The sequence below is a fragment of the Dermacentor andersoni genome, chromosome 2, assembly GCF_023375885.2.
Source record: "Dermacentor andersoni chromosome 2, qqDerAnde1_hic_scaffold, whole genome shotgun sequence".
In the NCBI taxonomy this organism is placed as follows: domain Eukaryota; kingdom Metazoa; phylum Arthropoda; class Arachnida; order Ixodida; family Ixodidae; genus Dermacentor; species Dermacentor andersoni.
This window is the reverse complement of record NC_092815.1, coordinates 91,719,752-91,780,699: the sequence shown is the minus strand read 5'-3', so window position 1 is coordinate 91,780,699 and position 60,948 is coordinate 91,719,752. Positions and strand designations below refer to the sequence as shown.

The 60,948-nt window shown below is 44.4% G+C and overlaps 2 protein-coding genes across 2 annotated transcripts in view; both read left to right on the top strand.

Moving 5' to 3' along the window:
* Positions 1-757: 757 nt before the first annotated feature.
* Snx1 (sorting nexin 1) lies at positions 758-43,166 on the top strand. Its single transcript, XM_050189010.3, has 9 exons — positions 758-883; positions 1,544-1,565; positions 2,882-3,090; positions 9,478-9,727; positions 16,592-16,866; positions 25,854-25,947; positions 36,624-36,853; positions 40,857-41,129; positions 42,649-43,166. The coding sequence occupies exons 1-9, from the start codon at positions 794-796 to the stop codon at positions 42,697-42,699; spliced, it is 1,494 nt and encodes a 497-aa protein (XP_050044967.1). The 5' UTR covers positions 758-793; the 3' UTR covers positions 42,700-43,166.
* Positions 43,167-49,430: 6,264 nt separating this feature from the next.
* Positions 49,431-60,948, top strand: part of Fem-1 (protein fem-1 homolog B) — a 14,091-nt gene continuing 2,573 nt past the window's right edge. Inside the window, exons 1-4 of the mRNA XM_050189003.3 lie at positions 49,431-51,027; positions 53,584-53,704; positions 55,188-55,414; positions 58,726-60,948. The exon at positions 58,726-60,948 is cut by the window's right edge and continues 2,573 nt beyond it. Coding sequence (XP_050044960.1) covers positions 49,964-51,027; positions 53,584-53,704; positions 55,188-55,414; positions 58,726-59,215 — 1,902 coding nt within the window. The 5' untranslated portion in view covers positions 49,431-49,963 and the 3' untranslated portion in view covers positions 59,216-60,948. The remainder of the gene's footprint in view (positions 51,028-53,583; positions 53,705-55,187; positions 55,415-58,725) is intronic.

The following is a 60,948-nucleotide window of genomic DNA, read 5'->3' as shown; positions in this document are numbered from 1 at the left end:
TGCCAGAGGAAGTGCACAAAAACATAGACTCTCTGGAGAGCTTTGTTACTTCTTGTGCTTTAAGATTACCATTGCAAAAGTAAAGATCGTTTTTTTTTTTTTTTTTTTTTCAGAATAAGATAGGCAGCAACGTAACTGTCACACACTTTATATATACACTTTGTATATATTGATGTACATAACTCCATAAATTGCATTTTGCACTTTTGGTTCGATGTCTGCTGTGCCCTATGCTGTTCCATATTCAAGTTAACATACAGTTTAGTGAACTTTCAGTTAATTGAACTATTTTCTTGGGTCCCTTGAAGTTCACTCAAGCGAAAGTTCACTGTGTGAACTTTATATATATATATATATATATATATATATATATATATATATATATATATATATATATATATATATATATATATATATGTTGTACGTAGTCTCGAGGTCATAAGTATGGTTTTGTGTGTAGACTGCAGTTTAGCCCATCCTTTGGGCTAGCTTGTTTGCAGAATGTGTTAATTTATTTTTCACTGCGAAGTCGGAGTAGTACTTATAGACGTTTCAGCATTCTGCTCACGAATGAAACGGTTTTCGGCTGATAATGGTTATTTTAATAACGAGGTGTGGTGGAACAGCTAGCACAGGCTACTGTTCCACTAAGCGCGTTTTCAGGTGGTAGGTGGCGCCGCGGCGAGCCTATTTACGTCCGCTGCAACAGAAGTGGTTGCTCTAGTAGTTATGGTAATGACGGATCGGCGAGTGCAGCGCCAGCGCCGCCGCAATTGGAATCTTGACGTGAGACATGGCGGACCTCAAGGAGCCACCTCCATTACTCAGCGAAGGCGACTTAAATTCTAAAGAAGAGGATGACATGTTCATGTCTGCCGTTGAGGTGAGTTAGTTGCGTACTGTCATTTGACTTCACGATGTCGTGTATTCGTCCATTTCGCTTTGCCCATAGTAAGCATGCCGAGCGGGCACTAGGGTGGGGTGGTGGTGTCGATTGCGCACGTTAAATAACGGGATAGTTTCATTTTCTCTGCTGACCAAGCTTCATAGCTTCGTTATTGATAAGCCCTTGACGTATGTGAAGCACACTTGCTGTTCATCGCGTGTTGTGCATGTTGGCAGTAGGATAAAATTACGCTTATTTCGCGGTGACGTCGCCGCAACCGCCTGCGGCTTGTCCACCATGCTCAGGACATGCGCACCTCGTTAGGGGTGTTTTAATTCTCTACCAGTGAATGACACGAATGCAGACGCGACCGCAACGCTTACAGTCTCTGTTTTCTATTACTTCGAACCTACGCGCCACATGCTAATATTTTGTCACTAGATTGCGGGTTGATTTTGACCGGCAACTGGTTGAGATAGTAGTGGTGGGAGTCGCCGAGATCCGCCCCTTCGTGAGCCTGAAACCGATGCTGTGTTACACGAGAGTGTTTGCTTGCGGATCATAGCTTTTCGCTGTTAGTTTATTGTTTTACTTCAGCTGAACACCAGCGCAAACCTGTACATAATTTGAACCGTTTCTTTATTGTGTCTTTTACAGCACCACAAGAATTTGAGGGAAGGTGAGTGACCTAGGATTATTAGTTTCTATTTTGTAAGCAAGTCTCGTGCTCTCTGAAGCGCCGGTAATTTCTTAGGAACGACGTGGCAATTAATCATTTGACTAGGTACACTAGAGGCCTTGTTATTTTCTGTTTTCAAACTCTGTGTAGTAACGCTGGCAGTGAAACTCGCACTTGTTGCTTCAGGTTGTTTAGCAGCTGTTTTTTTACCTCGGGCGTTCAAGTATCGTGTGAAAGCCAGTGTTTGTGTAGCTGCCAACATTACTTCGCCCTGCATTCCTGTGTTATGCTTTTGCTTGTGTTTTCTGCTTTACTAACACTTCTACAACAGTGCTCAGAAACTTGCATAAAGTAATGCATGCATATGTCGTCAGACACAGTCTCGTTTACTTTTAAACTGGTGGCAACAGTAGCTTCAAGCCGAATTTTGCAACTAGTATTTCTGGGAACTCGCCTGTCATAACTGATGTGCATACTAGCAGAGAACTAACTCCAGTCAAATTAACCATAAAGCTGTTCAATGTTGTTAGCCATCACTTTAAGCAGTACTGATGTGGGATATGCTTTATTATATTAGGTAATTATAAATAATGCTAGTAGCTGCAGCCACTCAGTATTATCGTCATTCTTCTCGGTACTAGGTTTTTCTCATTTTGTGCCATTTCAGATTAACGCTGTTACCTATTAGCCATAGTCATTTCTTCTTTAATTGCTCATTGTAACTTGTGCACTTTTGTGCCTGCTTCAGTGTGATACGCACATATTGCAAGATTTACTGAATGCTTCACATTTTGTAATGCTTCAAACAAGTGCCTAGTTAGAAGGCCAACTTGTGCTTCACATTAGCATTTTATGTTATTACAAAGGAGTTAGTGCTTCACAATAAGTAAATAAATGTTGCATGCCTTGTAATTTATTTTACACATGTATTAAATCTGCATACTTAAGACACAATTCTGCTGCACAATAACTTTAAGGTAAAAATGTGCAAAATTTCGTACACTAGGTTTAGTTCGGCAGATTAACTATTCCTGAAACGTTGCTTCTGTGCTTGATAGCTGGTAACTGTCAATATCTATCAATGTTGATATAACTCTCAGTGATACATGATACCTTCAAATAAAGGACCTGTTTGTTTACAGTATTTTTATTGCTACCCTATATTACGGTCATTTTGGATTGCGGTTGGCTTGCCCTATCAGCCATGTGCATTCATGGCAGGCATGCTACAAACTACATATATAGAGCATGTTATAAACACGTCACTTGTGGCAAAAACATTGAAAGCTGTTCACACTATTTTGTTTGTGGTTCAGGTATAATGGAGGGGCCCGAAGAAGTGGAGGTGAATCTGGACGACGACGAGCCACCAACCCAGACTCCTCTACTAGGTTCTGCCAAGCTCGAGTTCCGAGCCGCCGAGGACGAAGTGCAGCGAGGTAACCCAGAGCCGAATCCCCCAAGGCAGGCCACCACTCTTTTCTCGCCAGATGTCAGCACACTGAAACCAGCCAAGGAGAAAGAGGTAACTTCCTTTCTAACCTAGCAAAACCTATGAGAATGCTGGTTTGTGTGTTTAAACTTTATACCTTAAAGGTACATTAAACAGAAGTAATACATCAGTGGAAAACTATAAATTCAAGATTTATCTCTGCATTTCAGCAGTAAACTGTTGCTTGTTAGCAGAAAAACTTAAGTTTTCTAAATGTGGATATTGATGGACACATAAGAGCATCCATAATGTCAGTGATGTTGCAGATTTCAGAATATTTTCATGCTTTAAGTACTAGTTATGCTTAAAAACTCTGTAGAACTTGCTGAATTGTTTTTCACTCATTTTCAAATGTGTTGAATGTATGTTATTAATTCATTGGTGGCATTTTACATGTAGCAGATAGCTAACATCAATGCTCTAATCTTGTTCTGACTGATAAGGTGAGGCAGAACTTGAATAATGTGTATGGCTTCTTTCAGCACTCTTAACCTAGCAGATTACAATGTTCTGTGCTTTAAATTGCTGTGACCAGTGTGTATGTATGTGTTATCTGCCATGCTATTTGAAGGAAAGTGCAAATGTACAACCGTACTTTCAGAGCAGGCTCTTGAACAGCTCATATTTTTTATTCACCAAACTGGTGCGAGTTTTGTGTGGGCCCAGGACAACAAACAACCCTTTTTAAGACATGAAGCCACTAAGGCCTTTGGCTCATTAAAAGTTAGACGACCAGACGTGCCGATTTAGGCATTTGTGGTGCCGCAGTTTATGTGTGGGACAGTTTTGCCCCTTGTGGACTCTCTGCACCCCGAGCTGTCCCGAATTGCCTGCCTTGTGGGGCTGAATTGGCTGTTCGCGTTCTTGAGTGTGGTGTTGCCACCTTCAAGAAGATTCGAGGAGCAGTCGACAAAACAAAATGCTTCGGAAACGAGGCAGCAGCACCTGCAATTTTATAATGGTTTAAAAAGTTAAGTCCTCTTAACTTCATGTGCTTGGTCAGAATGGTGCTTTGGTCAGGAAAGTGCCATTCTGATCAATCGCACGAGGGCAAGCGAATGGTTCACTTTTCAAACAGGTCCAAGATTGTAACCTCCTAGAATGCACGACCACTCACCGTGTTTTCTCAATCCAGTTACAATGGGTTTTTTGATGTGTTGGCTAACGAACCATTTCCAAGCCAAAGCACACTGATCACACAGTCTTCATGCCATCTTGCTTGCCACATTTGTAGAGTTGAAAGTGCCTGGAATTATGCCAAAATGCAAATGCACAGTTACTAAATAGCTTGTAAAAGAACTTCTCTTTGCATAAAGAAGACTCAAAATAAGTGCTTAGTCCGGTGTATGTTTTTTTTCCCCGCACGCGATGCTGAGGGATTTCTCCTTAGCCTTTCCTCTATGGCCAGATCAGAGCAATGCTGGTTGGAGGCGTTGCTGCGTGATTGGGCACGCTGCTGAGAGCATTGTCGGAGAGTGGTATGTTCGAATTTACCGGCGCAAATGCTTGCGCATTCAAGTTACCAGCCGTTTTCACCCATTGAAATACACATAACTTTTACAGGACCACGGCGCCAATTCGAGTAAACTGGAAGTTCGAAGTAATGAGATTCGAGTGAATTAAAGGCCTACTGCAACAAAATTTTTGGCTGGATAAGAAGCCTAGCTTCACATACTGTTGATGTAGAGCAGCCTCTGTGCGAAATTTTTTGTTTGAAATATGAATACAGTCTACACTCGTTACAGTGGACCCGTGTACAACACTTTTCCATATAATCATCATCATCAGCCTATTTTATGTCCACTGCAGGGCAAAGGCCTCTCTCTTATTTCCAATTACCGCTGTCCTGCACCAACCGATTCCAACTAGCACCCGCTTATTTCAGCCTTAGTTTGGTCTGCCTATTTTATTAATGCAACGAAGTTTGCTTTTAACGGACCCCGCTACAATGAACTATCAGCTACAGCGGATGAAATTAAGGGCAATTTTGTTAAAATTGGGCGTATAAAACGGGACTTCTGCTGTGTCAACACAGGCTGGCAACTGATTTGCGAGGGTCAGCCGACGATTGCCGCTATTAGATTCGTCGGACGATCCTACCGCTGACAACCAGATGTAGGAGTCGTCGGACGACCTTGCCGCTGCCACCATTTGAAGGAGTTGAAGGACGTAGAAGAGAGGAACCCGGTGAACAGGATTTATTTACATATTAACATTTTAAGCAAGATACATTGGCAGTCTAGCGCGACTCCCATATGGAGCCCGCAAGACTAACATACAGCAAACAGCTTACGAGCACACAGCTCACTAGTACATTTCTAGCATGACAAAGAGCACTCAGCTCCCGACGACGAGCACGACACGAGCACCCACTAGCAGCCGGCAAACGCTGCTTATAAGCCCTTGTTTCCAAGCGAACGGAAACGTTTGTCCCGTCATCATTCGACGTCACCGAAGATGACCTGCCCTTTTGGAGGATGAGGGCTGTTGAAGGAGGATGATGACTTACATACACGTGCCGCACATACACACAGGATTCAGTGCCGCACAGTTCTCGGTACCGCCCAGCTTTCAGTGCCTCAAAGCTTTCAGTGCCGCACAGCTCTCAGTGCCGACGTCAGAGGGCTTTGTAGTTCCAGGGATAAAAGATAGCATGATCACGTACAGGGAAATTGTCGATCACTACAAAGCCGAAAGAAGAATCTTTTCGCCTCCGCATCGGTCTCTCTCTCTGGAGGACGCTCGCATTTGGCGACGCCTCCAGGGAAACAATTATACATCACCACATTGGATCTACTTGACACAGACGAGGGACTATAATGACGCCCTCTGCAAAATTTGTAAGCAAAAAGGTATGCTAGACCATATAATATGGGAGTGTGCTGGCTCCCCAGGGGCCAAGGAAAACATTGACAGTAGAGAAGCCTGGGAGGCCTTGCTCCAGAGCGAGGCTGAAGATGACCAGCGTCGAGCAATCCGCCTGGCCGTTGAGGCCGTGAAGACTCACCGTCCTCAACGCGCGGGGACTGCTTCGTCCTCCCCCACTACCTACGTGTAGGTTAAGAGGCGGGCACCCCAACTCGGTGGAACAATAAAGTTTTCAATCAATCAATTCGTAGAACTCTGCTCCGTCCCGGGTGGCACTGGTGGGTAGCACATTCCTGAGCTGACCCCGCGCCACGTGGCTGCCGGTCATTCGCAGTTCTCTGAAGGGTGCCCCGTCCGGTTGGATAGGAATACGTGCAGCGGGCTGAAAGCTGGCACGTTGCCACCCCGTCCAGCCATTCCTAACACCGCTCAATATCATGTGCGTGCGAGAGGGAGGGAGGGAAGCGGGGTGGAAGTGCGGCCATCTTTCATGCGTGAGGCAAGGGTGGAGGTGATGGAGAGGAAGGTTCTGCTCCGGTGGCTGCTATTAACAGCGCGGCCAAGCGGGCACCGTATCTTGAAAGCGATCTGCAATAGGGACAAAGTATGCGCTTGCGTGGGCCTCTTCTTCAAAGCGATCTGCGAAGTGGAAAAAGTGCGCCTAGTGCCGGTAGCTTTGTATGCGCTGTGCTTTTGATGTTTGCGTTGAAGTTAGAGATGGCATGAAGGCCAATTCGCTCGCTGTTGCTGCTGCGCTTCCTCACTTCGTTTTGACAGCGACTTTCCGCAGTCATCGAGCAAGATGTGTTCGTGTTGACCTATGCCTGCATGACACAGGGCTTGTTAATTTAGTTCGTAAGCTAATGTTTACAACTATATACGGCCAATAATACTACTATCCATACTTCACATAGCTGTCTACTAATTTACGTTTGCAATCGATGCTTCTCCTTTCGAGTGAAACTGCTACTTTTTTTCTTTTTTCTTTTACTTTGGACGTTTGTCACTCACTTCTTGCAATAACATTGCACATCACGACCAAAGTTTCGGAAGTGAGGCATTTCAGATATTATGGATAAAACGGACAATTTTTGACGAATTATCAGAGTCCGTTGTAATGAGCGTCAACTGTATATGATTCACGAAAAGCTGATCAAATGCTTCGCGAAAAGCTCACAGAATACTTCACAAAAATAGATGCCACTGCAGCAATACGTAGCACTCGCATTGCGCCGCCTGCAGCTGTCCCACCTGCAGCAGGGGACAGCGGCTCGTTTGAATCACCTACTAAAAGCGTGCAGTATGCTACCAACAGCAGTATGCCCCATTCACTGCAAAACAGATAGGTGAAGATGCTTATTGCAATCGGTTTGGCGGCAATAGCTGTGAATGCGGTGTGCAACAACACAGGAGGAGGTTTGCTGGCACCGGAATAAGCTGAGTGTGTGCCAACGTTCTCGCGTCACATGGCCGGGCAAGTATTGTGGGGAAGCTGATGCAGCGGGTGACTATATACTGTTCTGGATCGCGCCCACCTCATGCATTTTCTTGTTGTTTAAATGGGATCAAGTGGACAGAAGATGTATGGTACGATCACAGTTTGGTGATGTACCAAATGTTGGTGCCGAAAAACCGTGTTTTTCGCAAACGTATTGACCAGTAAAAAATAAGCATAACTCCATTGGGTCATTGTGTTATCGATCGCTAACGTTGGTACCAGGAAATTGTATGTAACAGGATGGTAACAACGAGGTTCTACTCTATGTGCATGTGCCTTGCACCATTCCTAATACACAACCAGGCAATTTGTGTGATCACACGGGATCAGCATGTTGGCTTGCTGGCTGTGGTCCAGCCAAGCTGCTGGCCAAAATGGAGCAGCATGCACATAAAAAATGTGCCATTTCAAGTTGCTCTTAGTGAATAGTCAACAGGTGATTCTTCAGACACGGGAAGGGGCCACAAGCAGTGCCGAACTCAGTTACCATGGCCATCAGTCCCATTGTTCGATTGTCTATTGTCGATTGTTCTAAAGGTCTACTGGTGTGAACATATTGATGGCAGGCTTCCAGCAACAACTTGTTACCAGCCACTTTGTTGACTGTTAAGAAATTTTCATATCTGCAACCAAAGTTCCGGTTTGGTTGCAATCGGACATTGTAGCGATGTTTACAACAACATTGCAGCAATATAACGAAGTGCGTGTATATGCGATTTCAATATAGCGAAATTTCGCTTCTGTTGCAGAGGAATGCCGATGCAATAAATGGAAACTTCTGCTGACGCAAATGGTCAAATGATTTAATTACAAGCGGCTGCCTGCAAACGCACTTCCCTAATCATGCGCTGCGCTACACGAGTGACTGCGAAGCGGAGCTGCATCATGTTTCGTATAAAGTCCGAGTGCGATAAAGTGTGCGAGGGTGAGACAAGAAAAGTGGTGGCTTCGAGTGCTGCCTTCCCGCAAAAGGGAAAAGGGAGGAGGGGAGCGAGCTTGCGTTAACGCAGTCAAGTGCGGCAGGGAGGGGAAGGGAGAGCAAGCTCGCGTGCGTCTCGGCCACGGCTGCTCATGGCTGTAAGCGTGGCTGAGTGCACACACAGCCACACACCCTGCTTTACAGATAATCTGCCACATGTGCAAAAAGTGGGCGTGCCGAGATGGCGTGGCATCATGTAAGCTGTGTAAGCTGTCTTCCCACACATTTAGTATTGAAAGTTGTGTAAACTCGTTTTGGTGACTCGTTGGAGTGAGAGGCAGACGAAGCATTCACTCCACGCTGCTGTTGCTTTTCATGATAATCCCAGCGCGAGCAACGCTATCAGCCGCGGTGGCAGAGTGCACGCGAAAACGTGGCTGGATTCACTCAATTTGTCCTTCTGATGTGAAGATATTGTCGATGTCGCATGAAATTGTATCATTTGTCACTGACCCCCAAGTTCATCGAACTGAATTGTCTTCTCATTCGAACTTGCTTCTTTTGATTGCCCAATGTAATTTGGAAAATTCTGCGGCCCCTTTCAGTGTAAGAAAAATAGATAAGTGACTGTACTTATCTGCATAAAAGGTCGAATTTCAATGTAACGAAGCAAATTGACAATTTTACCTACTTCGTTATATAGATGTTTAACCAATGTAGCCAAAGTGAAACCTTTTATACATTATGTAGTAAATGAAAAATGACGAGTACATCTGCATGCAAATGTTTGAGGCAAGTTCTTATGCTTGTATGAGTTTCTCATGCTTGTCTGTCATCTGCCACATGCAAGCAGAGTGTCGGACATTTTCAGATGGGAAAACAGTGTGGCAAGCAAATCGGTGTACATCAATTACCCATTTTGTATTTAGTTTTTATGCATCATCTGAAGGCATATTTGCCATTCTTTGCCTCAACCATCTGTAAGCAGAGTGATGACAGCTTTGCTGGTTTGAACTTGAAACTGGTAATGGGCATCTGTTACTATAACACACACAGTTACATACCATTGCATGTGCATTATTTCTTGCACAGAAATTCTTGCAAATTGGCATTTCTTCTTCCCATGCATCCACAGCCACAGAAGGCCTCTGAGGGGGAGGAGTTTGTGGAGATCAGCGTGCGGGAGCCACAGAAAGTGGGTGAGGGCATGGCAGCCTATGTCATCTATCGAGTGGTGACACGGACCAATGCACCATACTACCGCAAGACCCAGTTTTCAGTGAACCGGCGCTTCAGTGACTTTCTCGGTTTGCATGAAAAGCTAGTGGAGAAGCACCTGCACATGGGCCGCATCGTCCCACCTGCTCCTGAAAAGAGTGTCCTGGGTGAGCTCAAACGCAGTTGTGGAAAAGTGGAGTGAGCTTGTTTTAAAAACCTGTGCGCTTAGATCCTGGCAGACATATAAGAAGGCTAGAAGATAAAAACTTAGCTTGGGCCTCCCACTTTGCCACCTCTTGAAGCCTAGGTGTGGCATTTTAAATGTAATATCCAATCATCTACAGTTGGTGTGCTTGTTATTCAGCATGGTTCAGAGAAAGTGGCATTTCTCGTATCTTTGTATTGTTCAGTGACTAGGTGCGAAAACAGATGTGGTCTCTCCTTTGATGCAGACTGCATCGTGGAAATACAGAATCTGTACGAAAGATCCTCAAGCAATGTGGCACTCGCTTCACATGGTGTTCATTTCTAGATACTCTTCAGCGGGTAATTTCTAAAGACTCAAGTTACGTATGCAATTCAAGTACAGTGTGCATGTATGACCCCTTTTACACCATCTTTAGGTCAATGCCCTGCTCTAATCTTCTTACAGCCTCTCTACTTTCTAGCTGCTTCTCAAGTCGCGGGGTCAAACCTGGGCCTCAGCTGCCACATTTTGATGGGGGCGAAATGCAAAAATGCCTGTGGTGCTGTACATTAGGTGCACATTAGATCCCTAAGTGGTCAAAATTACCTAGATTCCTTTACTGCAGTGTGTCTCATAATGAATTCATAGTTTGGGTGCATAAAACCCCAAAACCAAATTAAAAAAGAAAAAATAGCTGCTAAGCCTTTGAAATACGGTCCCACCCACCACAGCGGCTATGTTGTTGCGCTGCTAATACGCCCTTGTCCCGTGCATTGGGGGCATGTTAAAGAACGCCAGGTGGTCAAAATTAATCCAGAGTCCCCCACTACGGTGGGCCTCATTACCAGATCGAGGTTTTAGCACGTAAAACACCACACTTAAAAAAAAAAAAAAATTGGTCCATGCAAAGTGAGTGCCGACATGATATTTTTTACTTGTAATTATATTTATTATTAAATGACGGTCAATAGGCTCTGAACCTTAGAAAAAATACTGGTAAGTGCAAGAGTAGTCTAAATAATTTTCTGCGTTATGTGTCTCTACGAACAAGTTTTGGTTTCAGTACCTGGAAGGTGAAATCATCATGGCTTGATTAAATGCTAGCTTGCTTCATTCCTGCTATTGCTGCAAATGCCACACATGAATGGAGCCTAAACACACTTAGCACTCGCCTGTTTATGTTTTTGGAGCAACACCATCATACCGATGGTTACAAGCCGCATGAATGACAAGAAATGAAACCGCACAGGATGGGTGCCAAGCATCAACTGCATTTTATACACAGAAAACGCTTGCATAAATATGAAGAAAAATTATGTACGTCCAGCTATGGCACAAGAAAAATAAATCAAGTTGAGGCATACCACATCAAGAAAAGAGGGATTGCATGTGCCAGCCAGTCATTTGTGTCACTTCTAGAAAGTGAAATAATCTGGTTGGAAAAGGGCTAGGCACGTGCAAAGTTTTTGACGAGTGATTTCGAACTAGTGGTGTCATGATCTGATGTGCCAGATTTCTGCATCTGAGTTAAAATTTTATGTCTGTCATCGTAATGGTTTGTTTCCTTTTTTTCTGTTGTCTTGTGTGATAGGCTGGGCTTGCTTATATTTTGTTCGTATCTAAACAGCTGCTCTCAGGGAATACAGTGCAGTTGTAAGTTCAGTGCCCATCCTGTGTGGTTTGTTTCTTTGTTCTCATTGTGCTGCCCTCTACTATGAACCAACATCAACGCTACTAATTTTCCATTCTTTTGACCATCATACGTAGTCATATCGCTATGTAATGTCAGCATGTTTTTCTGCATCATGGTATTGATGATGCCTGGTCCAGCATTGCAAGGTGATTATTAAATCAGAATATCGTATGAGTGTGTCTTAACCTTCACACTTAATAATTGTCATTGTTCTAAATGCGCGATGCATGTGGTAAAGTTTCTGGAACTTCGAAGATGTGTGTCGGTACTCCTTGAAGCTTAGCATTGTTGTTGGCCTCATTCTGTTTGCTTGTATGAGCTGTCCTGCTTGTCATTCATCTACCACATGGAAGCACAGTGTCAGGCATTTTTAGGCGAAGAAACTGCGCAACAAGCAAATGAGCACACATCCTAGCCCTTATAAAGCCTGAAAGTATCGCTTAAGTGCATGTGTGCCTCAAGTACCACTACAGTTGACTTCCCTTAAAGGGACACTAAAGGTTACCAGAAAGTCAAGTTAAAGTGATAAAGCAATGCTTCAGAACGTTTAAGGCGTCAATACAATCTCGAACAGAGCTTTAGTAACCGAGAAATTGAGGTCAATGCATGACACGATTTGAGACCCCCCAGCGACATTCCGGTACTAGCCCGATGACGAAAGCACTCCTCATCATGTTTTATGTCACTAGTGCTCAACTACTCGTATTAAAAAGATCATTTCATTAGATTATAAAACGGAGGAAAATGCTACTTGTCACTTCTATTCGATTCTAAGAAAAAATAACATTTTGATGTTACCCTTGAGTAGTATGGGTGATCGTAAAGTTTCGTTTTCGCTCGGCTCTGCGCGCTCGACCTTGCGCCGCGCACGCTTTAGAGTTTCAGTTGTTTCTTTATCGCGTCGTGCTGCGGTGGTCCTGCTGGCTTGCGAAACTTGCATTTGGAACAAGCAGCGAGAATGCCACGTCTATGTGATGTCGTGGGATGCGCGAACGGTCCGCGGAACTTGGCCAAGGGCAGTTGCAGCGGTGAATCCAACATTACTTATCACTGTGTGCCAACGAGTGAACGTCTCCATTCGAAGTGGTTAAGTGCCGTACCTCTGCCACAGCGCGCTGGCAAAGAGCCAAAAAATCACGTAGTGTGCTCGCTGCACTTTCGTCCAGAGGATTACGAGCTCAACGCCGACTTACTTAAGTTGTGTGGAGTGCCTTTCAAAGCAGGCCGCCTTCGTAGAAGTACGCAACAACGCCGGCAGCGTGAGCATTCAGCAGCAGGTCACGTTCATCAGTGCTTAAATCGTTAAACTCTAGCCCAGCATCGTGAGCCAATGTGTCGTCAGGGTCGTCCATTGCAACGAGCGTCGAAGTTGGCGTCATAAAATGAAGAATCAACTTATCATCGCGCGCTTTCCCTTCCGCTAGCCACCATAGTCCCGCTTTCGCCCGGCTGTCGGCTCTGTCTTGGCTCTGTTTCTGGCCGAGCGTTTGCGTTTTGTGCAGAAAAGCCGTAGCGCCATCTGCGGGAACCGTTTTACTCACCGACGGCGCAACGTCACTATGAGACCATGACGTCAATACTCCTCGATCAGAGGGCGGGTGATTTGAACTGCGCTAAAGGTACGCGGACGCTTCAGGACACATTTTCTCCTAAAATAAGTCTCTTCTTCGCACGAAACAAGCGTTTCGAGGTTTCTGGGATGGTATTTCAACAGTCCACGTTGACTTAATATTAACCTTTAGTGTCCCTTTAATTCTGTCCCGACGGCACCAATGAAATTGATCAAATTATCTGGCCGGTCAAATGAAGTAAGGTGCACAAAAATGCTACTACACATCGCTAATTCATTGTAACATTTTGCCCGATTCTAATGCACCCTCGAATCAAATGCGCACCCTCTTTCTGTGTGTGCAAAGTAAAACTAAGCTATAAATGACATTAAAGCTTGTAAACAAAGTAGAAATTTAACATGCGAAAATATTTTTTAGCAAGAAAAATGGGCATGGATTGCAAGCATAACGGGGTGCCAATGGTGCAACACCTCGATGCCCCGTGGTTGGCGCACGCCTGCTATCAACCACAATCTGATACAAACTCAAAGAAACAATGGGTGACAATGACATGTACACTTGTAACTCGAAAGCATTTATTATGCTTTCACCTAACACTTCCGAGTTGGCCATCTAGCTACATATCACTGAGGGTATCCTCGAAGAGAAAGATTATGCGGATTCCACGCACTGGGGCAATCTATGTAAGCGAAGTTTTCTGCACTGTTTGCTTCGACAAGTAGCAGTGATGTTGACAGCGAATGTTTAATATCTTCAACGTTTAGTCCAACACGAGAGTGGTGAGTTGATGTGAAATGTTATGTTGCATGCACCACTGCTGTTTGCGTAGTACACTGGGGAAGTGTTTGTTTGAGGCATTATGCGCCATACTTCATAACCTCTGAGAGGGTTGAGCATATTCATTGCCTCACATGGCACGCCACAAGATGGCACAAGTAGTAAACTTTTATTGAATTATGAGGCTGTATGTGCCAAAACCACAATCTGATTATTAGGCTCATCGTAATCCAGATTAATTTTGACACCATGGTGTTCGTTTACATGTCCCTAAATCTAACTGTATGAGCATTATTTTATTTCGCCTCCGTCAAAACGGGGCTGCCGCGGTCAGGATCAAACCAGTGACCTCGAGCAATGCCATAGCCGCAAAGCGACCGTGGTGGGCACAGAAGTGTTGATTTGACTTGTGACCGGTTCTGTAGCTTCGCCTAGACCCTGTGGTGCGCTTTAATGTGGCTCTGTTTCTGCGCGCCCTGCGTAAGTTGTCCACCTGACAAATTTGCCTGTTTAATTTTCAGAAATAGCAGAAACGTACCATACCGTGAACTTAAATTTATCCTGTTTGCCCACAACCACTGTTGTATCTATAGTAGTAGCATTTTCTTGCCTTTTCACCTCACCTTTTCCCTATACCCCCCTTGTATGGAAACTGCGAGTGATGTGGCAAGGCTCCTATTTACTCGTTTTGCAACTGCGTCGGTTCTACCCATTCTCTGCCTCCTCATCCCTCTCCTCTCTACTAATCTATCTAGCTTCCCTTTGGACTTGTACATTAGTAAAAAGATGAGCACTGCAATTTCTGCAATACTTTTGGGGGGGGGGGGTCAAGGATAATTACAGCTGTCGAGAGGCTAATGTGGCGATGTCCAGGAGGCTCCAGTGGGCATTGTGCACATTCGACGCGGTGCAAAGGTCAACACGAGTTTATTGTGTCGGCTTTCCTCTCCGCCGCTCTCCTGTCATGTATACACATGCTCTGAACCATCCCCGATGTGGTGTACCAGACAGCAGCAGCAGCAGTGGGAAAGTCGAAGGAAGAGGCAACGAAAGCTTCGCTTTAGTAACACACTAGGTAAAGAGGGGCTTCGGACTTACCAGCTGGGGGTACAGGCGGCCACGCGACTGACATGGCAGAAATGTGGTTGACTAACCATGTGCGGGAAAGCGGCTGAGCATTCCAAACTGCCCCCTTGCTGATGACTAAAGAGAGACTGGCAATGTCGAAGGGACCTCGCGTGACACACCTGGTGGTGCTGGTAGCGCTTGTGATGCTCTTACGCCGCCTATGCTACAGTACCTGCTACAGTAAACTCTCATTTGTACGAATGTTGGTTTAATGAATATTTGAAAATAACGAACATTCAGAAAATCTCCGGCAGTTTTCTTATGCATTCAATGCAAAAATCTTACAGTTAAACGAATTTCTGAATAGTGAATATTTCAGCTGAGTGAACTTGATCAGTGGACCCGAGCGCATTCTCCAAAATCAGTTCAACGAAGTTTTGGGCTCTGCAGCGCTGGCATAGCCAATGCCCACCACTCCCGAATCATCCCTCCAGCGGCGGCTATGTGCAGTGTAACAGTGAGCTGGTTACCTGTGCTGAACTATCAGATCCGGAAATTGTTGCCAGTGTTCATCCCAAAGACGAATGCGACGAGGAAGATGCAATGGCCGAGGCAGATTCAAATCCTGTAATTCTAGCTTAGGCTGTAGGATGCCTTGGAAAGTTGCTAGACTTTGTGTCTCAGCAACAAGCTGTGCCAGAGGAAGCACACAGAAACATACTCTCTGGACAGCTTTGTTACTTCTGACCATCGTTGCAAATGAAAATTTGATTTTTTTCAGAATGAGAACGGCAGCAATGTAACTGTTATACACTTCGTATGTACGGTATTGATGTACATAACTCAGTAAGTGGCATTTCACATTTTTGACTCGATGTCTGCTATGCCCTATGCTGTTTCATATTCTAGTGAATATGCAGTTTAGTGATCTTTCAGTTAACCAATTCTTTAGGTGCCTTGAAGTTCACTCAAGTGAAAGTTCACTGTAGTACTTGCGCCTGACGTGACGTTTTCCACATGTTCTTACCTTGCACAGAAGTGCTTTTAGCTGCAATTCAAATGTTTTTGGCTATAAGAGGTTAAAGTAAGCTTTGCTGCAATGCATTTGTGTTATGCAGTAAGCATACAAACGCCGTGTGAGCAACTGGTATTTTTCTACTTGCACCGTGCAGGCAATTTCCGGCCCAATTTTCATGGAAAAAAAAAAATTAAAGGCGCATGTTAAAATAGGGTGAATACCGTAATGATATATTGTGAGCTATGGTTATTGCTATAAAATCTTAGGGCAGGTCAAAAATTGGCGTTTTCAACAGATGTGTTTTGTTCAAGTTCAACGCTCAAGTACAACAAGTTCAACGAGTTCAATGCATTCACTGTCCTCTAAGCTTTGTGAAAACAGATGCTGCTCCAGAACTGCCTGACCATAGTGGTCAGAGGTGTGCGTGCTGACTGTTCAAGCTCGAATTGAACTTTGAACTTTATTTATTTCGCATCTATACAACGTACAGATAACAGGGGCACAGACAAAAAGCCATAAAATCGGCTTGACTAGGTCTGTGTCCTTTATTCAGTGAAGGCCAATTTTATGATCAAAGTAACATAAAAGAATTGATTCAATAATTGAAATAACCGGTGTGAAATTAACGGAAGTCTACTGTTATAAATTGGTAATCGGCATTTATCATGTTATCCCAGCTAGGCTGTGCACTTGAATGCTTTCTTTTGTGCTTCTCAGGTATGACCAAGATCAAGATGTCAAAAGATGAGCAGGTGACTTCGGAAGACTTTGTCGAGCGTCGAAGGGCCGCATTGGAGCGTTTCTTGCAACGAACAGCTGCGCACCCTTCGCTCAAAGTCGACCCAGATTTCCGAGAGTTTCTGGAGCAGGAAGCTGAGCTGCCTCGAGCCACCAATACATCGTCTCTAAGTGGAGCTGGCATGTTCCGGCTCATCTCGCGCATGGGAGACTCAGTTTCAAAGATCACCACCAAGATGGACGAGGCAGACCCGGTAAGGAGGTTATTATAGCAGTGCACCTGTTATGTAATCATCACATGTAGCATAACAAACACTAACTTATTGCTTTGAACTGTTTATCATTTTGAGCATGCTTGATTACAGCATTATTAGTTATTCTTCAAACGATGTGGATGGAGCTAGTTCTCTGCACTTTATCTACATTGGCGAATGAGATTCATGCAGTTTCTAGTGGTCAAACCTCAGTTGATTGTTATGCCAAGGCTGCCAGAGCTGATGGATCTGAATAGTATGGAATTTAGAGGTGCTAGTGCCATCTCGGCTTTAATTGTAGCTTTGCATTAGTGCTAGTCAAATACAATAAGATCCCAGTAATTTGAACTCGTAAATTAAACAAAAGTTCGGGTCCTATTCTATGATGCATCCATATTACTAAAATTGACTCTAGCATGTTTGATTGTATGCTGCAGAGGTTGTCATAAAGGTGACTGCAGCCATATTTATTAAAAGGGCATATATGAGGATGTGCGGAGCAGCAACAGCTGCGCTCTTCCCAGGTGATGACTCTTCCCAGGTTTCATGGGCACCCCTTGGGCAGCACTAGTTTCACATAATGCGTTGTGAAATCACATGAACACTTTTTTTTAACCACTCGAGTAATATGTGCATTACGGTGCTGTAGATAAGTAGCACTTTCAAAATTCTTCTAATGCGAAAGCATTACCGTATTTACGGTAAAGGTGAGCATAGCTTGTTTTTAATGTTGTTGGATGTCTAGCTCAGTAGGAAGCTTGCAAAAGCAATCCCAGTGCTTTAAAACATGCTGCACACTGCAGGCCTTATGTCCTTCAACTCTTTTGAAACTGCAAAGCTAACTTTTCTACGTGGTATGGTAGCAGCATAACAGTGGTGCGAAAGATGTGTATGCAGTAAAGCTGTATGCATAATTCTCTTTTTGAACTTGCAACGCATTTGCGGACAACTGGTAATGAGTGGTAATCATTCTGTCGAACGTTATGGTGGTTTCCACTTTTGAAGGAGCACAGAAGCGAACTTTACAATGTATACATTGAAACTGTTGTGTAGTTTTTTGAACTCTATAAGCAATGTGACTCGTAATAATCTGCAAGGTCTGTGCGGTTTGCTGCGGCCTAAAAAAAGGCAATAGGAGCGGCTATTTAACGCTATTTTAGAGAGCAGGGGACTACACGCACCAGCAGCTTTCAAGTTCATGCAGTCAACTTTTGGAGCCAAGTGACAGATCAAAGCCTTGTGACATCACTGTCACTGTGTTCACAAAAATCAATTAGGCAAGCAGTTCATCACAACACAACAGCCGCCATGCTAAATACAACGCCGCACTGGTCAACCGTAGAGTAGCAGACGAACAGGTTATAAAAGCAACACCAACGGTTGAATGAGAGTGGGCGCAAGTGGCTCACATAGAACCCAGATATCTCTGCAGGTCTGGAGTTCCAGTACTCTCTTAAACAAAATCACACCCTTTGGGTCGTATCTTGCCGCACAACCATAATCATCTGTCTTGCTTGCGTTTCCATTCTTAGAAACACTGCGCTCGCTACTTTCCTGTCAAGAACGCTCTGTCAAGCTGATAACACACATGCCGTTCATGACTTGGAAGTACCAGGCTCGCAGTGTTAAAGAAGGAAATGAGGGCAAGACAGATGACTGCTATTGTTGTGTGGCAAGATACAACCCAAAGGGTGTAATTTTGTTTAAGAGTGTAGATTGTGGTCAGAACAGCGACGTCGCTCATGTACTTCAGTTGGCTACTGGTGCGGCTAATAGCGGCTGCGATACTGACTTTTCTAGATGGAGCTAGCTATGCACCGTACTTATCATTTTCAATTAGAAACTGGCGTGTTTTTTAAAATTCTCGAATCTAAGCCGACCCTAGAGTTTGGTAAATGAATATTTGAAAAAAAGTATCGGCCTAGATTTCAATAAATATCGCAGTAGGCAGCTATATGAAAAGTCAGGATAGTATTATCGGCTGTACCAACTTATAAATTTTTGCTTACTAACTAAATTAACAAGCACGGCGTCACGCGCACACAAGCAAACATAAACATGTCTCACTCAGTGACCGGGGAAACTCTTATCAAAACGCTGGAGTGTGGAAGTGTTCTAGCAGGAGCGAGCAAATTGACCTTTGTGCAGCCTCTCGTTTTACGCGAACTAAGCGGCGAGAACGCAGCGTGGTGGGCCTAGATGCGTAGGCTGTCTCCATTGCAGATTGATTTCAAGATAGGTGCCGCGCCATGCGCCAAGCGCAACAGCTACTGGAGTAAAACGTCTATTCTGCCTGCACCAGCACCGCACGCAAGTTTCAGGAACTCCGAACGTCCGTGATGCGGCCCGATTTACCTCCGTCTCCACACACATGATCACTTTCCTTTTAATTGTGGCATTGCGTGTCTTCGCAGTCGGCACTTCCATGCTCGCAGAGCTAACGCAGAAAACGGGAAGACAGATGGTGTACTAACCTAAGCACATGTACTACAGCACATGGAGGAAGCTACAGCAGCTAGGCTCGAAGCGTGTACGAGGTGGCCATTTTGAAATGCCGATGGCACTATGGTAATGCACATTTAGGGTGATACTCTATTCTAACACGCACATACTTCTTGGACCTGTGTTAGCAGTAAAAAATTGCCCCTTAGATTTGAGTAAATACGGTATATGCTCCATTACTAGAAAATCCGTCGGCATGACCAAAAGATCTTACCAGAAATGACCGACGCCTCATAAGAGTGAAAACCCTAGTCGCGAGGTGTGAGACGAGCTCGCTTCCCTGATGCCACAGTGGCTCCACGGTTCTACTAATGCAGCATTTCTTATGTTTAGTAGCTTCAGGATAGGAAACATTTTGCTAAAGCTGACGCTAACTTTATGGAACTAGCACATTCCTTCGTGTTCTTTTGTCACAGCTTGGTTTGCTAAGCTTATATTGCTTAAGTCATTGTTAGCATAAACTTCTTAGTGAGCAAAGATTAGCATGGGTAAAGGGAGGCAGTCGTTGAGGACCGCATTGTTTCTAAGTATGCCGGCAGTTCCAACAAGATTTCCTAGGCACTAATAAAATCCCAATTAATTAGAGCGGTCTTGATTTTTGGAGTGTGTGGCTAATTTGTGTGGTGTGTTCAGGCACTGAGGAGCACAGGCATCAAAACTTTGATTATATTGGCCCTCAGAATGCAACCTCTCAATGACAAATTACATTGCTGGGTCTGTCAACAAGCAGTCGTTCCATGTGATTTTAGGTACTGTGACTGTCCATGTTAGTGAAATACTTAAAGGCATTGTCATGTTACAAGATATATAGGTTATTATACGCATGCACACACACACAGCGGTTCGTAATGCCATTGGAAGGGTGCAGATATGCCCTTCGTTATTTAATCTCTTAGCCATCAAATTTGATTAAAATGCTTAAGGTGCGACAGGCCTGCCTCGTCAAATTTTCCAGCTGCAAACTGGCCATGCCCAGACTGGTCATGCTTGTATTAGCTTTTGTGGACAGCCCAGCTTGGATGAGCGAGGTCTGCACTGTAGTTTAGGGCTATACCTCGGTCACATGGACAGTTTAAGTTACTTCAAAACCTGATTTTCACTGCACTTTACACATGTTATCAACATAAGAAGTGTCAGTATTGAAATTAAACATGCTTAATATTTCTTGCATGGCAGAACCTTGATCCACATTGATGCAATCTTGACAGAAACATTTGTATTATGGTAGCAGTTTAAGACCACATAATGAATACTGGAGACGCTCACTCTTGCACCTGCATTCCATAGATGTATTGGCTGCTTGGAAGCCAAAACCACTGTGTAAAACCAGGTGAACAAACACCCGGCACACATTTGGGCTTGTAAGAATGGGCTCGATGATTTTGTAGCTGCAGCTCCATCTTGACAAGAAAAATGAAAGCTGAAACATTGCATGTTTTAGAAACTTTCCTGGGGGCAGCCTGCCTCTGTCCAGTCTTTTGTCTGTATCAGGCGTCTTGTTGCCTCTTTCAATGCTGCCAGGTCTTGCTGGCCGAGCCTTCATTTGCTGTCCAGGTAAAAAAAAAAAAAACCTCTTTTGAAATGCACAAATATGCAAGCACGCTAGTTTTAGTTGTCTTTTGTACTACGTTCTTGCACTACCGCCTGCTCATTTGAATGTCTCAAGGTCTGTTTGCTTCATTTGTTTTTCTTTGAAGAATGCTTTTCTATCATTTTCTTGACTTGTTGAAGATTTCCTTAATTGTTGTACAGTCGAATCTCAATAATTCGAACCTGGAGGGGCCCGAAAATTTGTTCGAATTGAAAATAGTTCGAATTAAAGGAAGCTAATGTAATGGAGGACTTACCTGCAGTGGCACATGTGCACTTATATAACACATGAGTAGGAAGTTCTACAAGATATATTCTCATATTTACAAATTACAGTCAGTTAGGCGTATTTGTGCTCGTACTTTGACAAGGGACGGCGGCTGCACGCGTGTATAATTAAAGGAAACACCATGTCTTGTGACAACTGCCCCCTCGAACTTTTGGTATGCTTCACCGCGTATAACTTCTGTATTGAGGCGAAGATTACTTTCAGGACCCAGCATTATGCAACATGTCGTTCTTTCCACGCGCTCAGAAGCCATTGGCGAGGATTACAAAAGTATAGTCAGCACCATTGCTAACAGCGGCGAATCGTTTCCATGAAAAACACTGCGCTGACCAGCAAGAAGCTTGGTAGCGAATGTCGAAGTAGCTAGGCCTAGCGTTGCCGCAGTGTGGCTACGGCTGCCAGCAGATCTGCGTGCGAGAACGCTGGCTCAAGGCAGCACGGTAATCAAAATGTCGGTGGTGGTGGCTTCGATTTAAGCCATTTCGGACCTGCAGTCATGGCGAAAAGACTGGGAAATCAAACGGCGAAGGTTTTTTGCATCCAAAATTTCAGACATTCTTTACATTGACTCTATGGGGTACGTGGCGGTGCCGCAACACTAACAGAAGTCACTAACCCATCACTAACAGGAGTAATCGGTGATTACACACCTGCACACAAATTTCTGCCACTGTTTTTTTTTGTTGTTGTTGTTTTGTTTTTTCGCAGCTTTGAGGAGTCTCTCCTAAGCTCTTCCTCCATGGCGAGGTCAGATGAATGCTGGTTGGAGGCACCGCCACATAATTTGGTGCACTGCTGAGAGCATTGTAGGAGTGCAGTATGTTCGAATTAACTGTTGCAAATTCTTGTACATTCAAATTACTGGGTGTTTTGCACCCGTTGGGCTACACATAACTTTGACAAGACCACAGCGTCAATTCGAATAAACCGAATGTTTGAATTAAGCGTGTTCGAATTAATGAGATTCGACTGTGTATGAAACTGCCAGTGACTGCCTACAGTCACTGTAAGTTTGTGTGCAGTACGGTGCAATACATGGCAAAAATATAAGTGGACTGGTGCAGTTGTACAGACTGGCATAAATGTTTAACAAATAAGCAGAACAGAGCTTAGTCACTTGCTACTGGGAATAAGTTGTTTAATGGCAGTAGCTTACTGTTGCACTGCAGCCAGCTTTACTTGAGTTGGTTTGCTCTCAAATAGGTAGTGTTCTGAAAGCACAAGTGCTGCGATGTTGCTGCTCAAGAAAAGCACATAAAAGCTGTTTTCTTACTACCACTTTGCTTGTACTAGACATGAGTAGCATCCTAGGGCTTCGCAATATTGGCTAAAATTGGCTGCTTCTGAAACGTGCTCAGCTACCTCAGTTGACACCATGTTATATGTTACAGTAAGAGATCAGCAGTTGATGGCCTGTGAGCCTTGTAAGCGAAAAAACCTTCCAGGAGCACAAACCATGGCACAGCAGATAAGACACATGACTGCTGCCATGTTCTTCGTGTGCAGCGACTGGATAAACTGCTTGAAGATGCTTTTTCCTGGTCCATGATTTATTCGTATGGCCCATCATATGCTGTAGTGTAAGAATTAGAATGATGTTTCATTCTAATTCCACCAACTGCTGCGCAATGTGACGTCGCATTATTGACCTGTTAAAACTAACATGCTAAGGATCACAAAGCCACCTTTGACAAAGTTAGGTCCACCTATTAAAATTTTAGCCGTGTGTATGAGGCACCTTACCCCTGTTTATCCAACTTTCAGAATGCTATGTAATTACTGTATTAAATATGTTACTGTATTTGTCTGATTCTAACGTACACCTGAAGCTAATGTGCGCCCAATTTTTATGGGCTTAACTTAAAAAAATTTAAGTGCACCTTAATGTAACACTCCTAATTCATAAATGAAAAATATCACTCTCTCTCCCCGCATTGTTTGCAATCAGAAAGAACAAGCCGTGCAGAATTTACCTTCCACAAGAGAATTTTTTTAATGAGCTTTCATAAGGAAAACAGAGCGTTGTCGTCGCCATTTGTGCTTCATTGGCCATGGATACAGAGCACACGTAGGCACTATTTGGGAGCAGTAATTTTTAGATTACTCTGCATCGTACTTATCAAAGTATGCAGCCAACACCGTTCCTGGCACCGTACGCACATAGCGAGCTTGGCACTGCACCAGAAATGGTAGCGGCCGTATATGCCCTTGCATCCAGTGCCAAGCAATATCTTGCGAAAGTGACTGACTGAGAATACTAGCTCAATATAAACACACAGCAACCTTCATGAAAACGCACTCTGTCACCATCTTGTGATAGCGATGATACCATCTCCAACAGCGGGCTGCTGCCAACATCATAAATGTGGTTTTGGTTTCACATCTGATTGTACAGTGCAGTCCACTTATAACGATACCACATATAACGATATATCGGTTATAACGATGGCTCGACATGACAGTGTCATTTTATGCATTAGGTCTATGGGGAAAAAAACCATTTATAACGATAGGTTATTCACCGCATATCGGATATAACGATCAAAATTTTGCAGTCTGGACGGCGTTTTCCGTGCCAAATAATCGTAACGTTTGCGTTGCTTAGTTCCCTGAAACGAACGATGTCGAGACGAGGCGATGTTTACCTCCGTAAGTTCGTATCTGCCGCCATTACCGCGCAGCGCGTCTCGCCCCGCCCGCGCACGAGTAGGCGCAGCCAACGTTGGCGCCGCGCGCCACAAGATGGCGCCAGCTGCTTCATGCGCGTCGGCCACAGTCGCTCCGAAAGAGAGAGAAAGAAAAGAAGAAGCGACAAGCAAAGCGGCGCGGTGGCGCCCGTCCCGCGTCTCTCTTGCGATAGCAGGCTGACGCCACCGAAGCAGCGTGCAACCAACGGTTCAACTCAGTTCGAAGATGGCGCCGACAAAGCGCAAAGCTGTGTCGCTTGACACGAAGATGGATATTTTGCAGGACTCTCGATGCGGCTTCAAGGTGAGCGCCCTCGTGAAGAAGTATGAGCTCGTCCAGTTAACGATATAAACCATCTTGAAAACCGGGAGCACCGCGATTGTGAAGGCAGGAGCTATCGGCGGCCATTCCGATCAGCGGAAAAGGGGTTAGAGACCCTTTGAACGCCGATGTTGAAGAGGCGCTTTACCAGTGGTTCATCACCAATTGCTTCAAGAAGGCGGGCTTTGTGTGTAAGGACGAACTTCCCCATCCTGCTGAGACCGACCCGGTGGAAGTCGCTGACATAACCGAGCTCTGGGAGCTCGTTCCTACTGGTGACACAGGTGGTGTGTCGAAGGAGGAGTTTTTGACTGCAGACAGTGCTGCCTCGTTCTGCGATGAGGTCACCGACGAGGCGATCGCCGAAGATGTGCTGTCTCGACAGACGCGAAGTTGTGCGACGGTGGCGACGGCATCAGCGACAGTGACAACGAGATCGACAGTGGCTCCTTGACCCCGATGTCCACGCAAAGTGCACTATCGTCGATCGACTCCTTAATTGATTTTATGCATGCTAAAGGATTGCCGCCAGTGTTCGCGCAGCAGCTGGAATCCATGCCCACCGCGGTTGTGAAGCTGAAGCTGCCGCAAAAGCAAGTGCAGATTTCGGACTATTTCGGCGCGCCTAATCCTTGACATGGTCATTGGCGCTAGAAATAAAGTTTGTTTTTCACGGCCTACTGTCTACATCATCTATTCTTTAGAGCAAGTAGCGAATTCGAGTTCAGAGCTGCAAAGGTAAAGAGGTAAAGAGCGCAAACGCGTTTATTATTTTTTTTTTTTTGATAACTGCAGTCCAGATATAGCGATCATCGGTTATAACGATCATATTTTTCGTCTTTCTCGATATCGTTATAAGTGGACTGCACTGTATTGTGCAGGCAATTTTTTTTCACTATTTTCTTGGAAAACAGAAGATTTTTAGAATCTGGTAAATATGTTAACTAGTCCCAAGCGTACTGTCCAAATCTCGATTCCATGAGGAGGTAGTACAGAAACTTCAAAGGTTTTTCATTTTGCACCTTTCCTGGTTTATTCAGACTATGTGTATGTATGCTCGTGGTAAGAATGACATTTCTTCGTGAATTACAGACGTAGTGTAATTCAGCACTCCAGCCCAATATTTCTCTATAGTGTCCCATTAGGTTTTGCAACACTTGAAAAGGCACAAAACAGGAACTCGAGATGTCCTTTAGATCGTACATTCTTCCATAGTAATAGTTAAGCCAGGTTTTGTCTTTGTAAGAATTAGGTACCACTGTTGCGCGCTTTTCAGTTGGGTTCTCCAAATTCCTGTCCCTTGTAGCTGCAGACCACAACCAGGACAATGCACATTCATAGTTGCACTTTTCTTAATGCTCTCTGATGATATGCTCTCTCATGATCCTTATGTACAACTGCTTCCTCACTTGTCCTGAGGCTACAGTGCTTCTTCGAACGTATTAGTTATGGTGTGACATATGAGAATGTATCACCTGTTCTGCACTTTTTATTTGTTTGGGCTCTCCTTTTCCTTTTTTTAATTGCACGATATGAGCACAGCCTATTTTAGAAGCAAAGTAACTGATTGTTTTATGTTTGTGTGTCTCGTATGCAGTGGTTCGAAGAAAAGCAACAGCAGATTGACAACCTGGACATTCAACTGAAGCGGTTGCATGCCAGTGTGGAAAATATGGTGCAGCAACGCAGAGGTAGTATTTTTTCTACCATTTAGTGGACCTTTAACAACCAGTTGTAAGAATTCATGTAGAGTAGAACCTCATGGGTACAATCCCATTACATACAATTTCCCGGCGCCAGTGTTCAGGATCGAGAACACAAAAAATTACCAAATTGAGTTACGCTTACTTCTTACTAGCTCACACATTCCCGGAAAAAATATTTTGGCACCAAGGTTCAGTACATCGCCAAACTGCAATCGTATGATACATTTTCTGGCTGCTAGATTGCATGCAAACAAGAAAATGCGCGAGGCATGCGTGACTGAGAACAGTAGCTGCCCGCCGGGGCCTCTTCACTGCAATACTCATCACATTAAAATGGGAACGCGCAGTCGATTTTTTATTCTGGTACCAACAAATCTCCTTCAGGGTCGATGCAGGCCACATTCGCAGCTATCGCCGCCAACCCTATTGTGATAGGCACTCACTACCGTGAGAGGTCCCATCATAATTGTCTATGTGCTATTTTGACAGATCCCCTCACCGTATAGTTGCTAAATTGAGGGGGCCCTTTTTTATTCCATCGCATGTTATGTGTACACAGTTTTGCTAGTTAGTGGATGAAGGGTGCAACATCTCACCGGGGTGCACATTAACAATGTAACAATGCATCATTATTCATTGGCCTGCGGCTGCTAAAGTGACATCTACCTAATGCCCCCACCCTCCTCACCCTGGGCTACACAACAAATCACTTTGCTACTCTTAGCAGGAGCCCGCCGTGTCAAGCGTGTTGGTTAAGCATACGACTAAACAAACATGGCAGAATTCAAACAAGAAAAAAAAATAATGCGTCAAGCTAAAAACAAAAATTTCGACAATGGGATTTTTAACTCGGGACAATCGCAAACCTGATGCTTTTCCAAGGTGCCATGAAACCAGACAAAAATATCAGCTATACAGAGGTTCTCCATCAGCTGCTGTTGCCCATCAATATAGTTTTATGGCCATAGTGAACGGCCCCCTCACCCATATATATATATATATATATATATATATATATATATATATATATATATATATATATATATATTTCTTGCACTTAAAGAAACTTCGTGTGACTTCGAAGAATTGTTCACTGAAATGACGACCTTATATGAGAATTTACAAGAGCTCATAGTAGAAGACAGTTCAATTCCACAGCCTGAGTCCTCTCACACCACCAAAAATCTGGCGTCTCTCGATGGTGTAATGTCTCGGGTGATTGTCGTATATTTCGCTATCACTATTTTACTAATAGTACTTCACCTTTCTGGCAAAACTGCAGCCTCTCTCTTTCTTTTTCTGCGAGTTCGAGTATGTGCGCTGCTTCGCATGACTGCTGTTGATTCTTATTTCGAGTGGACCCGCCTTGGCCTCATTTTGGTTACTGAGTGAATTATACAGAGGGCTCCAGCTACCGTGTGCCAAGACTTGAAGAAAGAGCAGTTACGTTACTTGAAGAAAACCTAGTGCATATGGTTTCCAGTACAGTGGAGTAGCCACCAGTAATTATTTCGTTACTAAGATTTAATTTGGCAATTGCAATTAATTATGTAATTTGAGAAGTACTGTGTTATCATAGTGTCGATAGGGCATTTGTAGGCACCCCCAGGCACCCCCAAATGACATCCATGTGCTGTGTTTTCAGTAACGTACTAATTGCATGCAATTTTTTCCAACTGGCGAAGAAACATCCCGAAATATGAAAAATACCACGTGACTACGCTCCCACCCGCATCATAAAGCAGCGCCTTCAAATAAGCTGATTGAAAGCAACTGCATTGCATATCAGAAATCCAGAGAGACAGCGCATCACCTTGTTAATGGTACAGAAGGAGCACCAACAGCAGGTTTCGCGGCTTTGTAGCTATTCCTTCCTCTCATTTCTACGGCATACTTATTATCAGTCCCTCAAGGCCAACTGATTACATTGATAACAAAAGCCCCTTGATAACACGGCTGAAGCGTCGCTCTGACCACACAGGAAACGCGAAAAGCAATGTAATAGGCATAGAATGATTCAAAATCCCGGCTTTGCTCGCACTGCATCAAGAGTGCCCGTGCAGCTATATTTCGCGCCAGAAACTTGCTTTGGACCAAAGCCAAATTAAAGAGACGGTTTTAATTTTCATGAGAATGTATATGCGCTCCAAAAACAGGTTCATGGCAAAAAATAAAAGTGAAATAGACTGGGAAGCAACCCACGTGTAGAGAAAAGGCAGAACAGATGTGTTCAAGAAAGTAAATATACTACTTCTAAATGAGCCGAATTGACGATCGGGATCCCTGCACAAAAAAAGAAAGAAAAATCAGATTTCAGTGTGCCTTTATGAATTCGTAAGTACCGTTGAACACCAGCTGCTGCCTAGATCTAGGACGTGTACGAATAGGTCTCCTTTTACAGCTACGCAGTACTGTGTCCACTTGATTGCATCTTCAGTTGCTTTTTGGTGACCGACGCTGGAATTATACGCCAGACATCTGTTATCCTTGTCTTGAGCTAATCTGACGTCCGCCTCGATCATGTAAGCACGATCTTTCACATAACCACAAAGAAAGAAATCAAGTGAAGAGAGGTCAAGTGACCTAGCCGGCCAATTTACAGGTTCATGCCTTCCAATCTACTGTGCATGAAAAGTCGTATCCAGCCACTTCCGTGCTGATTTTGCTGATACCGCAGAAGTGGAAGACGTGACAGCCAGACTTCACTTAGAAATCAAGGCAGAAAGCTGGGCTAGTTGGTGTGTCATCATTAATCAAGACTAGCGCAAATAACCGGGACACAGACAGAGAAGATGACAGGACGAGCGCTAATCCTGTCGACAGGATAGCGCTCGTCCTGTCGTCTTCTCTGTCTGTGTCCCTGTTATTTTGCACTAGTCTTTTGATTAATGTTCACTTAGAAACTCATCCACCACTCATTCAAGGATTTCGTCCTCATAACGCTGTCCACTCGGCTTGTTACCAAAAATGGGGCTGATTATAGCACCGGCATAAATTCCGCCCCCCACATTGAACGACCACTGGTACTGGTGCCAATTGTTGTTTACCCAATGGGGATTGTAGTTACTCTAATAGTGTACATCATGCTAATTTGTCTGGGTGTTTCTGTGAAAATTGACTTCTGTGCACATGTTGCTCATAAGGTTCGATGACTCATTGGCTTTTATGAGGACCCAATTCAAGAAACCTAGACAATTCTGCAGGTCCCAACCTTCCAAGCATTGGTGCTGGTCAAGGTGGTACAGGTGAAAGGCCATCATATAGGATCCTCCAAACTGATGACTTGAAAATTGGTACCTGGGTGTCCACGTCCCACACTCTAGAAAGGGTTTGAGGCCATAAATGCTAGAACATCCTTGGCGTAGGCTAGGACTCAAAGATGAAGTCCTTTGCCACTGTTTCTTGAAGCTGCCGGTTTGTCTCAGATTTTTCATAATTTTTGATGATAGCAGATGTGTTCGGTCTACCACAACACTTCCATGACCAATATATATTTGCGGCCTTCCTCTTGTTGCCTTCTGCTCATTGGAGAAAGACATGGCGACTGGGACGAAACAAAACGCACCTTTAGATGTTTGCACTGACATTGTCAATTCGCTTTTGTGGTTATAGGTTTTGTGGAAAAAAAATCTGTGCACATTATTTACGCTAAGACAACAGCTATCGCAGCTTGTTTCCAACACCAAACACGACGTGTTACTTCGGCCAGGGCGCGGCAGATAAAGGCACTACCCCGAACACTGTTTTTCTTTATTTCCTTTATTTCGTTCTGGCCAAGTTTCAGGGAGGCTGTTCGAGAGCGTTGCTTTGTGATGCTGGTGGGAGCGCAGTCACGTAGTATTCTCCATATTTCGTCGGGTTTGTTTATCATTCAGAAAAAATTTGTACGAAATTAGTATGTTGCTGAAAATACCGCAGTTAGATGTCCTTTGGCTGTGCCTACAAATGCCTGATTGACACTTTGATAATTAGAATAGTATTTCTCGAGTTATATAATTACAATTACTTAGTTAAATCTTGTGGTCTTCACCCGCGACGCTCACGGCGCGCATGCTCCGATTCCGCGCGCGCCGGACAACCACCGCGGGTTCGAGCACTCCGAGCCGCCATGCGTGCAGGGCACCGCGCGCCCGCGCCTGCTCCGGCCCGCTCCGTATGCCGACGCGCCGCTGCGTGCGTACGCGCCCCGCCGGCCCCACAGCTTAGGGGAAGGCGAGACCGCGCGCGCAGCAAGGGAGACCCTAGGCAAAGCTCTCGAGAAGCCAGAAAGTACATTTATTAAACTGGGAGTCAATACAAAAACACGTTTTAACGTCACGTCCGAATATGAATCTAATTACACAAAACATGGCCGAATGGTCGCCGGTGGCCGCTAATGGCGCACCGCGACAGAGAGAGAACAAAGAAACGAGGAACAAAGAACCCCAGCAGTAAGAAGTTGCCTATCCTTCGGTCAGCGCCTGCCATCGCGCACCCCACAGCAGAGAAAAGGGGAAATAGAGAGAAACGACAGACGAACAGACGGGGGCACGATCGGCAGACGCTGCCTCAGGACATCGAGACGACGGAAGAGTGCGCGCGAGCCCGCCGAGGCCGGGACCCCGACGAGCCGAAGCAACCATCGGCCGGCGGCGGACAAAGGGGGCCGCCGCCGGCAGAGAGGAACACGTACGCACCTTCAGACGCCCCGATGTGGTCTCCCCGGGTCCCGTCTTGCGCGCGCTTACCCGGAGTGCACGCAAGCAGGGCCCGAATCCCGCCAAAATGTCGGCCAATGGGGAAAGCCTGTTGACCTTCCCGTGGGCGGGATGACAGCAGATGACAGCAGGGATGACAGCAACAGTGTTTTATGACCCGCTGCCACCCCGTCCAGGCAAGGAGGAGAGGGACACGGAGCCCCCGGCAACACAACGCAATGGCTCCACACAACCACCGCGAGAGCTCGAAAAACGCCGCGAGAGCTAGAAACCCCACAATCTCTGTATCAAAAAAATTACAGCCGCTGCTCCGCTGTACTGAAAACAATATGAACTAGGTTTTCTTCAAGTAACGCATTGCTTTCTCTTTTTTTTTAAATCTTGGTACATGATAGTGCCCCCCTTCTCCCAAAAAACTTCAGAGGGGCTCAGGCCCCGGAGCTTACCGTAGTTGGCGCCTATGGAATAGGGCGTAGTGCCATTGGACACCACCATTCCCTGCTGCAGGCAGCGTGATGTGAGCGTCATGTTTCACTCAGGTGGCATCTGACGTCACCCACCAGCTTGATTTCATTTTGGTTTTCCATTGCCGTCTCAAAATACTTCGCAATTGGAGACAACAAAATGTGTCTCGGACTGCTGAAGGCCCATCGACATGCATCAGTGTCTTATCTCGTGCCGCACCGATTCGCACAACGCTTCGCATTACATAAATGTCAACTGCAGTTGAGTCTGTCAGAGTTTTTAATTACTTCGGATTGTATGTTTTCTCTGTTAATGTGCTTTCGCTCATGTTTATTTTTTTCCAAAACGTATGAAAGAGGTTCTGCTGTATACAGGGTCCTGCATACAGTTAAACCTCGTGATAACGAAATTGGCGGGGAACGCGAAAAAATTCACTTTCGCTAGAATTTTGTTGTCGTGAAATGAGACAGCACCAATAGGTAACACATCACGGAATTAAACTTTACTGTCAGAATTCCGTTAGCCTACTTTCGCAAGCTCGCTTGAGGATATAAAACCTCATTGCCTACATTACAAAGTGCGCCGCATCTGTCGATTAGCAGTGGCAGCACTGCCATGGAGCATTATTCTCGTTCTGTTGCTTTCAGAGGTACGATCACTTTTTTGCGAGGTTTCGCATAACTCATACTGGACACAGAGCAACAGCGCTCCACGCGTGCAGCAGCATTTCTTCAGCACATGATCGCTCAATCACAACCCGATGCATGGCACTCCATGCTGCGGCTGCCATCTCGAGCACCATAAACAATTCCACATCGGTGGGACGTGGATTTTCTTGTTTTGTGCTGCATTTTTCTTGCTGAGACGCACATTTGCACTGCAAAAACCGTCACATGTCGGTAGCAACATGATGCCGCTTCAAACATACACCCAACAAACAAGATGGCGGCCATGACGCATTTCCGGCGCGATCACTTCCCATGCTTGGTTGTTCTTGCAAACAAGAATGGCTTCACCCATGCAAGTGTAATGTGGTGGTATTTTATGTGATTTTGGTGCAAAGCAATCACATTTGAGCACATTAGGAGCATGCTAGTCTTGTATAAGTAGGTAGTATGCTAGGTTATGTCCCGGCAAATTTCATTGATGCGGGATTATAGTACAGCGACATTTCGTTGTGGAGAGGTATGAAATGCATTGAATCCTATGGGTGTTTGCCGGGGCTATGAAAATATTGCGTTGTCAAGAGAATTTCATAGTCGCAGGATATTTTATTCAGGCTTCTGACTCTATTTCGCTGTGCCTGTTCGAAAAAGATTTTGCACTCACCGCTGCACTGTTCTTGCTAAAATTTTGCTTAAAGAATGCATTTTGGAGTCTACATTGCTTACTAGACAATAAAACCTCATTAAACTGTACCCGCTTAAACAATAGTTTCACTTTAAAAGTGGTAAAGTCAAATCCCCGACTCAGTGGCCATTGAACATAATGCGTTCTGTATCCACATAAAATGTACCAGCTTGTTGTTTACGCATCGGTTAACACATAGTGCTTCCACTTTTCGTCGCACAATCGCAGCGGTATGTCATGATTGCAATCATGGCGGTTGGTCAGCCCGGCAGAACAACGAGCCTCAGGGTTCAGAACGACCTCCAAGCGCGAATGCAGAGGGTGCTTGGAAGGGTGAAGCCACATCATCATCATCATTTCGGCGTCTTGCCAGAGTTGGAGAGCATTGTGGCCTGTGTTGTGGCCGCAACCTACTGGAACTCCAGACCTGCACAGGTTCATAACTGACTTCTATGGGAGTCGCCTGCACACACTCTCATTCAACTGTTGGCCATTGGTGTCGCTTTTATGACCTGTTCGTCTGGTACTCTATGGTTGACTGGGGTGGCGTTCTAATTAGGACGGCGGCTGTTGTGTTGTGATGAACTGCTTGCATAATTGATATTTGAAAGCACAGTGACAATGATGTCGCAAGGCTTTGAACGGTCACTTGGCACCAACAGTTGATTTGCCCAAACCTGAAAAATATTGGTGCGTGTAGTATGCTGCCCTCTAAAATGAAGTTAAATAGCCGCTCCTACTGCCTTTTCATGTAGTAGCAAACCGCACAGATTTTTCACATTAGGTCAGATTGTTTATTGTAGAGTTTGTAAAGTTCACAAAAGTTTCATTGTATGCATTGTAAAGTTCACTTCTGCACTTTATAGAAACTGGTAACCACTGTAATGTTCGACAACAGAACGATTACCTCTCAATTTAACTCTCAAAAATTGCATGCGAATGTGCTGCAAGTTCAGAACGGCAATTACGCCTACAGCTTCACTGCATACATATCTTTCACACCACTGTTATGCTGCCGCCATACCATGTGGAAAAGCTAGCTTTGCAGTTTGAAAAATGTTCTACGACACTAGGCCTGCAGCAGTACAGCACGTATCTCAGCACGTTTGAAAGCACTGGGATCGCTTTTGCAAGCTTTCAACTCGCCTAGACATCAAACAATATTAAGAAGAAGCTCTGCTCACCTTTCCTTGAAACAAACTTGATCAATTTCTTGCACACATCGGGCGCAGGCATTACTTGGGAATACTTTTACCAGATCCTCTGCCTTTCATTATAGCACACAGCAGTAAATCCTGTCATCTCTGACATTAAGCTATCTGTAATCAACTCGAAAAAGCTAGTTTATCCTGTGAATCTTCTAGAAAAAAAAATGTTGCAGTCTCTTACAGAAGCTAGGAAATTGAAAGTTATGCCACCTATGCTTGTTGTTTACCCTTCTTGCACTGCTTCTCAACCTCTAATTTCACTGTTCAAACACAAAACATTTGCAAATTTTGTTTTGTTTTTATATTTGTGAATATATTCATTCACCTTCAATACAAGCACTTCGTGCCTGCCGGAAACAGCAGCACGAACGTTAGAACAGATCGTGGAAGCAGACGACAGTGAACAGGTTATAACTGGCGCCACTCTGCTTGTAAGTTCTGTCTCTAGTGGCAAAACAGTTGAACTAGACCATGTGTGCTTGGCAAGGCACATCTGTGCAGGTCTGGAGTTCAGTAGGTCGTGGTTGTGGCATCGTTCAAGCTAGGACTCGTTTCATCGCAAAGCTCGGACAAAAACCGGGTGCTCAGGGCAGAAGAAAAGTTGGACTTCGTTAGTGCTATTGAACGTGGCACAATGAAGTCGGCGCTGGCACGCGAGAGGGATCTACCGTTGACTATGGTATATGGCATTTGGAATGCGAAGGAAATGTTGCTCGGCAGTGCTGCTGTGACCACAAAAAGATGTCGGCTATGAGGTTCGGCTTTTTGAGGTTCGACTTTTCACCATTGTTGCCTCTGTTAATACCGACGTGTCTCCTAACCACAGTGGTAAGGACGACACGGAAAGCAACAGCACGGCTGATTCAGGCCCGACAGTGGCAGAAGCTGCGCGTTAAGTCAGCCTCATGTGGATGCTTTCGAGAAGAGGGGGCTGGCGGAAAAGCTAGCTCGCAGCTTAAATGAGTTTGAGGCCACTGTCGTCGCTGCTAGGCTGCCATGGCATCAAACGGAAATAAGACTTTTGTCATGCGAAGTGAACAAATACTGCATGTTTTTTGCCCTTTCATCATACTTTCTCAGAGTTCTGTTTTCTGACGGGTAAGTGGGCGATCTTGCACTATTTCGGTTAAGCAGTATCACCGTTTAATACGTACTTTTTCCGAGCTCCAACCAACTACGGTTTAACGAGGTTTCACTGTAACACTTACCACAGTTAATTGCCTGGTTTTTAAGAAAAAAGTTTGAATTTGCCTTCACTTACAGTGATGCGAGCTGCTGCAATGACGCTAGCATAAACTTGTGTTGCTGCCTGCCGGCAGCTGCAGAAAGCAGCCGATCAGGGAGGTTTGCCGCATGTTCCCTTTCTGCAGCTGCTGGAAGTCTGCAACACAAGTTTATGCTAGCGCCCTTGCTGCAGCAGCTCGCATCCCCATAAGTGAATGCAAATTGTAACTTTGTTTCTTAAAACCAGGCAGTTAGCTGTGGGGTCATACTAAATGATGTAGCCTCCAAAATGCGATGTTTCAACAAAATTTGAGCAAGAACAGTGCAGTGGTTAGCACAAAACCTTTTTTCGAACAGGCGCAGAGAGGTATGCAGGACCCTGCACTACATAGTACTTAGGATTCGGTAAGGTAAATTGACTTGGCACAGTTTTAAATAAATTTTGCAGTAGAACCACAATTATGCTTTCCCTGTTTTGTAACAGCTCACACTTTACAATCGATTAGCAAGGACCTTGCAGATGCCTGAGCATCAAAATTCACTATGTACAGTGAAGGACACAGCTCTGCTATTGAATTAGACTGCGATGTCCATTGGAGATGGTGACTAAAAGATGAGCCTCGCAGCATCCTGTGCCGATCATGAAGCATGGACATGTAGTAGCAGGGCCTTAGCAAAAGGACACACCGTAAGGTGCTCTGTTGTTTAGGAGTCGCGGCCTTGGCCACGGGTGACAAATTTGCTGTGAACTTCCCGACTTTTCATCAAAGTAGTCCTTTTCTAGTGCTCATGTATACACACAACTCATGTTGCTCAGCAATGCATTGCCCCTTGCCGATATTGCTCCTCAAAGGTACCTTAGTCAAGTCTTGGCCAAACCAAAAGTGATCATGCATGTTACATGCATCTTGAAAAGCATTTCACACAAACCACTGCTTGTATTCTGTATGATAAAAAGAACAGATTGCAAGAAAAGGAGAAATAGCTGCTCTAGGCATGTTCGGAGGATGCTGCTAAGCACCAAAGGACTCTGTACTTTGGTGAACATCCTGTTTGCATTTAGTATTGCCTCTTGGCTCAAGAAAATTTTGATGTTGCATTTTCATTGAGTTCTTGAGCCTTCCTTGCTCATAGATCTGCTGTTGCTCCTTTTCAATTTTTGGTAGTTTCCTATTGAATTCTGCCTGCTTTCACAGTTCACAAGAATCTTACGTCTGTGCAATCATGCGCTATGTCATTTGCATGTGGAAGTTACTGCATGAAGTGCCAACTATATAGTATGCCTGACTCTGTAAACATCTATGAAGCTTAGACTAAGTTTGGACTTCATGGCATGTGTTGCTTGTAAGGTTCTGAACTTTTTGACATTTGCACAGTGAGCTCCAGATGACGTGAAATTCTGCCTGTATGCAAATCTTCTACTCTGCATAATCTCCCAATGTCTGCCCAATATGAAAAACTGAAATGTTTAGCTGTGTATTTTTTGTTGAGATTCTTCAGTTTGTCCAAGAGCTATTGAAGGATGTGACAGTTTGCAATTGTAACCACTTGTAAAATTTAGTTAACTGTTCTATTGTAGATAGGGTTCCGTATTTTCAGTTCAAAAGTAAAAAGAAAGCTTGCTTGAATTTGGAAAAACTCAAAACGGAAAACATTGAACCCCATTTGTAGGTCATTCAAACTTCCTGGTGGCTCACTGTGCATTGATGATGTGCAGAGCTGTCACAGAGCACGGGTGCATTTGCCAAGAGCGCAGCCATGCTGGGCAACTGCGAAGAGCACACGGGCCTGTCGCGGGCTCTGTCCAAGCTGGCCGAGGTCGGTGAGCGGGTAGAGCAGCTGCAGGGGCGCCAGGCCAACCACGACTTTTACTGTCTGGCGGAGCTGGTCAAGGATTACCTGGCCCTGGTCGGGGCGATCAAGGATGTCTTCCACCAGAGAGTAAAGGCAAGCAATCATCCGCCTATTAAAGCAGAGCTTTCTTTGCCTCTTCCCTCAGCTCTCACGTCTCATTGATTAGGTGTTGTATATAGCTTGAAATTGACAGTAGTGCCAATGAGCACACTTTTGGTCTGCAAAATCAAACAGCAAATCATAAAATAGAACTTTTACAGTCAGTTTCATTAATTCGACCCTGACGTGACTGATAGAATCAATCGAATTACCTGCCGGGTTGAATTGTCAAAACAAAAACAAAAATGTCAAAACACACTGCCGATTCATTTAACAGTATTTGCCTGATTCTAATGCGCCCCCGAATCAAACGTTCACCTCCTTTCTATGTGTCCAAGTAGAAAAATGATGTAAGAATGACATTAAAGCTCCTAAGCAAAGTAGAAATCTAGCCCGCACCGAATTTTTTCAGCAGGAAAAATGAGCAAATGTCTAATAGCATGTAGGCAGGTTTTCTAAAGTCAGCTTCGCCGCGGCACAACCATGTCACGCGGCGCAGCATACAAACTGCAAATGCAGTTGACGGTCCAATTTTCCTGGAAAAAAAAAGCATGATTTAGAATCGGTAAATGTGATACGTTGTGAGATACTGTTATTGCTTGAAAATATTCTGGCACGGGCTGAAAATAGGTGTTTTCGTCGGGAGATGATGTGTGTTCAGCGCATTCACTACTCCCTAAGCTCTGTCAAGATAGACACTGCCCCTGTAAGGGCAATTGGGGTTACTATAGGGCTCAGGCACGTGCGCGCTGACTGGTCAAGTTCGAATTATACGGCGAAGGCTAATTTTAGGATCGGAGTAACGAAAGTTTGGGCCCATAGAAATGCATGGGTGCTTGACAAGACCTTTGGTTGGTATTGAATTAACTGGGAAATCTAACCAGAGTCGAATTAACGAAAGCCTACTGTATAATGTCGGCTCACAGTTACCTCTAAAGCAGGCAGCCCTCTTAATGGAATAGCAATCAAAGCCTCTTTCATTGAATTTCATACATTGTGGGCTACCACATTCTTGGGCAACTGGGATTTCTGTTTAATCCTCCATAACGGATATGTGCCACTTTGACACGAAGTGTATAGAAGTCTTCAATTTATGTAGGTATGCGATATGTGTTGTCGCTCGTTCATGCAGCTCTCATCGCCCTTGTTTTTCCATTAACCCTTTGAGGGTCGATTTTTTCGCCATATGAGACCGCCCAGGGTCAATTTTTTTTATTGCAGATTCCAATTCTTAGGGAATTATTTCGAAAAAATTTACCGTATTATTTCTAGGGTGACCGTAAAGTGAGAGAAAAATCTTTTGCGTGGGTATATATGCACTCTTCATTCATGAATAACAATAAAAAAGGAAATGAACTTATGAGAATTAAAAATTTGATGCATTTTTATGCGCATAGTTCAAGGCTTTGAAAATCTGCACACGAGAATATTTCGCAAGTCTCAAATGTTCCTGCTCTTACACTAATATGTACGTCTATAGCGTAATTGAACTGCCTAGGTGCGCGCACTCAAGAAAACTGTTTGGTTGTGTGCCCATCAAAAAAAGCAACACAAACTTACGCTAATTTTCATCTTATCGCCAACCAGCTAGGACAATTAGCTTTTGCGAGTCTTAAAAAAAAGAGAAAAGAAACGGAAACGCATGCACAGTGGCATCCTTCCTATGCGCACCCCTGTGAGCACTAAACGAGCGAGAAACAAGTGGTCGCCCTTTGCGAGATTAGTAACAAGATAGCCATCACTTTTGCAAGCGCAAAAAGCCGAAACCGCCTGCGAAACAAAATCCAAACGGCTGCCCGCACGCGTGCGGCCAATGCGCGAGCGGTAGTATATAGATGCGTGGGAGCAAACTAGCGCTAAAGCAAACCATGCAACGAAAACCGAGAAAGGGAGGCGCGCTAAAAAAATTCCTTGTATGCCCACATAGTGGCAGCACATGACTGAAAAGAAAAAAGTTAGGAAATTGGCATGCTTTTTAAACGTACAGACGGCGCCGTAAATATACGGCATTTTCGGACTTGTTCGCGGCGCCGTATATTTACATCATTGACCGTCAAAGGGTTAAAGGGCCCCTCACCAGGCCCCATAGCAAATTTTGGTTATATGCTGAAAGCTGTTATGTGTCCTCTGGGGAGCGTTCTGCTGCAAAAATTTTTCAAATCGGCTCATTAATAGCCGAGATATAAATATTTCAGTGCTACGAACCCATGATTTCAGCAGGCGGGCTCCACTGCCAAGCAAGACACTCTCTCCACTTGCCCCATCTAGCCTTCGCAAGCGAAATTCCTTCCCTGCGTTCTCCCCATACCAGACCTCGAGGATTGCGTGATGCATGCGTCACAGCCTTCATTTTTTTTTTTTTTTTTTCTCCTCGCTTTTTTTCTCGCGCTATGCATTTCTGCACCACGCGCGAGCTGTTCTAGTTCGCGCTGTGCACAAGGAAACATCACTAGCGGTATAATTCACTGCTACGCGAATACTGAGGCAGTACAAAGCGCATCACAGAGCGTGATCACGCGCTGGAACACAGTAGAAAATGACATAGTTTTGGTACCTGCGCACGTGACTGCGCGACCGTGGAAACAAGCAGACGAAGCGGAAGTACATCTCTTTTGCTTTGGTGCGAAGTAAAACAACAAACATGCAGGCATTCAGTTTGTGTGTTTTATTGTTTCTCTAAGCTTCAATTTGTCAATTCAAGCAACAGATAGCATAGACAACAGATGTTGTCTTGAATAATTCTCTGTCACGTGTCACCACGAGCGACATCACACTGCGGACACGATTACGTAGGTGCAGGGCCACGATTACGTCACCGTCCAGCTTGGAACGCGGCGGCCGTGAGTGAAGAGGGAAACAGCATTCAGATTGAAATTTCAGGTCTTTCTGCGGCGCGTAGCGATGTAATGCTTTGCAGGCACGATTGTTATCGCACAATGTATGCTCTGCGCTTGTCAGCTCAAAATGGCCAGACCTGGTGAGGGGCCCTTTAAGCATCATTCCTCACCTTCGTCCTCGTGACATTGCTGCATCAGCACCTTGTACTGTGCATCTGCCTAAATTGGTGTTTGCAATTTGCCATAGCTTGTAAGTCATTTAGTGCATAAACATCGCATGGGATTACTTATTGTGTGGGAAGAAAATAAACACAATTGAACATGTTGCATTTAGTTGTGCAGTATGGTATTTCATAAACTGCTTCACTAAGGCTCTACATTATATAGATTCGGACATGTGCACTGGACCTTCATGGCATTTGTCTAAGAACACACTCGTGCTGGCTGTGAATGGTTTCATTATAAACATGTAGTCGTTTCTTACTTTAATTTTTCTCCTACCCTATCCACTTTTTCCTTTCTCTATAACACCGCTCGGCCGGTGAACATTCATTTTGTTGGCTTCATGTAAACAAAATCAATTTCAAACAAGAAAGTGGTGTTGTGGGCATCAGTTTTTTTCATCTCCTTTTTTTATTTCTTTAGCAACAAGTGATAACCTCACTAGATTTCATCTGTATGGGTGGGAAGCACAGTTAGAAAATGATGCATAAGATATAAGATTGGTTCCTTTCATAACTTGTTTTATTGCTGGCCAATCCCATTGCATAGAAAAAAATATAACGTTCATAGGTGATGTAGTATTTAATCGTCACACAGCTCTGAACTTAGCAGAAGGCTTAACACTAGATTTTTACTGCAGGATAGGATAGATGGAAACAAGAAGCACAAATGCCTTGTCATCTGTCATATCCTCTGTTAAAAATCGAAGTGTGTGCATATTACCAACAAGCGTAAAACATTTTGCATAGCAGGAGGCTTGCTTTCAGCCCAGTGAAGAGACAAAGGAAGTTTGTGTGTTATGTGCAAATGTGGTATACTTTCTTTATACTTCATCCCTTGTCATTAGAGCTGCAATCCTTGTGGTTCTTAAGGGTGGCAATGCTTGCCCCAGACAGAGCTGATGGTGTCTGGAACCAGTGCATGATCTGTTGTTGCAGGTGTACCAGACATGGCAGCATGCGCAGCAGATGCTGGCTCGCAAACGGGAGGCCAAGGCCAAACTTGAACTGGCAGCCAAGAATGACAAGGTTCCCCAGGCACGCCAAGAGGTGCTCGAGTGGGAAGCCAAGGTGGAACGTGGGCAGGAGGAGTTTGACAATGTGTCACGTGTAATTCGCACTGAGATGGACCGCTTCGAGCTCAACCGCATCGCCGACTTCCGCAACACAGTTGTGCGCTACTTCGAGTTCCTCCTTGACACCCAACAACAGGTGGGCATTCACATCTTTATAGCAGTGCTGCTTGATTTTTGCACTTCTGTACTGTGATTCAGTTTGCAATGTAGGATATAGTGTCGCTATGGCATGGTAGGCTTACTGAAGCTCAGGAGAGAGCAGGAAGCAAACAAACTTGTTCGGGACTTGAATGAAGACTGCCCCATTTATTCATTACATTTAGAGCACTTGAACGGGTGGCGCCACCAGTTAATCATGCAGTTTGGGTACATTGGTTGGCTGCCGGAATGTAAGTTGAATTAATATAAGGTAAATAGTATGAAGTATAGACTACTGTTTAGACATCACTTCCACTCCAGCATCAGCTTGAATAATAGTGGGTTTCAGTGCTGTGAGTTCTGTTGTCGCAAGAAGCAAGCCCTTCACATTAACACTTCTTCACCCTGCATATGTCTCGTTTCTCGTCTCATGGAAAAGTTTGCTTGCTAGAAATGCTTCACTTCGGTGTTCATTAATGCTCAAAACCTTGATTGCTATTCACTTATAGGTGGTTTACTTACTCATCCAGGGACATTGGCAGAAATCTTCCAGCGTTGAATGTTTTGTCCAGGAATTCAATATTGCATGTTGTGTGCTGTGGACAGGTTCCAGCTGACATCCCTCCATTAGATGTCGTGTATCAGGAAGTGTCTGCACAATTCAGTGTCATCACATGGCCCCTGGAATTTAAAATAATACTGGCTGGTGTCAATCGTGGCAAACAAGTACCATGTTTACATTGGGAAAATGGGCTTATCTGTGCTTCAAATGCCAGCGATGGATTAGAGCAAGCATGCTTCTGTGAGTTGTTTTGCCAAGTGATGCATCGTTCTGATGTAAGTAAAGGAAGTTGTCGCGACATTCTGGTGACCTATTGTGCAAGGGTATGGCTGGAGAACTTTTTCACTCGTGCTTAGTGTTTTTGGTTTGTTGCCTCGCCTGTAATAATAACCCTTGCCACAGAAGCTGGCTGAAACACTTAATTTCTTGAGCTATATTAGTGAATTGCCTTTCTAGGATACCAGAAAAAAGAAAAAGCCATTGTTACTGTCAGAGGAGGCTTGATAAGCCAGGAAAGATGCAGAACGATAAACTGTGCTGCCACCTTGAAAGTTTCTGCACCAGCTCTTCATAACCATCTTCTAAGCCCTAGTTATCCCTAAAGATGGACTATACATTCTATTCTAAAGGAGCCAACAACTTAGCTCGGCAAATTTAGAAAACATTTTACTGCGCCATGACAGCCCAAACATGAGAAAATACATATAGATAGTACTTTGAAATCCACAACATCTCACTGACGTACTAACACTGGAGCTTTGTCGCAAAAAATTTTTGTTAATATGTTAAGCCTTCATTTTTTCTTCCAGTGATCAACCTCCTGCCATGAAATTAACAAAAATAGAGTTCTGCTTTATCAGTCTAAATTGGTTTGTCAGTTCTCTTTAGTGCTCTTCTTAAGCACCTGAGAAGTATGTGTATAGGAGTGTCGTTTTCTTTTTTATTATTATTGCAGTTGATCAAGTATTGGGAGACCTTCTTGCCTGAAGCAAAGGCCATTGCGTGATTGCCAGGACAGGGTGCCGACCTCACATTCCAATACGTGGTTTTTCATGGTGCTCAAAGCACAGTACTCCTCTTGGAGCTGTACATTCTTTTTCTTTTCTTGTTCTTGTGAGGAACACAGAAAACCTGCTGAGTTTTGACTGTTCACTTGTTTGTATATACTGTATTCTGCACCCACATGGTGTGTGTGTATGCCACATTTACATGGATGTTGAATGTTGCAGTAAACAGGACACAGTGAACACATTGGCAGGAGAGCTTGAAAAACAAGTCTTGGTAAGCTGCACAAGCGGGTAATAGAGTGTTGCTCGACGTTGCATTGTGTACTTGACGTGCACGAGCTTTTCACTGCTCTAGAAAAAGAGAAATGGGCTTTATTAAAGATATATAACCAGCCATTAAGCAATTTGTTTGTTACTGGAAATTTTGTAATTTATTACCCCTGAAATAAAGACGATTCATGCGCCATATGTGTGCTGGTTTTCTTTTTTCTTCCCCCCCTTGAAGCAAGAACCGCTCGGCCTTTCTTCATGAGAGTTTGCGACCTTTCTAGTGTGTTGAAAACAACGCAATGTGAACTCACACACACCAACATTCCTTTTGCACTCATGCCATCCAATAAGGTGCCCTCATTGCCAGGTGAGGTAGTATCGTAGTAGTGAGGGCAAATGCCAGAAAATTAGAGGTAACTGTGCCATGCCAGTTCAATCGTGTATTTTGTTTTTACTGATACACTTGAGTCACCTTTTGCTGGTTTGTTAACTGCTTAAGCCAGTTTGTGCCTCACGTATACGAGTGCTCTTTGCATCCATGAAAGAACAAAAGTGGGTTACAAATTGTGACAGTACAAACCTGCACAAGTATTTGCTTTTCTATGGGTGTTCAAATAAAATAGTTTTCAATTAGAAGAAGCGAAATGAAATTGTTGCACGGAGTCCATTTCATTAAAGGAGATGAAGGCAGCGTGTTGGAAAGGAACCAAAAGCAAAGTGAAAAACTATTTTTGTCTGGAACGAAAACGTAACCGAAATGTTTCTCCTTTTTTTTTTCTTTTTTTTTTTTTTTTTTAGTGAGAACGAAATATTTTTTGTTTGCGGTTCAAGGGGAAGGTCTGAAATCAGAGTGATAGCCGGTCGAGCGCTCCACTAATCTAAGCCCGTTTCTGGAAGCTTCGGTGCTTAGCAAATCATTATAGCAAGAGCCAGGGATTGCACGCTGAAGAGCTTATTTCATTCACTACAGGTAGAATGCATTATTACTGAAGTTCTATCGCTCGTTTATGTTCATTCAAGTTCGCTTAATCAGAACAGCGATCTTGTATTTCAGCGAGTACACTCGAAGTGCTGCTTCTGAGATCATGCTCAGTGCCTTGACTCGGGGCACTAAGTGATCTCTGAATTCATAACTCACTAAGAAAAATACTGTTTTTATCGTTACTTTGCTTCAAAAATTTTTTGCATGAGAACCAAAGCAGTTCTGAACCATTAGGGATCTTTTTTTTTTCTTTTCCATTCTAAAGCAGGAACGGAACCTTTTTAAGTGGAATGAAACCAGAACGGAAAACATTTTGTTCTAACACCCTGTATGAAGGCTTCACATAATTAAGGCAATGTACTGCGATACACAGCTAGACTTCCGATGGTGTACTAGAATGGGGGAGTGGGTCCAACTAAAGCCCCTCCATACCCGTTTCCGCCGACCAGGTGGAGGGTCTTTAGGTCCAACGGAGGCCGCGGCAAGCTGCGAGAGTGAAGCAAAAAACGTCGGAATTTGCGGCGGCGCTGCTGTCGTCTTCTGAAGTTCCGGCCAATCCGGTGCCTCGGTGGCGAGGCAGAGCCGCGCGTACTGGCGGTGGTTGGCTACTGTAGTTACGGCGGCGCCAAGCTGTCTGCTTGACGCGTCGTCGTCTGCTCGACACACGGTCGTGCTTGTGTTTTTTTTTTTTATCACGTTTTGTACCCCAGTGCACTACATCTGCAGGCTTGGAGTGATGACAGTGGCGAAAGATGCCGAGAGCGAGTGGGGCTGTACTAATCCAAGTACAACCAAATTAGAAAGGCCCACTAAGCTTGAACGAAGACAATGCAATGTCCTCGCCAGAACAGGAATTGGCCTCCCTGGTGCGGTATTCAGCCACAGCTTCCCTAATGATCTCAATAAACCAATGGCCCTCAGTCCCCGGCGGCTGCGGAGCAGCTGACCAAAGTGGCGGTCAGACTTGCAACGCAGCAGAGGGTGCTAAGAATCTTGGGGTCCGGACAGGCCGTCAATGGAAATTGACCCTTGCAACGTTTAACACCCGAACCCTCGAGTGAGGCTAGCTTAGCAGGACTCTTCGAAGAACTATCCGACATTGTTTGGGATATTATCGGCCTTAGCTAGTGAGATTAGAACTGGTGAGGCTTACACATTGCTGAATAACGGCCATGTCCTCTGCTATAGAGGTCTCCCGGATAAGAAGCAATACGGGGTAGGATTCCTAGTCCATAAGGACATAGCGGGCAACATTGACGAATTCTACAGCATCAACGAGAGGGTAGCAGTAGTCTTAATCAAACTCAATAAGAGGTATAGATTAAACGTACGTAGTACAAACCAACGCTCCAACGTCCAGTCACGACGATGAGGAAGTAGATCAGTTTTATGAAGATGTTGAATTATCGATGAGAAAAGTGCAAACACGGTATACAGTTGTAATGGGGGACTTAATTCAATGCAAAAGTGGGGAAAAAACAGGCTGGGGAAGAGGCAATTGGCAACTACGGTGTCGATTCTAGAAACGCTAGAGGAGAGATGCTGGTAGAACTCGTAGAAAGGAATAAGCTGAGAATAATGAACACCTTTTTCAGGAAATGTAGCAATATAAAATGGACCTGGGAAAGCACTAATGGTGAAACAAGAAATGAAATCGATTTCGTACTTTCTGCCGATCTCAGCATAGTGCAGGATGTAGAAGTGATAGGTATAAAGTGTAGTGATCATAGGGTGAGGGCCTGGATTTACCTAAATTTGAACAGAGAAAGAGTAAAATTGGTCAAGAAAGAACAGGTCAACTTAGAGGCAGTAAGGGTAAAAGCCGACAAATTTAGGCTGGTACTTCCAAATATGCAGCCTTAGAACAGAGAGGTGATGATGATGATGACAGAGGTAATGAATGAAACCGTAACGAGGCTGGCTTCAGAGGCAGAAATTGAAGTGGGAGGCCAGGCACCAAGGCAACCGGTAGGCAAGCTCTCCCAAGTAGTGCCTAGTGTGTGCGAAAAAAAAAGAATACAATAAAATGACTGCTTTGCCATGAATTGAGGTTCCTCGCTTCCGTCAAACGATGCCGTCTGCACATACGCGCGCAGGCGACCCTCAGCGACTTGGCAGTGTGTTCGAAGGATATAGAGGATCAGCACACCTCGATCGGTGAAAGTACTGTTGTGTAGTGGGTTGCGAAATCGTATACAGCAGATTGAGAGGTCAGGCCAAGCTCTCGCTCTTCGGAGACCCTAAAGATATGAAGAAAGGCACCGGGTGTACGCAGTGGCGTACGTAGCTATAGGTCGTCTGGCACCCGGGGCCCATAGATCTTCTGTCACCCCCCCCCCCCCCCCCTCCCGGTGTAGCCGGCAAAAAGGGTGTCGTCAGACGTATATGACACCCCCACTCACTGGTCCTTGCACCCGGGGCCCACGGCCCCCCGCCCCCCCCTGTTGCTACACCACTGGGTGTACGTGGGAGCTGAATCTTCACCGCACCGATCGGCCCTTTAGAAGCCACTGACTTCATTTGTGAGCTGCATTTTGATGCAAAGTACACAATATTAATGAGGCATTATGTACATGTCATTGAAGGTCAGGAAGTATCTACACAGCGTGGAAAGCCTGCACTTCGGTCTGATGCGGTACCCACAATCTTTTGCCCCATCTTCCGGAGCATCTCTACGAGCAACCCGTACGCGAGCAGCTCACGCAAAAGAACAGTTCATAGGCTTCACTGCCTACACTAAAAGCTTCCTGTATAGGATAAGAAAAACTAACAATGCGTGCTATACATATGCTCATGTGAAGAGGCTAAATAAGACATAGAACACCATCTTCTACACTGTAAAAATCACGATGCTCCCCGCAAGAACCTCTCGAAAAAACTACATGGCTTGGATCGATGGCCATAGGGAAAACTTAAACAATCGCTGCGCGCACCTTAGTACAATTTTTAGATGAATCAAAAATATCACAAACATACTAAGTCATATATACAATAGTGTTATTGCTCGCATTATTATTATTAACAGGCACCCTTAATTGCATATTCATTGTGTCTTCGTGTACATGTAGCATTTGACATGTATTTGTTGCATTTAGAGCACGGCATTCAAGTGCTCAACATCTGTGTGAACATCTTTTTGTGAACATTTATGCTTGTATGCTTGCATTTATGCTTGAACATGTATTTATGACATGTGAACTCTTCTGTTGCGCGAACACTTATTTATATTGCAGTACCGAGACTTAGTACGTGAATGTTCGTTCATGTGTTTATTTGTCCAGTTTGGTGATTATTCAACAGATGTCAGACATCTTTCCGACCATAACTATCACGTAAGAGAAGAGGAGTAGCCGGCGCCACACATATAGGCACCAACCTCTCCTTTAATACATTTTATATTTAAAAAAAATAACGGCCTAGCATGCAACAGATGAAGGCCGGTCATCAAATAGAACGCCCCTTCTATCGGTTGAACCGTCATTGACATTGGAGGCTTGTGACGATGGAAACCTGCGCGAGCTCGAAGATATATATACAGTCGATAACATTTGCTCCGTAATTCAAACAAATATAAACAATGTGTTTTGCTTTGTTCACCTAAGGGACCTGGAAAACCAACTACGTCTCAGGCGTATGACGCATAAAAATAGGGAAATAAGATGGCTATTCCGTAAATAATATCAAAACACACAATTGACCTACAAAAAAATAAATTTGCGGCACGTATGTAACGAATGGGGAAATGTTTTTAGCATTCAATATAGCGCCTTGAGAATGGCGGAAAACGACGGTTTACAAATTTTTATTTAACGCCTAAATATAAATCGCACAGCTATAATTTATTGCTGTACCTCGTCCGGACCATTTCTTCGCAATATGAACACTGAATTTCGTCCCCTCACGACACAGTGAAAACATGCACGAGGTTTATAAAAGAAAGCAAACTACAAACGCAGTCCATCTGCTGATTGCGGTCATGCTCGAATTACGCAACTGCAACGCTGCGTTCGTGCGCGGCCGTGTTTCTGTTGGGCACGTTCGGACGCTGCCGGCTGGCGCCTCCAGCGTGCGTGGCCGTGGTGTTCAGAAGAAGGCGACGGTGGCGCCATCTGGACTTTGAATAAAACATGCCTCAGCGCGGAGCTTGTAAATGAACTGAAAGTCAATCGTATCCAGTGCACCGCGACACTGCCAGCAATAATAAACGGTAACAGCACATTGCCAGATTATCATGGGGCAATATATGCACTCTTAAAAAAGTTTGTGCCCTTTGGGTTGTATCTCATCCTACAACGATACACTCTAAAGAAAGTTTATGCCCTTAGGGGTGTACACTCTTAAAACGGATGCACCCTTTGGAGTGTATATTTGTCCCACAACAATATATACACTCTTAAAACGGTTGCACCCTCTGGGGTGTATATTTGTCCCACAATGATAATCATCTGCCTTGCTTGCGTTTCCTTTCTTGAAAAGTCGGCGCTCGCTACTTTCCTGTCGAGAATGCTGCGTCACACTGATAACGCGCAAACAGTTCGTGACTGGAAAGGTCCGGGCTCGCAGCGTTAAAGAAAGGAAACGTGGTCAAGACAGATGACGATTATCGTTGTGGGACAAGATAAGCCCCAAAGGGTGTAAACTTTTTGAAGAGTGTATACCTGCCACACAACAATAATCGTCATTTGCCTTGCTTGGGTTTCCTTTCTTGAAAACGCCGCGCCCGCTACTTTCCTGTCGGCAATGTTGTGTTGTGTGGCAAGATATACGACTCAAAGGGCGTAAACTCTTCATAGAGTGAACGATAAACGTCATCTGTCTTGTTCGCATTTCCTTTCTTTAACGCTGCGAGCCCAGTACATCCCAGTAACGAACGGCATGCGCGTTATCAGCATGGCATAGCATTGCCGACAGCATCCGACAGCATAGCCGACAGGAAAGTCGCGGGCGCGACGTTTTCAAGAAAGGAAACGCAAGCAAGGCAGATGACGATTACACTCTAAAAAAAGTTTGCACCCTTTGGGGTGTATATATCTGCCACACAACGATAATCGTCATCTGCCTTGGTGCGTTTCCTTTCTTGAAAACGCCGCGCCCGCTACTTTCCAGTCGGGAATGCTATGTCATGCTGATAACGCGCATGCCGTTCGTTACTGGAAAGTACTGGACTCGCAGCGTTAAAGAAAGGAAACGCATCAAGGCAGATGACGATTATCGTTGTGTGGCAAATATACACCCCAAAGGTTGCAAACTTTTTTTAAAGTGTATACTGCTGTGTGGCAAATACACACCCCAAAGGGTGTACAGTTGTCTAAGAGTGTATATAGAGTGTGCACTTTGGTGTAAAATTTTGGTGTAAAATTTACGGTGCGTGAATGGATGCCTATAGTAAGTAAGTCAGTAAGTAAGGGGTCCTGATCCCTTTTGACTCAGAGCAGGCGTTTGTCAACGCCACAGGAGATGTTGAAGGTACGAAAAGGAAATAAAGTAAGGCGTAGAAAGTAAGGAGAGAAAGAACATAAAACAAAGTTTTGTCACAGTCACAGTCTGTGAGTCCCTCTGGTTGCTCCGGTTTGTTGTATTCTAGGCTCCAGTCGCCTCGTCGCTCCTGACAGAATTGTGCGTGTCTTCGAACAATTACTATAAAATAATTACTAGAGGTAGGCAAATTTGATTAAGCAGTTGATATTAACTCTAGTAAGTTCACCTTGCTTTGCTAGGTTTCTGACATCATTATTTGCACTTTGCATAATAGTTACGCCCAGTTACGCCGTTACGCCGAGTGGCAGCGCGTCGGTCGTATTCCGCGCTTTGGCCAGTGTTCTGTGCTTTGGCTGCAACTGTACGTACTTTCTTTTTGTTTTGTTTTTGATCAAGTCACATGAGCGATCACGGGATGGTTTGCTCTGTCGAAACACAGGAAGCCGTCTGAGGAATAATGGCTATTCGACATTGTTAGTGTGCAGTTCTGGAGCATTCCGGCAGCAGCAGCAGTCTCGTTGCCGCAGACGACGATGGCTGACGCAGTGAAGGAGGGTCTCCGCTCTAAGATTTACTGTGCCGCTCGCGAGGGTCTCCCGGTGACTCTGTTTGCCCTGCTGGCCAGTGTTCCGAAATGCGACTATCGTGATTATCTAAGTGCTCTGGTGGTAGACAAGGAACAAAAATGCACGCCACTCCTCATCGCTGCCCGCAACGGACATCGGCAGGTGGTGCAGACGTTGCTAGAAAACTTCGGTTCCTCGGTCGGACTGGAACAGGAGGGCACCGTCCAATTCGACGGATACGTCATCGAAGGCGCAACTCCTCTGTGGTGCGCGGCTGGTGCAGGGCACCTGGACATCGTCCGCATACTCGTCCTGCGCGGTGCCGACGTCAACCACCCGACGCGCACGGTATCGACGCCGTTGCGAGCAGCCAGTTTCGATGGGCGGCTGGACATTGTTCGCTTCCTCGTGGAGCATGGTGCCGACATCCACCTAGCCAATAAGTACAACAATACTTGTCTCATGATCGCCGCCTACAAGGGCCACTTGGACGTTGTGCGCTACTTGCTGTTGCGGGGCGCCGACCCCAACGTTCAGGCGCTCTGTGGTGCGACAGCGCTACAGTTTGCTGCCGAGCACGGGCACCTGGACATAGTGCGCGAGCTTTTGGATGCGAACGCCCGCGTGTTGGCCAACGGGATCGGCATGACGCCGTTGCTGGCCGCCGCAGAGCGCACGAAGGCCGAAGTGGTGGAGTATCTCGTCAAGCAGCCGTGGTGCACGCGCCGTGAGAAGATCGACGCACTCGAACTACTGGGCGCGTCATTCGCTAACGACAAGGACAACTACAGCCTGGAGCGAGCTTTCCGCTTCCTCGAGCTGGCGATGCGGGAGCGCGAGTGCGAGCCCCGGCTGCCTAAAGAGCGAGGCCCAGTGGTGGCAGCTTACGACTCTCGCGTCGAGTGCGCCACGCTCGACGAATTGTACAGCATCAGGGACGACGCGCACGCCCTGCACATGGAGTCCCTGGTGATCCGCGAGCGCATCCTGGGACCGCACAACCCGGAGTTGCCGCATCCCGTTGTCTACAGGTGCGAAAACATGGGCCAGGGGCCCGCGTAGTTGTATCGGCTACTAACAGCCCTCTTCGGAAGATGCACATGTTGAGCATTGAAATAGCAGCCATTATTTATGTTGTTTCATACCCAATATGTAACGCCTCTCCTTGTGCGCTCTCTCTCTGTGGTCGGAAGTACGTGCAGTTTGCTAATATGCACCAGCTCGCCCAAAAAGTTCTAATGTAACACCGCACGGCCTGCCTTTGCTTGCCCATGCAGTAAGCACATTACATCTTCCCTTGGTTTAGTCTGCCATGCAATAGGTGCAAGTGAACAGTGAAAAATACATTCAACAGTTAGTTATAGTAATATAGCGTTCAGCATACACTGATTGTGTAAGCCAGCACCTGCAGCAAAAGTTGGAGATGGGCAGACTTCCCTTCATATTTATCCTAATTTTGCATTGCTGTAGAGTATCAACGGGATGGGTGAAATGTGTAAGTAGTCGCAATAGAAGGTACACTCTATGGGTGACTGCAATGTTGGAGTACCGCTGCAACAATGATAACCAACTATCGTTAGGCCAACTATCGTGATAGTTGCAGAGCGCCTCCTGATAAACAACATGCAGGCGTGTTGTCTTAAACTGGCACATGGTCGAGCACTGAGGTGGTCTGTGGAGCTTTTTACATTCTCTAAATGTTCCTATTCCACGTCTCGGGCTAGGAACATGAAAAAGTGGGTGCGTTCGGTTTTGACAATATGAAGGAAAGGAGAGCAGGCTTGAGGGTCAAAAGTATATGGCGAAAGTGTGAACTTGGTTGGGGCTTCTTTAATTGAATAAAGCGCACGGAATAATGTGCCACTATCCGCTACCATGTGCACCATTCTTCACCATTTCCATGGCCCCTTCTTCTTGGGAAACAAGGGAGTTGGCCTTTTCACAGCTCTTGGCGCTGCACCGATGTTGTGCCAATGTTTCAATGTTGGAGCTGGCTTGAGAGGCAGCCCAGTGAATGTGCAAAGGAAGAGCAGTTTTGCATACATTATTCTTGTTGCTCAAAAATGTTGCCGGTTGCATGTGGGGGACATATTCTGCAACGATCACTTTTGGTGATAGTATCTCCATCAAGCATGCGCTGATTAGCTGGTTGAGCACTGTCAAGCGAAGGCGACAGTATTGCTGAAGTGATCGTCATCCCTGGGTCACTTCTGGAACATTATGGGCTATTTTAGGGCAGCTTGGTTATTGAATATTAAACAATCGTCAAGAACAAACAATGGCCTCAGTCTAAATTAGTTTTTGTGTCAGTTATAAATCAATAGTAGGTGTCATTAGTGTACTTGTGGTCTCTCTCACATGTAGACCAACTACCAAGCAAATATCTGAGCTTTACTCAACACAGAGGGGGGGGGGGGAGGACACATCAAGATGTACCACGGGTGCAGCACGCTTATATAAGGGTCATGTCTGTCTGTTTAAACAATTATTATGCAAGTTGCATGTAAAATTTGTGTTGGATATTTATTTGGCATAATCTCGGGTCAGAGTCGTGAAACCAAACTATCTCGCGTTGTAACTGCCACGTTAAAGCTAACAGGGTATTCTTTATGCACCCTCATATCGTACAATGGATGTGTTTTAGTACGGCTGACACAGTGCTATTTCCATGACACGTGGGCTGTACTGCAGTCTCTTGCTTTTTTTCTGATGGAAGCCGGTGGCAGCAAATGCATGGCCGCTGCTCCAGTGGCAAATGAACATCAATGGTTCATGCAAATGAATGATGAGCGCGAACTGCTCATCCAGCCGTGTCCTTCCCTTCTGGTGAATGAGTGCGCAAACAGGATGCTAAGTAGCCGTAACCTCCTTCACTGCAGAGTGCAGGAAATTGCCTTGGTTGATCCATTCAGGACCTTCACAAAGCATGCTAATGATTCTTTTTCTTTTTTCTTTGCTATTGATTTGTTATTGATAATATCATAGCTACTCATCTGTTTTACTCTCTATATGCTTATGATCGTGTTAGTGCCTTCTGTATGATTGATTATTTCGTTTCATGCTGGCACCATCGCTTTTACACCATGCCTTCGTTATTGATCTGTATAGAGAGCTTAAAAATATTTTGTGAATAATTTCTTACCATTTTTATTCCTATGCTTTCAAGTGCAGATCTTGGTGTACTATATTGTTCATATTCTTTAGTATCTTCCAAGTTTCACAGAGGTAGCACTCACTGGAAATTCTGAGGCATATTTATACACTTGCATATTTCAGGGTGTCACATAATGACAAAGAAGATGAAGCACCATTACTAAAATTCACACAAAGCAAAGAATGAGAGAAAAGCCATAGCACTAGCATTCTTCTAGCACCTAGTTTTTCTTCTCCAGTGGATCACTTTCATATGCAGAGGGTTAACCTTGTTATCTTAAGAGAGAAACCATGACTGATGTGCAAGAGTTACTTTGAAATTGTGCACTTACTTAACAATGTCTGTCTGTGATTGTTTGCTGGTTCCGGGTGTCCTGGTTGCCAGTGGTTATTAGTTGTAAGTCATTCACTTTTTCTTTGCCCATGGTGTGCAGGGGTGCAGTGTTTGCTGACAGTGCAGCGTTTGATCGCTGCTTGCAACTGTGGCTGCATGCTCTTCGGCTGCGATCAGCTGCCAGGCTTCCTTTGCGCAAGGACCTACTCCGGTTTGCCCAAGTAAGTGGCTGGATGCTTTGTACCAAATGTTGCTTAATTATGAGAAGCACGTATAAGTTGCTCATCCATTAACGATACCTGCTTGTTTGCGCTGAAATTTCACATCACCGTATCACTTCACAGTGCATTTTGCTTAAAATCATGTTTTTAGGTGTGCGTGAATAGTAAATTTTGAGAATGAATCAAATATGAATTGAATAGTGCCTACATCAAATCAAGTTGGATACTTTTCAAATGTTTTCGAGCAATGAACAGCTGTTTTCACAATTAATATGAAATGATGTTCACATCCTAGTATTCATTACGTTAGTAAGTTTCTGTCATGAAGTGTTATTAAAAGCACAATTATAGGATTAGAGAAAAATAACCTGTTTGTTCACATACACAGGGAACATTGGAGAGTGTGAATAACATGAATTCTCATGTTTTATGCCTTTATTATGCCCATGGGGATGAAATTTATCCTACTTTGGCTCCAGTTTTATGTTTGATTGCACACAATTGATGTTTTCAAACACTTCAAAAATATTTAATAAATATTCTTATTTATGGTGAGGGGCTATATTTAATTAGAAGTCCGAAACACATACACTATCAGATTCGTTATTTGAAAGTTGAGAATATCCACAAACCCCTACATGCTTGGATGCAGTAGTGCTTGCCTGTCCTTTCCAAAATAAGTCCTAATTATGTGTCAGCTGTGGCAGTGATGGATGAATAATGTATCATTTCTTAATAAAATTAACAGTGGTATTAAATGCAGCATTCTTCCCTCATAGAATGATAGGTGGTGCCGCCGCTCTGTTACTGGTGAAAATCGACTTACTTGCCCAGCACTATGGCAGATGAAATGCTATTCTGATTTATTCCGGCAAAATATGCAGTTGTGACCAATCCAGTTAGGCACACTACCTGTCATTTGGCATTTGTGTGGTCCTGAGTGCAAACTGAGCTATCAAAAGCACTACGTTTTCGGACACTGCAGAGAATGCAGAATAATTTTTAGTGAGCTACACATATTGTAAACATGTGAGGGGCATTTAATGAAAAGTGCTGTGAGAGTTTAAAATAAAGTGACTACAGACGTACTACTCCCCTGAACAAAACTATATAGACCAGGGATTTCGATATAAAGCCAATTTTAATCTCCATCTATGAGTGTAGCTTTAAATTGAGGAATGTCAGAATTTAGCATTGTGACTTTCCAGTGCACTCGTAAATTTCAGGTTGTGAGTCAGAATTATGAATAAGTTCAGTTTTTTTTGCTAGCCTGGGGTGCACACACCGTTGTGTACTTTTGGCTGTGCAAAAAAATGAGATTTTTGCATTAGCACATATTTCTGTTCCTAAATCTGTTTTTTTTTTTCTATTCTCCCACATTAAACTCTTTGCTCACACTTATAGGACTGTCTGCCATAGCTATTATAGACTTTCATAGACCATCTTCCGAAGACTTGTTAGCATTTGTTCAATCCCTGTCCAGGTTTTCAGCCAGATGCTGCATGTCGGAGTTGAAGTGCCACCAGGAGCAGTCGCCCAGATTTTGTCGGCGGCCATTCATGAACTGGAGTCGGGTTCAGATGAGGACAATGATGCCAATATGCTGACTTCCCTGTACCTGCTGGTAGTGGTGAGCAAGCTCCATTTCATGTCGGCTAGTCAGGAGCACGAGCTGATGAGGCTCATCTACCGCCTTGTCCAGTTGGGCCGGTGAGGACCTTTAAAAATATTTTGAAATAAGTACTTGTGGTTAAACAGTTATATTCTTAATCAGTTAAATATGTGGATACTGTTTTCTTGGCATACAGTCCATAGATATTAATCTGCAGAAGTGGATTTGATAAAAAAAAAACTTAGGGCCATGTGCCACCCTTACTAGCATCATTTTCACATCTTGGGAGTCAGTGAGTGCATTAGCACTATGAGCATGAAAATATCATAGTGTCATGCAAAGTCTATTAGTACAGGGTGTTGTTCCTTTACATGTTGCGTCATGTGAAATTAAAGGAATTGCTCCATGTGATCAGTCAAGGACTACTCCCCAGTTTGACTGCATTTAAGCTGGAGATGTCACAGACATGCAGAATTAATTTAGAGGAGATGACTGTGTTGGTGGGACCTCATCGCCTTTGTATGTACACGAACCAAACAAAAGATGGTATTAAAAAATACATCCACAACTGCACCTTCTGATTTCTTAATATTGTAATTTGGGTGCTAGATGTTTTTCACTCAGTATTGCAATTTACCTTTAATTTACCTCGTAATTTACCAGTATTGTAATTGCCTGTGAGAGTGCTTGAAGGGTCCCCTTGACAGTTTGGATGAATTTTGCAGATGCGGAGGGTACAGCTACAGTAAAATATTAGCACCAAATTTAGGTGAAATGTCTCGTATTAAGAAAGCCACAGATGATTACAAGTTACCCTCCTCCCTGGCTGTGCTTTTAATCCTCAACTCAATCACCGAGTGATCGGGGCTAAGCTCTGCCTTCATTGCATCTGCGTTATGACATGACGTCATGTCGTCTACTTCTGGTTGTCTTGGAGCCAGCGTGCGAAATCTCTCCAACCTCTCCACTAGCTTCCTGGCCATCAACCCCTCGCGAGAGCTACCCAAGCAGTATGCATTGGGAGTGTTCTGTCGTTGTGCCGAGCATGTCCGGTAACCGCAGGTGAGCTGAATGTTTTGATGGATGGGTGGAGACCTACACTAATGCCCCTCCTTACTACTACTGCTGTGATGAAGGGGCTTTAGTGTAAACGTGAGGAGGCCTGAGAGGCCTGCACATTGCAGCCACCTGGTACCACGGAGCTTAACCAGCAAAACAATACTACGACTGTAACCTAGTGCAAACATTTTTAACGTTTAAAAAAGCAACGTGTTTAATTACACTTCTGCCCAAAAATCACACCAGCAGCAAAGTAGAATACTCTTGGTTACTGCCACACTAGCTATGTGTTCGTCTGGTTGAGCTCTGTGCCACCAGGTGGTTGGCAACGTACAGGCTGCCCACATTTGCACTTTTGCTCATGCGGTCAAACGTCCAGTCCGCTTGCGTTTACTCGACTACCGGACACGCTAAAACTTTATATTGTGGTAGTAAACCTCAGGGGGAAGTGATGGTCGCAAACACATAGATGCTGGTGCCAATAGAATACCGGCAGCCCGATGCGTTGCACCCACTTTGCTCGCATTTCGCCTTACGGAGGGACACGATATTGCAGCTTGACATGTTGCTGATAGCTAGATTTGCAGCCGCAACGTAGCAAGCGTGATCTACAGTGCTCACGAAAAGAAAGCTCGAGACTAACACTGACTGCGCAGCTCACATCAACACGGAAAACATTGGAACACAGGCAGACGACACTTGCTGTGTGCCAGAAGTGCTCGATTGTAGTGATAAATTGTCATTGTGTATTCTCCTTCTGTTAATTTCTTTTTATAGAAACAGATTAACAAACATTCCAACTATTACAAACAGCATGCGTTCACCATAAAATTATCGATGGTGCAACCTGGATAGCCAATTGGATAGCTCACCCAACTGAAGTTAATTGGGCTAACTACATCAGTTGTCAGGGGGGTGGCTGAAAACACAGGGGAGCAGCACCGCTGCAATCGGTAACAATTCACATTTTAAAAATCTTATAATAAATTACAAGCTGTGCACGGAATGCTTAAATTCGTCACTTAGTGATCAGAAAGACCTAACCTAACGACTCGATACGTTTGTATACAATTGTCAAAATTGTTTCAGGGTCCCTTTAAGTAGTGTAGCATTGACTACCCTCTTGTGTATTTAGAGACAGTCTGCTAAATTTAGCATCTTTCCTTTTTCAACTCAATCTTTCTTTATGGGCTTTCTTATCATTCTTAGTTGGTACTGAGCACTTAATGAAAGTTTATTACTAAGCATAGTGCCCACTTTTCTGACAGAAGTGTTCCTAAGAACTCTCTGTTATCATGGTTATAGTAGTTATGCTTCTCTTGTGTGCATGGTCCAGTAGAATAAATGTTTGCACTTCAGTGAAACATGCTGCCTAGCAAATTTGTTTTCGGGCAGTTTTTAATTATAATCTTAGCCTTCTCGAATACTATAGCTTATTGTTAAGTTGAGCTAAATTATTTTATAAGCTGAATAGTTCAGGGATCTTCGTTTACTTTGAGTGTGTGCTCCTTGGAACAGAGGACTTTCTGAAGGTATTTGTGCAATGCTTCATATGATGTGCACTGTAGTGTTAGGCCCTTTGGTTAAGTCATGTGTCCTATCTAGCATATATGTAGCATAAAGCTTATGATGTTTCTAAAATACCTTGAGGGAAACATCGTGGTTTCTGACAACCTTGCTCCATCTGTTTGAGAACGGTGAGAAGTGCAAGCACTGTAACTGGCTCCATTAATGGCTTACTGCTCGGCATGTCCAGAGCTACATAAATGCCCTTTACTTTTTTTTTCAGAAGTTGTCAGAACTACTGCACACACTTTAAAGCACCGTGGTGTTACAAGGTTGCATGTTCTTGCTCATTAACCCATTTACTGTAATTGTGTACTGATGGTCATCATTGACGGTAGTGCCAAAATGTTCCATTATTATATCTTGCTGACGTAAAATAGCTTGTAAAGTTGGAACACTCATGCAGTTCTGCACAAGTTCAAAGCACCTGCCAAGCTACAAAGTTACAAGTGAAATAATCAGAAGGAAACCAACTTTGCTGACCTAGAGCATTGAACCCATCGTACATATTGCAAGTCAACTGAAGGTTGTTCTAAAGCTAGTATGTGCAGTCATTCCCACGGTGGTTCAACAATTTTGATGTTAGACTTTCCACTAGCTAGGTTGTGTGAAACTCTGTGATATCTTCAAGATTGTGCAAACCTACTTGTTCATTACAGGTGGTAAAAGCGATGACTATGCCTGCAGTGGCCATTAGTTGGTGCAATACTCCATAGCATCTTAAAAATGATCTAAGTTGACTTGTTTTCTATGTGCTAAATTTGGCCATTGCATCTTTTGGCAGGGTAACTAGAGATGGATGCACACTGTTGCACCTGTGCGTGAGCGCTGACACACCCGTGGACGATTTCCACACCAAGAACATCTGCCACTTTCCGTGCACTGACACCACTCGGCTGTTGCTTCGTTGTGGCGCTGATCCGAATGCAGTCGATGCCAGGCGCAACACGCCCCTACATGCCATCGTCACATACCAGAAGCCAATCAGTGACTTTCTTACCCTGCACTCCATCATTGTGGCCCTCATTGAGGCAGGAGTGCATGCCGATGCAACTAACGCGCGTGGAGAGACAGCAGCGGAAGCAGCTACAACGGGTGTTGCAGAGGTGATCCTCCGCACTCAGACCCAAGTGACCCTACGCTGCTTAGCCGCACGTGCTGTGGCCAAGTATGGACTGTGTTATCGGGCAGGCGAGATCCCGCGGTCTCTTGTCCAGTTCGTGGAAATGCACGGTGGTCGAACACGGCCCCTGCCACGGCCTGGGGCTGACTGAGCACCACATGGTGGATACATGGTTTGAAAGTTTTGAAAAAAAGAAAGAAATATACTATACGCTGTACTTTGAGGTGAGCAAGCATGTTGTTCGTAAAACAGTACTTCTGCTGCTTACCTCATATTAAATTTTGCTCCACTTACCACTTTCCATTCTCTCCTCTCATTGGCGATCATTTCACTTCATGACAAAGTGGTCCAGGTTGTTCATGTATACCCGGTGTTGAACAGGGCTTGTTGAAGAAGCAGCTGTGTGGCGTAGCTGTATTAGTAAAAGCCTAGCTACATGAAGTGACAACTTTTACTGATGTAGCTAGTGGTGCAAATATGCAACATCAAAATGCTAGACTGTTACCTGGCGTGAAGCTTGGTTAAACCTAGCTTGGCTTATCAAATATTTATCCACACTGGTATACTGCCACTAGCACATTTGTGTGTTTCAAGTCAGCTAAATCGCCTTCTAGATATGTTCTCGAGCTGCAAATGTATTTTAGTACTCCGAACTACAATGTAAGTAATAACACTGTGATGCCTACATAAAAGACAGCCCTTCATAGGCTCTTGTTTATTCTCATAATATACATGTTATATTTTCCTGCAATTGTTAAGGGTATCACCCGCTCTTTGAAGTGAAACTTGGGCGGCCTAAATGACATGGGCACGAGGCAGGAAGGTGATGTCTCTTTTCTGTGCATAATAGTATAACGTTATCGTATTTGACGTGTGCTGCTTTCTGTTGTAATTTTTGTCCATTTCTCATATTAAACCAGTGATGCAGAGTATTTATTTCTTCACTGTTGAACAAGGCAGAAAGATTATTTTTTTCACTATGTTATTTATATTTATTCTATTTTATTGCTGAATGTAAGCCACATGTTGCTAGCCAATGAAATGGTAGTTTATCTTTGTATTTCCTTCATTCTTTCTTTGGAGGTCCTTTGGCACGTGCTGGATTTTTGTTGGGTCCCTGTGATTTTTTGTGTAACGCATTGGGATGCTGTTTGTGTTTCTGTCAAATCAGACTCTCAGCCCGATTGTGAAGTTCATTTGGTTTGTATGCATTGCGACATTTACGCTGGTGTGATGCCCAAAAAGTTGTCGCTTCATCAAGCTTGTGTTGCAGTGTGTAATGCGTAGTAATTAAATATTGGATGCTTAGCAGCTGTTAACATTGACTCCAAAATATTTATGCTGTAATTAAACAATGAAATCTCTTTGCTTTATGTCATTATGCAATTATGGTTTAAGAGCCGGGGCATACTCTCGTTCCATCCCATTCGCTTTTGTGCAACACAATTTCAGGCATGACACCTCAAGGCAGTGATGGGACAGCTTGTAGGTGTACGCCAGGGTTACACAACAGCAATATAAATGGTGATGGGGTGCGTGCCATTCTGTTCATCACACCCATTACTACTTATCTTGAACTAAACAGCACACACGCACACTGAATTGCCTATATGTATTCCCAAAAGTGGCCATTGAAAAACATGACCCGGTAAATATATTCATCACCTTTTCCCCCTTTTTCTTTCTGTAGTTGCATTTTTTATACATCCTCCTCCTTTTTGCAGTACAGTCTAGTGAAGTTGTAACAAATGCAATAATTCCCACAAAAAGAGGTTGGTATATCAGTTGTTTGTTATATTTTGGCTTACCATATCCGAAGTGAAATTTGCAGTGTAACCAATATCTCGGCCTTATAACTAGTAGATTGTTCTTCCTGTACATCGT

Bases quoted from the DNA above. Each gene is read 5' to 3' on its own strand.
- Snx1 (XM_050189010.3), top strand. From the start codon at position 794: ATGGCGGACCTCAAGGAGCCACCTCCATTACTCAGCGAAGGCGACTTA. The intron at 1,566-2,881 runs GTGAGTGACCTA...TTTGTGGTTCAG, and splicing joins CCACAAGAATTTGAGGGAAG to GTATAATGGAGGGGCCCGAA. The intron at 9,728-16,591 runs GTGAGCTCAAAC...TGTGCTTCTCAG, and splicing joins TCCTGAAAAGAGTGTCCTGG to GTATGACCAAGATCAAGATG.